This window comes from Leptodactylus fuscus, chromosome 3 (genome assembly GCF_031893055.1).
Source record: "Leptodactylus fuscus isolate aLepFus1 chromosome 3, aLepFus1.hap2, whole genome shotgun sequence".
Lineage (NCBI taxonomy): Eukaryota > Metazoa > Chordata > Amphibia > Anura > Leptodactylidae > Leptodactylus > Leptodactylus fuscus.
In genome coordinates, this window is record NC_134267.1 from 202,910,201 (window position 1) to 202,971,148 (window position 60,948).

At 44.2% G+C, this 60,948-nt stretch overlaps 1 protein-coding gene and 1 non-coding gene across 2 annotated transcripts; both read right to left on the bottom strand.

The window, feature by feature from the left end:
• Positions 1-25,196: 25,196 nt before the first annotated feature.
• IL20RB (interleukin 20 receptor subunit beta) lies at positions 25,197-58,767 on the bottom strand. The gene is made up of 7 exons (XM_075266794.1): positions 58,581-58,767; positions 45,048-45,165; positions 41,210-41,400; positions 33,646-33,770; positions 31,886-32,036; positions 29,660-29,805; positions 25,197-25,337 (listed from the first exon to the last, which is right to left on the bottom strand). Exons 1-7 carry the CDS (start codon positions 58,645-58,647, stop codon positions 25,197-25,199), a joined length of 939 nt encoding a protein of 312 aa, XP_075122895.1. The 5' UTR covers positions 58,648-58,767.
• On the bottom strand, positions 53,873-53,954 carry TRNAS-CGA (transfer RNA serine (anticodon CGA)). Its single transcript has one exon. It is a non-coding gene; the product is annotated as a tRNA-Ser (tRNA).
• Positions 58,768-60,948: the final 2,181 nt, after the last annotated feature.

Genomic DNA, 60,948 nt, shown 5'->3' on the forward strand with positions numbered 1-60,948 from the left:
TGAAAGATGGAGAGGCTGTGAAGAGGGACCTGCCAGCCCAAACTCCACTCACTGTGTTTTGTCTTGAACCTGCTGGTTTCTAAAGACAGAAATTCTCCAGTAACAGGGAGTGAACAACAAATTACCAAAAAGTGAGATTTCTAGTAGCAGGGACACTGGAGAGGATTATCAGGAAGAATACAGCAACATTTTAAAATAAAGTGCATTACATTTTGGCCCAGAATCACATGCTCTACTAAATAAGTCTAAGTTGTCTGAAAACTTGGTAACCATTTAAAAGTCTTGAAATAGTTGCATGCGTCAAATGATGCACAGATTTTCCTATTTTTTTACTGTCACTGGATGTACCATATAGTATTTCTGCAGCTGAAGAACATACTCCCAAGTGAGAATATGCAGTGAGTATGTCGCAGAAACTAATGGCACTGTGTCACTCATCTGACTGAAGTTTGCAGAAATTTGTTGCTCTTTTTCTTCCCCTGTGCAATATTGTGTGATTCCAGAACTAAAATTAGCATGCTACGTTTTCCACGACTCGTTTTTCCTGTAATGTGCGGATGAGAGTAACCAGAATCCCATTCAGTTTGCTGCTACTGTAAAACACTGCTATTTGTTCCACTGTGTTTCCGCAGCAGCCAAAACTGCTGTGTTAATGTAGGGGGGCCCTGTGCAAACTTTCTGAAAGGGGGCTCCCATAACTTAATACTTAATTAATACTCACTGAACCGTGTTCCTGTGGACCTGCAGGCTCCGACTGTAATGTCTGGGGCTCAGCGCTCATTGCACTTCCCTGCCACAGACAACATCAGCTGAAGGACACACATAGAGGTAAAATCACTGCCTGCCACCGGGGACAACGGGACATCTCCCAAAATGTGAGACTGTCCCTCCTGATCTGGGGCGGCTGAGGAGGGCCCCCCACAACCATAGGGCCTGGTGCGGCTGCACCGTTACACCTATGGTTAAAGTGGCCCTGGTCCTTATTGTGTACAAGTTACGCTAGGTTTACACTAGCGTTCACCTGTCCGTTCTGAGCTTTCTGTCTTCTGCATGCCAGAAGTCGGAAAGCTCAGACCGGGTCCGGCCGTGCGCGGCGGTGAGCGTTTTATGCTCTCCGCCGCGAAACCGGATTTTTTTATCCGGACACAGAGTACTGCATGTCCGACTCTGTGTCCGGATTATAAAACCCGGTTTCGCGGCGGAGAGCCTAAAACGCTCACCGCCGCTCACGGCCGGACATCTCTCTCACCCATTCAAATGAATGGGTGAGAGAGACTCCTGCAGGTTTCCGTCTCCTGCCTCTGTTTTAGGCAGGAAACGGAAACCTCAGGCAGGGACACTACATGTATGAGAAGGTAACCCGACCACAATAAGGAAATCAAGACATTAAAAAGTTCTTGCACCCATGGTTGTATCCATTGACAACCGATCAAGACAACAAACCGTCACTACTAAGATGATTAGAGAAAGTCTGTAAAAGTCTACAAATTTTGAAAGATTTATGTTTGCAAAAATTTGGCTACAAATTTAATTATGGTTAAGTTCACGGGAAAAATCCATTTAATCAATCCTAGCCAGATTTGCTTTCAGGTAGTAAAAAGGGTTAATAAAGCCTATCTAGCGGCACCTGTCCACAATTACTGTACCAGGGCCGAATGAATGACTGTGGATTGAATTCACAGAAGTTCACCTAAAGCTGCCAGCGCTGATCGCGGACGTGCAGATAACAGAATCTTGATCATTTGAAGCACATACATGTTTTTATTATCAGCTATCGTATCAATCTCCCGGTGCAGGAGTAAAATGTGCTGAATGGGACAGGTTAAGTCACTTAATCATCTGCGCCTTTGAATTACCAGTCAGGAAAATAATAGGGTCATACAGTTTAGGTGGGGATGAAATGGGCTAAAATACAAATAATAAATGGGATTTTGAAATGGCAGAGAGCATTGCATAAATCCACCTGAGTATAAAGGGCTGAAGCAGCATCTAATGCGTTTCCAAAATAGCCACCCGCTCTGTGTAAGGAGGACATTGTCCGCTGCAGAATAGCCCCTCTCTGTCAAGCGGACACACTCCTTATTAATCGGAAGAGGTAATTGTATGGAGGAGGGGGGAGAGCGAGCCTGGATTCTGCTGCTGCTGCTGCTGCTGCCACAAGAGATAAAAAAGCAGCAAATTGCACCCAGTTGAAAAGCCGCTGCTGAGAAGTGAGGGTTTGTTGAGTGCCGGGTAATTATCAGCCACAAAAGGGACCAAATTGCCGGCTCTATGCTGTGGACCCAACTGCAATTTTGCTTCCTTACGAAAGCTGATCAAGCTTTTATAACCTGATAAGACCTTGGATGAGAACTTGCTGAATCTGAAGGAGCCGTCCAGTTCAATATATATATATATATATATATATATATATATATATATATATATATAATTTGCACAATAAACTTAGTTTTTATTTTTGTTATCGTCCAAAGCATTTAACCCCTTAATTCTGCATGGTGTAAATAATGTACAATTCGGTCTTTAATTACGGCAGAAAATCAATGTCACATGGGGTCTCATTCACGGAAATCACTTTTTTAACATTGAAACTACCCCTCTGTATCTAAATTCAGCTGTAGTCCTGTATTTGTGGAATCTGAAGCCAAAGTGGTCTCCAACCTGCGGCTCTAGAGATGTTCCTGAACTACAACGTCTAGTATTTTGGGTAGAGGTGCAAGTTGGAGACCATTGTTTAGGCTCAAGTACAGGAAGGTAGTACTAGGCCGGATTCAAACAAGGCTTTTTGGTCCGGAACCTGAGGCGGAGGCCGCCTCAGGTTCTGGTCCAAATTACGGATAGCTGCGACTGGATGCCGATGCAGTGCACAAGCATCCAGTCACGCACTCCGCTCTGGATTAGGCCCAAATGAATGGGCATAGTCGGGAGGAGGAGTGCCTTCAGGCGGATTTGTAGACAATTAAAAGTTTAACATTTTAGCCAATCTAAATAATTGATATGATTCCTTTATTGTGGACAGGTTATCAGACAGGGACACTACATGGATAAGGTGACGTTCATACTACTGTTGAATTCTGTCAGCAGTGTCCATGGCTATTGTCCGTTCAAGATTTTAGCACCGGATACTAGCTGGTCTATTTGCAATTTCTATTCATTTCAATGGCATTTTATCTTGTGCCCTTTAGTGTCCTTTAGTGTCCGTTTACACCCATGTCCATTTTTTTAAGTGGACAAAAAAATCCTACATGCAGGACTTTTCTGTCCTTTTTTTTTTTTTTTTTTTTTTAAACGGACACTTTTAGGGGGAGTTCACATGGAGTTACGTGCCGCGTGATGTAGCACGTAGACACCGCGGGACCCTTTGCGGGCCGTACACGCTCCCATTGATTTCAATGGGAGCAGGGATCATATGCGCCGCGTTAGTTTGCGGCCGTGCATTTATTCACGGCCGCAAACTAGCGCGGCGCATACGATGAACTCCCCCTAATAATGGAATCCAACAATAGTGTGAACCCTACCTAAGAAGATAACCCCTCCACAATAAGTAAATCATGGCTGGGTGTCTGACAAGTGTCAGACTATACAAAGTTCCTGCATATGTGGACATGTTCATTGGCATCCGATTAAGACATAATACGGTCACTACTAAGATAGTTAGAGAAAACTTATAAACTGTGCAAAATTTTTAAGTAACATTCACAAAACATGCCTAATTGCCTACAAGTTTAAATATGGTTATGTCCAAGGAAAATCTCCTTTAGGCTAAGGCCTCACGTAGCAAGCCACAGCCAAAAAGTGCTGCGGAAAAGACGGTGGCAGAAATGCTTTGCGTTTGCTGAATTTATAAGAACATGGCAGTTTTTGAAATTGCAGCATTTCTGCTGTGGATATTTTTCTGCAATGTGTGGATAGGATCAGCCAGAATCCCATTCAGTTTGCAGGTACTGTAAAACTCTCCGTTTTTTTGCCGTGGTTTTTCCGCCACGGCCAGATCACAGCTTTTTAGCAACATGTGGCCCAGGCCTTAGGCTGAGGCTCCTCATCTTGGAAGCGCATAATATTTTTTGTTGCAGAGCTTCCTCTATATTTTCCCTTCCTTTTTAAGCCACTCCTGAGCTTGATGCAAAAAAAGTTGGTTGCACACGACCATGCGCTAACTGGCTGCCATCAATGAATGGCACAGGCGGCTCGTGTGCCATCGGTGCATCGGCTATGCTTCCATGGCCCCTTTCATTTAATCAATAGGAGCCACGGATACAGGGCCGTAAAATCGGACAGGAATAGGACCTGTTCCATGTTTTGTGGCCCAAACTGTCGGCCCGCACACGTATCCATGTAGTTCACAGTCATGTCTACAGGTCCATAGAATGGGTCAGTGTGCTATCTGGAAAAAACACAGCTAGCACACTGACCACTCATACAGTTAAGTGCAAAGAGCTAAGGCCTAATTCACCCAACAGTGAGAAATGGCTATGCGTCGGCTGTTTTTGTAATGGACGCCATAAGGACGTGTTGAGATCACATTCATTTCACTGGGTATATTCACAAGTCTGATTTATTGATGGACCATTTTTTACAGACATAAAGAAATATCTGAATTTGCTCTATGTCCTTTTTACATCCGTGGAAAGTGGAATGGTGGGCTTTTTTAATGATCCCCTAAAAATGGATGCAAAACAAACGACATTTAGACGTCAAAAAATGACAAAATTGGACAGAAGCAAAATGGCCGTCAAAAAACAGACTTTCATGGCCATTTTTAATGGATGTTAGATCCGTCAAAAACACCACATCATGTGAATAAGTCCTAAAATACCACACATGTAAACAATCTTAGGACATATTCACACCACAGTGACTTTCATCCGTGTGCTGCCAGTATTTCCCATGAACCATTGAACCCACTCATTTCCATATGCCTATATGTACTGCTTTACTTTAAAAAAAAATGTGGTTCAGAACAGCCACCTTGGTACACAGCCACCTTTTCTTTTCTTTTGCCCCACTCAATATATGACCTGCCATTTTTTTTTCCCCCACACAGTATCTGGCCCTCTTTTTTTCGCCCTTGCCCAGTGACTCCATTTTTTGCTGCCCAGCACAATATATGATCCCCTTTTTTAGGCCCCTATAGTATATGATGCACATTTTTGGCCCAACCCAGAGTATATGTTACCCAATTTTGCACCTCAAAGTATACTACCCCCTTTTATTGGTCCCCACAAAGTATGTGACACACTTTTTTGCAGTATATGGTACCCCCTCTTTGCCCCCCCCCCCATAATATATGACCCTTTTTTTTCTTGGCCCCCACAAAGTATGTTACAACTCTTTTTTTACCTCCTCTACAGTATAGGGCACCCCTTTTCGGCCCCCAAAATATATGACTCCATTTTCTCCCCCTACAGTCTGTGGCACCACTTTTTTGGCCTCTCCACAGTATATGATCACCTTTTTTTGTGCTGACACAGAGTAGATGACCCTTTTTTTAGGCTGTCCATGGTATATGACTCACTTTTTAGGCCCCCACAGTATATGACCACCATTTTTGCCCAACCAAGAGTATATGGCACCACTTTTTTGCCCTCCCCATAATATGACACCTTTTTTTGCCTCCCCCTACAATGCATGACGCTCCTTTTTTGCCCCGTCACAGTAAATTAACTTCTTTTTTGACCCCCCCCCCCCCCCACAAAGTATATAACCCCATTTTTTTGCCCAATTCACAATCTATGGCACCCCTTTTTTATGCCACCATACTGCTGATACGTTTTACTTACTCCTGTGCAGGCCTCTGCTGCCACTTCCAGTGAACCCTGTAGCTGACGTTGAAGAATGCCAGGATGCTGGCTGTTGTGTCCTGGTGTTCCTCCGCGTTGTGATGTAAGTGCAACGCAACCTAGAGGCGGCAGCGGAGGCTGGCATGGACAGGTGAGTAAGGAGTATTGGCTGCTACTTATTGCAATAATACAATACGTAGCGGCTAATTATAAAAAGAATTCCACCCTCAGTTTATTTTATGAGGTGCCATCTGAGGCCATCGCCTTAGGTCATCTCATGGAACGTGCAACCTTGGCTGTTGTGTCTGTGGATTGTGGGACATGGCTCATGGTAGGTCATGGTAGGTCTACGGCGCAAAATGTGCACAAAATGTGCATAAAATAAACCCCTGTTTCAGATGTGCAGTGGTCAACTAAAGTGCTGAGGAGGTGAATATGGTCTGCATATGACTGGTACAATGAGGCTGAAGAGGATGAAGAGTTGTAGCAGGATCTTCAAGAAGAAGGCTAGGAATTATTCCTGAATGGGCTCGAGACGACTTACCCTGTGTCCACTGATGGACTGTTTTGTTGTTTAATACCTGTTGTGATTGCATGTCTTGTATAGGTTCTCCTTGCTAGAGATATCTGTAGGATAGATTAAACCTGATGTCAAATGACAGTAATGAGTGATAACTGGAGAATTATACGGTGTCATGTAAGTTGGGCTAGTAGTGGTTTATCACTATCACTATGATACTTTCATTATGTGGACTGTCTGTGGCAAGCAGAAGAGCCAACGTCCACTTGGAGTGTAGTGGGAGCTGAACTCTACCTGTCACTTGGTGAGAGTTGGGTCTAGATGACAAAAGATTTGGGTAGAAGGAGCCATCATATTCCACAAAATGGCCTTAGGTGACAATCTACTTAGGCCCTTACCCAAGGTTGACCTGAATAACTGTTGTTTGTATTTAGTTGTGCTTTGTGCATCTTGTTGTGTATTGTATTACTTTTACTGTGCTTAATATACTGATGACTTATTGCACTACATGATGCTACATTGTAACCTTAAACAATTGCTGCTGACTCATTGTGACTGTCTTGGTTTAGAACTCTTGCCACAACCCAATGAAGGTAACCATGGATGGGAGGAGTAGTGTAGATGTGAGGACACTAACTAAACTCCTCCATAAGCCCATCTCCTTTGTTGGAATAGAACTGAGGGGTCTGTGATGTACTTGATGGTGGTGGTAGTTTCCCCCAGGGTACGTTGCAGAGGGGTCCTGACCCATGTGGTGTTATTTGGGCAGGGTCCTGATGGTAAGCACAGAAATGAATCAGGACCCAGTAGTGCAGTTGAACCAAGACATAACTTTACTGAGGCAACTGGTAGCACATGCAGCTTCCCAATGGGAGTAGTAGTGATGGAGTACCACTATGGTGGCTGGTCCAGACTTAGCATGAGGGATTCCCAGGATTTAAGATTATATATGGTGCCTTTTATTCACTCTGGTAATAAATAGTCTCTCAAAGTCTCTGCCTCTCCCACTATGACTATGGATGCTGAACTAAGTGACACTTCAAGATCCCAGATACCTAGATGTGAATAGGCCCCTGGCTGGAAGGTTCTGGAAACCTCAAATTCTTTCACTTGGCACACTCTTTCCCCTCTATAGAGCTGACAGCTTTTCTTCCCAATCTCAAGGCTGTGATGATAAATTTAGGGTAGGCGGTCTGAGAACAGATGACTTCACCCAGGAGCTGCAATGGTCTCCCAGTACGTCTTGACTTCTCCACTGCTAGCACATAACTCAACTAAACTAATGGACTCTGGAGATTTCCATGTTGTACTCCTTAGCCCAGGAGAGAGATTGGTTTAGGATGAACCAAGTCCCTTCAAAAGGAAAGGGTACCAGACCACAGTGGATTACCCCTAAACAGAGGGATAACACTGAGGACCCCTTCACACGTCATAAGCACTCATCTCATTCCGAGCCGTACACGCGAGCGCTTCTAAACACTTCCCATTCACTTCAATGGGAGCGCTCGTAAAGCCGGCTTTACGCGCGCTCCCAATGAAGTGAATGGGAAGTGTTTAGAAGCGCTCGCGTGTACGGCTCGGAATGATATCATATCTTACGCCGTGTGAAGGGGCCCTGAGAGTTTCACTGTTGGATTTTTCTCTCTAGTCTCCTGTATCTACGTGCTTCCGTGGCCCCATTCATTCAATGAATAGGAGACGCTGTACTCTATCCTCCCTGTCTCAGAGCTGTAGCTGATGAACACTCGGCTAAGGCTGTCTCTTTAACATTGCAGAACTACATAAAACACGTCTGCACAGTATGGCTGCTGGATTAAGACTCCTAGTCTCCCCTCCTTACTCAGCCAACTATAGGTTGGGCAGGAACAAGGCTCACATAACATCTCCCAAACCCAATGGAGATCCCCCCATTAAAGGAAACATTAAGCATTAGAACAGTTGTAAAACAACATCATATAAACGACACAGATCATACACAGATCCTCCATTGTGTCATCAGCAGATCCTCCGATAACAGTGTAACCCATAGATCTCATCTCTCCATAACAGTGTCATCCACAGGTCCCCCTATCCTTATAGAGGGACCTGTGGATGACACACTACTTGTGCAGGTCATGTGGTCATATGCTAGCCACCAGCCGTGATTGAATGGCACAGCCGTTTCATGGGCAGCTCTCAAATATCATCTGTGTGCCATCTGTGCACTGGCCATGCTTCCGCGGCCCCATTCGTTCAATGAATAGGAGACAGTGAAGTACAGCTGTAAAACTGGACAGGAATAGGTCCTGTCTTGCATTTTGCAGCCCGGGCTGTTGGCCCACACAGGTAATCGTGTAATACATGGACATGTGCATGGGCTGACAGAAATTAACAGTTCAGTGTGCTGTCTAGGAAAAACCTGTATAATGCACTGACCTATACCACCGTCACCTGCAAGAGGCCTTACAGTGTGTAACCCACAGATCGCCCCATGACAGTGTGTAACTTACAGGTTGCCCCATAACAGTTTGTAACCCACAGATCGTCCCATAACCGTGTGTAACCCACAGATCGCTCCATAACAGTGTGTAACCCATAGATCGCCCCATAACAGTGTGTAATCCACAGATCGTCCCATAACAGTGTGTAATCCACAGATCACCCCATAACAGTGTGTAACTTACAGGTTGCCCCATAACAGTTTGTAACCCACAGATCGCCCCATGACAGTGTGTAACTTACAGGTTGCCCCATAACAGTTTGTAACCCACAGATCGTCCCATAACAGTGTGTAACCCACAGATCGTCCCATAACAGTGTGTAACCCACAGATCACCCCATAACCGTGTGTAACCCATAGATCGCCCCATAACAGTGTGTAATCCACAGATCGTCCTATAACAGTGTGTAACCCACAGATCACCCCATAACAGTGTGTAACCCACAGATCACCCCATAACAGTGTGTAACCCACAGATTGCCCCATAACAGTGTGTAACCCACAGATCGCCCCATAACAGTGTGTAACCCATAGATCGCCCCATAACAGTGTCTAACCCACAGATCACCCCATAACAGTGTGTAACCCACAGATCGTCCCATAACAGTGTGTAACCCACAGATCACCCCATAACCGTGTGTAACCCATAGATCGCCCCATAACAGTGTGTAATCCACAGATCGTCCTATAACAGTGTGTAACCCACAGATCACCCCATAACAGTGTGTAACCCACAGATCACCCCATAACAGTGTGTAACCCACAGATTGCCCCATAACAGTGTGTAACCCACAGATCGCCCCATAACAGTGTGTAACCCACAGTTCACTCCATAACAGTGTGTAACCCACAGATCGCCCCATAACAGTGTGCAACCCACAGATCGCCCTATAACAGCGTGTAACCCACAGGTCGCCCCATAACAGTGTGTAACCCACAGATTTCTCCAGAACAGTGTGTAACCCACAGATCACCCCATAACAGTGTGTAACCCATAGATCGCCCCATAACAGTGTCTAACCCACAGATCACCCCATAACAGTGTGTAACCCATAGATCGCCCCATAACAGTGTCTTACCCACAGATTGCCCCATAACAGTGTGTAACCCACAGATCTCTCCATAACAGTGTGTAACCTACAGGTGGCCCCATAACAGTGTGTAACCCATAGATCGCCCCATAACAGTGTGTAACCCACAGATCACCCCATAACAGTGTGTAACCTACAGGTGGCCCCATAACAGTGTGTAACCCATAGATCGCCCCATAACAGTGTCTAACCCACAGATCGCCCCATAACAGTGCGTAACCCACAGATCACCCCATAACAGTGTGTAACCCACAGATGTATAAATAAACTACAAAAAATTGTCTAGGATTGTGTTCCCCCTCGATGATGTCTAAATATATTTCCTGAATGAACACTAAACTTTATTCAATATATTTAAAATCATTGTTAGGGGCTGGTTTGTAACCCACAGATCGTCCCATAACCGTGTGTAACCCACAGATCGCTCCATAACAGTGTGTAACCCATAGATCGCCCCATAACAGTGTGTAATCCACAGATCGTCCCATAACAGTGTGTAATCCACAGATCACCCCATAACAGTGTGTAACTTACAGGTTGCCCCATAACAGTTTGTAACCCACAGATCGCCCCATGACAGTGTGTAACTTACAGGTTGCCCCATAACAGTTTGTAACCCACAGATCGTCCCATAACAGTGTGTAACCCACAGATCGTCCCATAACAGTGTGTAACCCACAGATCACCCCATAACCGTGTGTAACCCATAGATCGCCCCATAACAGTGTGTAATCCACAGATCGTCCTATAACAGTGTGTAACCCACAGATCACCCCATAACAGTGTGTAACCCACAGATCACCCCATAACAGTGTGTAACCCACAGATTGCCCCATAACAGTGTGTAACCCACAGATCGCCCCATAACAGTGTGTAACCCACAGTTCACTCCATAACAGTGTGTAACCCACAGATCGCCCCATAACAGTGTGCAACCCACAGATCACCCCATAACAGTGTGTAACCCACAGATGTATAAATAAACTACAAAAAATTGTCTAGGATTGTGTTCCCCCTCGATGATGTCTAAATATATTTCCTGAATGAACACTAAACTTTATTCAATATATTTAAAATCATTGTTAGGGGCTACGTAGCCGCATATACAATCTCAATACAGGCTTTCCCTATGTAGACACCACAGTATCCGAGTATGGTCAGCATACAGCAGATTTCTTTGGGGCCTTATAAATGCTGATGTATACTGTTTCCATATACTGTGATGACATATCCAGGAAACTAATTGAATATTTGTTATCTGATAACTATGGACTTACTAATATTTAGTGCACTTTATAAAGTTATAACCACACTAACGCGTTTTCCCCTTTTTCAGGGGTTTGTCAGAGGTATAAATAATTCTAGGGATTGACCGGGATTCGGGAATTTGCAGCAAAAACGTTAAAACAATGAAGATTTCGGCTTATTTTTCGGCTCTGATGGTGTGACTTTTTCACTAGTGCTTAAGGGATATTCATGACTTCTTTGTACTCAGACTATTTATGTTATGGACCTTGTACATGCACAAGTACTGATATGTGTGAACATAGTGTTAGGTTCTCCAGATGAAGCATGTCCTCCATGATGGATGTGTGAGCATGTTACCATATAGAAGGCAGTCAGGGTGGCCCGGGGCTATAGCTTCAGTCTTTGGAAAAAGCTTTGATTTACATTATAAGGGCCAACAACCAGTGTGACAGAAACACAAAAGAACACACAATTGCTTCTCACGACCACTTAGGACCGGCTGTGAAATCACTGACACGGGTCAACAAGAAAACATGTAGAAAATGTCACCCACAATACGAAAGGCCTGTCCACAGGAACTGTGACTCCAAGTATTGAAAAAACTAAAAGCAGGCTCGGACTGGCCCACCGGTGTACCGGGGAATCCCCCGGTGGGCCCCCGAGCCCTGACTTAAAGTTTTGATTTTTACCAATGCAGATGCATTGGTCGGGGCCCAATCGGGATGGCCAGGGGCCCCAACCGGGCACCTGGCCAATGCATCTGCCTCCACACACAGGGGCCCCCATTAGCTGATGCTGAAGAAGTACACATCGGAGGACAACGTGTCTTTCTTCAGCATCAGCTAATGGCTTCTCCCTTCACTTACCTGCAGCTGCTGTCCTGTGAGATCTCCCCTGCTGCACGCACGCACGCACGCACTTCCTCCCCCTCCCCCCTCCTCCTCACACTGAGTCCTGTTACATCGCAGCGTGTGGGGAGGACAGGGAGCCGACTGCTGCTGGAATAGGTGAGTAAACTCTTTGTAAAATCTGTATGTTTAATATGTATATATGTACATTTGTGTAAAGTATGTGTCTTGTATACTGTGTGAGTACTGTATGTTTGTATACAGGTATGTGTGAGTATATACTGTATGCTATAATAATATGTATGTATATATGTGTGTGTGTGTGTATATATAGTATTCATACAAGTATATATATGACTTATATATGGTATATGAATGTATATAAATGTATATGTGCTATAGTATTGTATGTGTATATTGTATTGTATATGTGTGAGTATATATGGTATATGTTTAAGGCCTGGTTCACATCTGCGTTCGGTGATTTGTTTGGGGAGTCTGCATGGGAACCCCCTCCCCCTTTAACGGATTACCAAACGCATTAGCAAGCGGTGTGTAGTGAAAGTACGCGGACCGCATAGACTATAATGGGGTCCGTGTGCTTTCCACGTGGTGTCCGCCTGAGTCATGTGGACAGGAAAGTAGATTGTAAAGTACTTTTCTGTCCGCATGTTGTATGCAGACGCCGCACGGAAAGCACATGGACCCCATTATAGTCTATGTGTGCTTTCACTGCATATCACTTGCTAATGCGTTTGGTAGTCTGTTTGGGAGGGTCCCCATGCGGACTCCCCGAATGGATTACTGAACGCAGATGTGAACCAGGCCTTACTGTGTAGGTATATAGTGAGTGCAATCCCATCCACGCATTGCAGAAAAACACACACGGCGGACACACTGCAATTTCCAAAACTGTTGCGGTTTTGGAAATTGCAGCATGTCACTTATATCTACAGAAACACCTGCAGTTTCACTATAGGTATAAGGCTAAGTTCACACGGGGTTTTTTGGTCCGGAACCTGAGGCAGAGGCCGCCTCAGGTTCCGGACCAAAAAGCGGGTAGCCACGACTGGATGCACCAGTCACGCACTCTGCTCCAGATTAGGCCCAATAAATGGGCCTAGATGGGAGGAGGGAGTGTCTTCAGGCTGAATCGTGAGGCGAAACGACCTGAAGAATGAGCACCTCGCTTCTTTTTCTGGGAGCTGGAACAAACCGGCTCCCGGAAAAAAAAGAACTGACCGGCTCCCATTGATTTCAATATAAAAAACAAAAAAAACATTGCAAGTCTTCAGTAGGTGATACCTTTTTTAATGGCTAACTCATAATGATGACAGAATATGACGTTTCGAAGCTTTCCTCTGAGTTTCTTCTTCAGATATAACTAAAAAACACTTTCTAGAGGCTGCATATTTATAACTGGACACAGGGCTAGAATTACAGGAGGGAGGGGGGGAAGAGGCTTATTACTATATACTTATAACAACAAACAATCAATTGCCAGATCCCCAGTTCTTATCTTAATGGCTGTCTTAATGATGTGTATAAAAAGACATAAACCCACGTGAGATGTTCATCCCATTGTCCAACGTCTGGAATAGGGTCATGGCCTTGTACTCATAAATCAGTCGCTGTTTCCTTGATTTAAAGTTCCCTTTTAAGATCAAGATTTTCATGTCATTGATGATGCTGTGGTGTTCCTGGCAAAAATGATTTGGCACGGGAAGATCAGTTCTCTGTTGTTTGATTGTATGGCGATGTGAATTAATTCTCATTCTGAGTTTCTGACCAGTCTCTCCAACATACAGATTTTCAGTGGAACATTTGGTGCAAATGATCAAATACACCACATTAGGTGTGTTACAGGTGAACGTACCTGGGATTTTATATTCCCTGTTAGAGTTTGGGATCTCTATCCTGTCAGTGGTCAGTATGTGGGGGCAGGTTTTGCACCTCTTCTGTCCACATGGGAATGTTCCTTTGTTAGTTGGAGGTGACAGTGAGCTGCTAATAATCATATTCCTGAGGTTTGGTGGCTGTCTGTAGCATAGGAGAGGGGGGTCAGAAAATATGGATTTTAGACGGTTGTCTTTTTGCAGTAGTGGATGTAATTTGCGTGTGATTCCTCTCAGCGTCTCCAGGTGTGGGTTGTATGTGACAACCAGGGGTACCCGAGTGTTCTCCTGTTTGGTATTGTATTTTAATAACTCCGATCTTGGTATCCTGGTGGCTCTGGTGATTTGGTTATCAACTGTTCTTGGATGGTAACCCTGCCTCAAGAATGTGTTTTTGAGGCCCCCAAGGTGTTCGTCCCTATCTGCAGGGTTTGAACATATGCGATGGTATCTGATGGCCTGGCTGTATACAATGGAGTTCTTTATGTGTTTAGGATGAAAACTATCCCATCTTAGGTACGTAGGGCGGTCAATTGGTTTCCGATACAGCGATGTCTCAATTTTGTTGTCCTGTATCTTGATGACTGCATCCAGGAAGTTTATTTCGGAGAAGGAGTGATTGAGCGTCAGGTTGATGGTGGGATGGAACTGGTTGAACTGTTCATGGAAGGTTTTCAGCTGTTCCTCAGACCCGGTCCAAATGATTAGGATATCATCAATGAAGCGATAGTAGGTCCGAGGCCTAATGGTGCAGGTGGAGAGGAAGTCACTCTCCAGCTTGGCCATGAAGAGATTAGCGTACTGTGGCGCCATTTTGCTCCCCATTGCGGTGCCGGTCCGTTGTAAATAGATGCAGTCACCAAAGGAGAAGTAATTGTGAGTGAGGATGAATTTTGTCAGTTTCACCACCGATTCAGCGTTCATACCTCGCTTTTCCATGAAAAACTGGCAGGCATTTATACCGTCCTGGTGTGGGATGTTGGAGTACAGGGATTCTACATCCATGGTGGCCAGGATGGTTCCATCTGGAAGGGGACCTATAGTGGATAGTTTGTTTAATAGGTCTGTAGTATCCTGTAGGTAGCTGGCTGTATCCTTCACTAGGGGTTTCAGAGTGCCCTCCACCCATCCAGAGATTTGTTCAGTGAGCGTCCCCACACATGAGATGATCGGTCTCCCTGGGTTCCCAGGTTTGTGCAGTTTTGGAAGCATATAAAAAGTCCCTGTCCTAGGGCTTGCTGGTATGAGGCTGCTTAGGCTTATTGCTCCATCAGATAGGCCGGAGATAACCTTTTTTAGTTTTTTGGAGTACTCCACTGTGGGGTCTGAATCCAACTTGGAGTAGTAGTGCGTGTCATTCAGCTGTCTGTTCAACCAGTTCCATCCCACCATCAACCTGACGCTCAATCACTCCTCCGAAATAAACTTCCTGGATGCAGTCATCAAGATACAGGACAACAAAATTGAGACATCGCTGTATCGGAAACCAATTGACCGCCCTACGTACCTAAGATGGGATAGTTTTCATCCTAAACACATAAAGAACTCCATTGTATACAGCCAGGCCATCAGATACCATCGCATATGTTCAAACCCTGCAGATAGGGACGAATACCTTGGGGGCCTCAAAAACACATTCTTGAGGCAGGGTTACCATCCAAGAACAGTTGATAACCAAATCACCAGAGCCACCAGGATACCAAGATCGGAGTTATTAAAATACAATACCAAACAGGAGAACACTCGGGTACCCCTGGTTGTCACATACAACCCCCACCTGGAGACGCTGAGAGGAATCACACGCAAATTACATCCACTACTGCAAAAAGACAATCGTCTAAAATCCATATTTTCTGACCCCCCTCTCCTATGCTACAGACAGCCACCAAACCTCAGGAATATGATTATTAGCAGCTCACTGTCACCTCCAACTAACAAAGGAACATTTCCATGTGGACAGAAGAGGTGCAAAACCTGCCTCCACATACTGACCACTGACAGGATAGAGATCCCAAACTCTAACAGGGAATATAAAATCCCAGGTACGTTCACCTGTAACACACCTAATGTGGTGTATTTGATCATTTGCACCAAATGTTCCACTGAAAATCTGTATGTTGGAGAGACTGGTCAGAAACTCAGAATGAGAATTAATTCACATCGCCATACAATCAAACAACAGAGAACTGATCTTCCCGTGCCAAATCATTTTTGCCAGGAACACCACAGCATCATCAATGACATGAAAATCTTGATCTTAAAAGGGAACTTTAAATCAAGGAAACAGCGACTGATTTATGAGTACAAGGCCATGACCCTATTCCAGACGTTGGACAATGGGATGAACATCTCACGTGGGTTTATGTCTTTTTATACACATCATTAAGACAGCCATTAAGATAAGAACTGGGGGATCTGGCAATTGATTGTTTGTTGTTATAAGTATATAGTAATAAGCCTCTTCCCCCCTCCCTCCTGTAATTCTAGCCCTGTGTCCAGTCATAAATATGCAGCCTCTACAGAGTGTTTTTTAGTTATATCTGAAGAAGAAACTCAGAGGAAAGCTTCGAAACGTCATATTCTGTCATCATTATGAGTTAGCCATTAAAAAAGGTATCACCTACTGAGGACTTGCAAAGTTTTTTTTGTTTTTTATATTTTATAACCACTGGCTAACACGGTACCAAAACAAACATTGATTTCAATGGGAGCCATCTTTTTGGTCAGGATTTTGAGGCAGATACGGCCTCAAAATCCTGACCAAAAATCCCTGCGTGAACTTACCCTAAAGGAAACAAAGTCCTCAGAGGAAACCTCTGTGGAGTTTCTGCAATAAGCACTGCAGGAAAAACTGATGTGTTGCCGCCGGGGTTTTTCCCGCAGCGCTTTTTGCTTTGTCTTGCTACATGGGGCTTTAGGCTGACGCTAGGTTCACACTAGTGTTCGGCAGTCCGTTCTCAGCTTTCCGTCTTCTGCATGTAGAAGACAGAAAGCTGTCAGACCGGGTGCGGCGGTGTGCGTTTTATGCTCTCCGCCGCAAAACCGTTTAACCGCTAAGGACAGGTGAGTATTCTTTTTTTATTTATTTGTTTTTTTTATTTTACACCTCCCTCCCACCACATGAGTTGCTCCAATTCCTGGACACCACTTTAAAGGATGTATCCATCTTTCTAATATTGATGGTCTGTCCTTAGGATAGGCCATCAATATTACATCTGCAATGATACATCAGCCTGGACCTCTGCAGATCAGCTTTTCCAGGACACTTCAGCTACGGGTAATGGTAACATTTCTAGGAGCCATGCTGTTCACTTGCCATACAGGCTGTAGCAGTAGGTATATGTAGTGCGCATGGTATAGTGCGTGAGTAGCATGACTCCCAACATGTTATTACCTTTAACCGCCCTGTCTCGGTACCGCTGATCTGCAGGGTCCTGGCGGTGGGCCCCTAGAAACAATTCCACTGGTGGGCCCTAGACATCCCAGTCCGACCCTGACTAAAAGTGAAATGTGTAAAAAAAAAACACTGTCAGAGACTCCGCCCTATGGGAATAGTATGACCCATTGTATGAGCCCCAATAAAAATATGCGGGTTTATTTATATGTGCAGTATTGGGGTATTTCTGGAATAATGACTATATAAACCATGATGTCATTATCTGATCTCAATATATTGTTCTATATCTGAAGTTACAGCTAAATTCACACATGTGTGTTTTTCAGGCTAAGGCCCCACATTACGGACTGCAGCAAAAAAGAAGTGCTACTGGAAAAACCACCACAGCAACACATCGCAGGGTTTTCCACATTGCTTTTCACAGAAAATGTACAGAATTTTCCTCTGATGATTTTCTGCTTCCATTATACCAAGTGGCATAGCTGCGGGGGATAGATGATGGCTGCCCCAGGCCCATTGACTCTGTGGGTCCCACCCCCAGACACCGATCTAGTTAAAACGTATTCTAAAACTTATCTGTCTGTCTTAAAGTTCTGTTTTAATGAATGGGAATTTTCTGCTACCGTATCCAGCCTTATGTAGAGTATATATCGTTGCTGTTGGGGTGATGGACATTTAGAGTATATTGAGATGTATTTGGGTACTAACATGGTAAATGAATGGAAGAACGATCAAAGTCCAAACACGTAAATTTTAAGTAAAGTCAGTTTTAATATTTGAAGACTTATAACTCTACTTCTTATCAAAATTTATTGCTGAAACTTTTATATATTGTCACAAAACATTCAAAAATGTTGTTTTTAAAGTTTCTAGGCTTCATCCTCAGAACTTCTGTCCTTAACCTTGTCACCAGAGGGAAGTTTGCTGAAGAAGTCCTGTGTAGCCTGACCACAGAATCTCTTCAAAACTTGCAAATCAGCATATTTGGCTTTGCTAATGGGCAAAAAGTAATCGTAATTTTGCCCCAAGCTTGTGCCTGTGCATGCAGCTGACTTTCTTCCTCTTGTAGTTTGTTCTCTTTTTTGCCAGAACAGGACTTGTTGTCCAAGGACCATTGTAGGAAGTGCGGTACTTCATTAGTCCTTCGTTCTGTTTCGCAGCACTCTGATCGCTTTTTCATCTTAGGGTAAGTTCACACAACTGATACGCTGCCTGATTCTGAATGTTAAAACACGTTCAGAATCAGGGCGTATGAAGCTGTTCCCATTCATTTCAATGGAAAGCCGGCATACGAGCGCTCCCCATTGAAATGAATGGGCTGCTTTTTTCACTACGAGCGCTCCCATTGAAGTGAATGGGAAGTGCTCGCGTGTACGGCTCGGCATGAGCAGCACCCTTAGAAATCAATGGGACCTGTTTTAACGCCGCTCATTCTGAACGAGTTTACATTCAGAATGAGCGGGGTGTTTTCTCCATGTGAAGGCTCCTTTACGCTGTATATGGAAGCCTAATACAAACATGGACTTTCATTGCTTTTCCAACTTTTAACTGGCAGCCTATAGGTTCAAGCGTCATACACTACAGGGCGCCATCATCTCAATTTGACAAATTTTAGGACCTTAATCGTTCTTCCATCTGACTCTTCAAATGTGTTTGGTATGCCCTGAACCGTATAGGGTAAGGGCTCTGGACTTGCTGGCTGGGTTTTGAAGCTGTTTGTAAATATTTTGAAAAGGTGACGAATTAATGAAAGGTAGGGGAGGAGTTGTTTTAAGGGTCTATTTAAGAAAGGGGCACGTAGGTGGGTGCTAACCTTCTGCTTAGCCTAGGCTGGTGAGAGGAACACCCACCCACCCTGCCCTTCTGGTTTGGTATGTGACCCGTTTTTTGTTTGTCTTGGTTATTTTCTTTTGTAGGATTTTGTTGTCACAGCATGGCGGGTTATCATGCCCAGGAAGCTGACAGAAAGTACTACATGCCTGCTGATAGAGCAGGGCATTCAGGTTAAAGTGATTCGGATTTGAAGATTGGGCATGGTTGGTCTAATTTTGGTTTATTTTGATTTACAATGTTTACTAAATAAATAAAGCTGTGGCCTTCCCACATATACCACGTACTTGATGGTTTAGTGTGTTTCTTTGATAGGGTTAATATTCTAGTCACCTAATTTCTACTGGGTATATATACACTCACCGGCCACTTTATTAGGTACACCATGCTAGTAACGGGTTGGACCCCCTTTTTCCTTCAGAACTGCCTCAATTCTTCGTGGCATAGATTCAACAAGGTGCTGGAAGCATTCCTCAGAGATTTTGGTCCATATTGACATGATGGCATCACACAGTTGCCGCAGATTTGTCGGCTGCACATCCATGATGCGAATCTCCCGTTCCACCTCATCCCAAAGATGCTCTATTGGATTGAGATCTGGTGACTGTGGAGGCCATTGGAGTACAGTGAACTCATTGTCATGTTCAAGAAACCAGTCTGAGATGATTCCAGCTTTATGACATGGCGCATTATCCTGCTGAAAGTAGCCATCAGATGTTGGGTACATTGTGGTCATAAAGGGATGGACATGGTCAGCAACAATACTCAGGTAGGCTTTGGCGTTGCAACGATGCTCAATTGGTACCAAGGGGCCCAAAGAGTGCCAAGAAAATATTCCCCACACCATGACACCACCACCACCAGCCTGAACCGTTGATACAAGGCAGGATGGATCCATGCTTTCATGTTGTTGACGCCAAATTCTGACCCTACCATCCGAATGTCGCAGCAGAAATCGAGACTCATCAGACCAGGCAACGTTTTTCCAATCTTCAATTGTCCAATTTCGATGAGCTTGTGCAAATTGTAGCCTCAGTTTCCTGTTCTTAGCTGAAAGGAGTGGCACCCGGTGTGGTCTTCTGCTGCTGTAGCCCATCTGCCTCAAAGTTCGACGTACTATGCGTTCAGAGATGCTCTTCTGGCTACCTTGGTTGTAACGGGTGGCTATTTGAGTCACTGTTGCCTTTCTATCAGCTCGAACCATTCTCCTCTGACCTCTGGCATCAACAACGCATTTCCGCCCACAGAACTGCCGCTCACTGGATGTTTTTTCTTTTTCGGACCATTCTCTGTAAACCCTAGAGATGGTTGTGCGTGAAAATCCCAGTAGATCAGCAGTTTCTGAAATACTCAGACCAGCCCTTCTGGCACCAACAACCATGCCACGTTCAAAAGCACTCAAATCACCTTTCTTCCCCATACTGATGCTCGGTTTGAACTGCAGGAGATTGTCTTGACCATGTCTACATGCCTAAATGCACTGAGTTGCCGCCATGCGATTGGCTGATTAGAAATTAAGTGTTAACGAGCAGTTGGACAGGTGTACCTAATAAAGTGGCCGGTGAGTGTATATATATATATATATATATATATATATATATATATATACTGTACATGCATCCAGCAAGTCTTACTTGTAAAAATTGAAAAAAATTTGGGTAACTTTTTCAGATGTGGAACGTGATCTTTAACTCCACCCGACCACAATGTCTGAATATACCCTCCTTGTCTCCCACAAAAAAAAAAAATGCTGGCACGCCTGCCTCCAATTCCAGAGGTGCCGCCACACCTGCACAGGCATCCTGAGCAGCTATTGTTCATCCCAAACAAACATCATGGTTGCCTGAGGTCTTTTCCAGGTTCCCACAGACCTGTTGCACTGAATGTCCTACATATCCTCAGCACATACAATCCCCTTTAGCCTCTACTACATAGCCACATCACCCCTCCATACGACTCGCTCACTGACCCCTAACACTCTGATGATTTTCCGATAAAAATCAGGTAGTTAACTAGACCAAATACCAGAAAGGATCCCTATAAGAGTAACAGCACGACTTCTCTTTCAGAGACAGGCCCATGACAAGTCAGGGTAAATATCTTCCTATGGATTGCCTTTATTCCAACAGTATTCTAACTGGTTTGCAGGGATGTTGTAGGATTGCAATGCAGAAGATAGTCCTATGCTGCCCTCTAGTGACAACTTTAATAAGTAGCAAACAATGCCCACGTGGCTGCAGGGTATGGGGGCACTCGTCCACATCAGGGAGAGTGTTTGCCTACATAGGCAGCACGGAGACTTACAAGTCATTCCTGCTCCACACGTGGCTGCATTAATGTAATACAACATGATACCTCCGTGTCAATATTAGAGATGAGCGAACAGCGTTCCATCGAGTACATGTTCGGATATCAGGCTGTTCGAGATGTTCGATTCCAGTCAAACACCAGGTGGCAAACTCACTAAAAATTTGATTCCCCTCCCACCTTCCCTGGTGCTTTTTTTCCCCAAGAACTTCGCAGCGGAGGTGGGACAGGAACTACGATAACGGAGGCATCGAAAAAAATCGGAAAAAGTAATTGGCTGCTGAAATCAGGTGACCTCCAATTTATACAAATAGTGGATTTAATATCCGGTTCATATGAGACTGTGAACTATGTGACTGTGAGACAGGGATAGATCTACAGGCAGGGTTAGCTAGATATTACCTTTATTTAGGTGGGAATGTCACTCACCCAGCTCTTTTGGGCTCTATCTGGTCAGGATCCCTGTCAGCTTGCGATATGCGCGAGCTTACTTTTTCCCATAGGAATGCATTGACCAGTGTTGATTGGCCGAATGCCATACAGAGTACAGCATTCAGCCAATCAACGCTGGTTCTGCCGGAGGCTCAACTGTGAGGAGGCGGAGTCTAAGATCGGACCAGAATGACGACTGCTGTGGACCGATCTTAGACTCCGCCTCCTCACAGACGAGCCTCCGGCAAAACCAGCATTAATTGGCCGAATGCTGTACTCTGTATGGCATTTAGCCAATCAACGCTGGTCAAAGCATTCCTATGCCCAGATGTAGCAGTGCTGACCGTGCGCTCAGCTCAGCTACACCGGAGATGCAGCTGAGCTGAGCGCACGGCCAGCACTGCTACACCAGAGATGTGAACTCTGCTGCACACTCAGCTCTGCTGCATCAGAGATATAGCAGAGCTGAGTGTGCGCTGAACCCTGCTGCACACTAAGCTCTGCTGCAGTAGAGATGTGCTGAACCCTGCTGCACACTCAGCTCTGCTGTATCTCAGCAGAGCTGAGTGTGCAGCAGGATTCAGCACATCTCTGATGCAGCAAAGCTTTCAGCTTGGCTGCATCTCCGGTGTAGCCGAGCTGAGCACACGGCCAGCACTGCTACATCTCGGCATAGGAATGCATTGACCAGCATTGATTGGCCAAATGCCATACAGAGTACAGCATTCAGCCAATCAACGCTGGTTCTGCCGGAGGAGGAGGAGTCTAAGATCGGTCCACAGCAGTCTGCATTCTGGTCCGATCTTAGACTCCACCTCCTCACAGACGAGCTTCCGGCAGAACCAGCGTTGATTGGCCGAATGCTGTACTCTGTATGGCATTCGGCCAATCAACACTGGTCAATGCATTCCTATGGGAAAAAGTCAGCTCCCGAATATCGCAAGCTGACAGGGATCCCGATGTAATACAGTGACTTGGGCATGTTAGATGCCCCCAGACATGCTTCCCTTGCTGTCCCAGTTGCATTCCAGGGTGTTGGCATCATTTCCTGGGGTGTCATAGTGGACTTAGTGACCCTCCTGAGTCGAATGGTGGTTTCCCCCTAAACAAGTATTTATTCCCCACTATAATGGGGTTCGATGTTCGATCGAACAGTCGAGTATTGAGCGGCTACTTGAATCAAACTTCGAACATTTCACTATTCACTCATCTCTAGTCAATATATTGTAAAGTATATATAAAATCTCCAGGGCAGATAAACTAAGACTGTCTATCTTTTAGAAACTGTAACATGTAGACTGATTATCTTTATACTATTATTAGTTGGCTTAGTTTCTAACAAAATTTTGGTGCAATTTCTGGCTCATAATTTATTACATTTAGCGACAGCCTCTTTTCAATAGTCTGCACCGACATGGCTTATGAGCCACATATACTGCCAAAAAGTGTTTAAGGCCCCAGGTTGCGAATACGCAGCAATGCGGAAACACAACAGCAAAAAATGTTGCGTTTAACAGCACCTGCAAAGTGGATGGGATTCTGACTAGTCCCTTCAACACATTGCATAAAATATATCTGTAGCGGAAATGCTGTGATTTCAAAAACTGTTGCGATTTTCTAAATTGCAACATGTCAATTATACCTATGGAAACGCTGGCGGTTTCCCTATAGGAATAATAGGGGCAGAAAGTCCGCAGAGGAAAACTCTACAGACTTTCTGTGAAAAACACTGCGGAAAAAATGCTACAGCTAGTTACGTGAGACCCCAGCCTTAGATAGTATTAAAGGGATATAATTGTTGGAATCCCATTTTTTCTCCCTAACACGTAGGAATAGCCTTAACAAAAGCTATTCTTCTTCTACTTTTAGAAGTCTTCTCCGAGCTGCCATTCGGTATAAATCCCGGTTTTCTTCTGTATGCAAATAGTTCTCTCGAAGCACTCAGGGCGGTCCCCAGCGCTCAAACAGCACTGGAGGCGTCAACAATGCTGCGAGAGAAATGTCCAGCGACGTCTATCTTCGTCTAGAAAGACTCTCTCCGCGTCTTCTTCCGTCCTGGGTTTCAAACTTTCGCATGCACAGTTGGCTCTTCCATCGGGCCTCGGGCAGAACCAACTGCACATGCCCGTGGTCAGTTTTTTGTGGCCTCTTACACAGCGCCATCTTGAAAAAAAAATGCGTATAGGTGTCTGTTCAGGGAGTCCCCAAGTGGACTCCCCGAACGGAATACCAAGCGCAGATGTGAACCGGGCCTTACAAAGCCAGGAGAATACATCAACTTACAAAAGTAAGTAAGAACACCAGAAACACAACTCACATTCTAATATTCCATCTTTATTTGACTAATGTGACATCTTCAGCATATAGTTATCATGTAAGTTATATATAAAATATAAATATGAGGTATTAGATATTACTGTACATTGTTATTCTAGATGTTGCGGTTCTTCACACAAAACAATTCAAATAAGAATATTTGGGGTCTGCAAACAAATTAAAGTAAAACTTTTTGACAAACATTAGAAATAAGCTCAGGGTCTACTCCAAGGAGTGAAGGCAACATTACAAAATACTGTATGGACCCCACATCCTCCCCTTCCTGGTGAATCCCCCAGCTGTATTATTTAGGAACGATACAAAAACAGTAATAAGTAAAAACCTAAATGACAAATACACAAAGCCCAGAGTAAGCATTGGCGCTGCCCTCGGCGTCATGTGTGGCAGCCACACACACCTACCAACCTACCCACATTTCCCCTTCTGACCCCCCCCCCCCCCCTCCCCCATGGGGAGCATCATGTTTGGAGTTGTACTGGGAAGTATTGGTATAAAAGCAAGAAGGGTAGAAGAAGCAGCCAACTGGAGAAGACATCACCTGTAAGTCATTGGATGTAGAAAAAATTCCAAGTGCGCCAGAATCTATGGAGTGGCGCCTATTGAAAGATGCAATGAATTGGAGTTGGTAGAGGTGGTGACAGCTCTTCTATAAGCATACATCTTTTTTGTATATGTGAACGATAACATTTATGTCGCTTTACTCTTTGGGTGTGCACTTCCTTTCGTATGTGCCTGCTCGGCCTTCCTTGGCATTTTCTTAAGGTGCGTCATTTCCAGCCAAAGACGCCGTGAAAGTTTGTCCCATCTGCCTGCATTTAGTTTATGGCAATAACATGCAGATTGTCTTGTCTTGCATGTGTTGTTCCACTTCTTCTACTTGGATGTATTGGCCTGCAACCTATGATACGCGCCATAGCCCAACAAAGAGGTGACTGACTGGTTCCACACATGAATGATAATGGAGACCCCACACCGTACAGGTGTTAGCCATTGACTACCTGGATTTCACAGCCATGAATATTATATACTACATCAAAGCCTTTGGATTTTTACTGTGATATCACTATTTTCTTGGAGCATAAGTTCATGAAGCTCAACACTGTCGATTTCTTCAGTATTATTCTTACTTGAGTAATGGTGTTTAAGCATTCTTCTATCCGTATAGGGTTCTTTCTGAAGAGAAAAACAGAAAACATTCACTATCATACTGCTAGATAATCCAATAGAGCCACCTTTCCCTGAAAAAATTGCTTTTTGACAATATAAAATGGAGAAACTTGATTCTGGTATCATATGGAAGAGGAGATTCATATGTTTCATGTGACTGTGGTGTAACTACCGTGGTTACAGTGGTAGTAGCTGCCACAGGGCCCAGCGACAGCCGTTACCCCTGCACGTTTTTTTTTTTTCCTTAATAGGCTCCTAAATATCCCCACACCTTCAAGGTCCCTATACCTTCCCTACCATAACTAGAAGATCGGCAGTAGATGCAGGGCTGCAGATGCTTCTTGTAAAAGCTTCCGCACACAGCAGCTTCCTGTTCCGCCCCTCCCCCTCCTCAGTATCTCAGTGTGAGGGGTGCATCCTGTGCGATGTATCTGCTCTCGTCACTGCTAGACTGCACAGCCACATGTAAGTATATTTTTGGATAAAATATGTATAGATGTGTATATGTGTTTACATTATGTGTCTTATATACTATGTGAGTCCTGTATGTGTGTAGATAGGTGTGTGTATATGTTGTATATGACTGTATGTGTGTGAGTAGATGTGTATATGTGTAAGCATATAAAGCATATCAATGTCTGTGTATCTATCTATCTCGTGACACATGAGGAGGTACCCCTATGAAAAATTGCTAAAACATAGCTTTTAATAGTCCAATTAAAATCTCCAAAAGTCGTTCCCCCCACAAATAAATAAAAGAAAATACAGAGGGTGGGGATTGTGTATTCTCACAATCTCCCAACCCTATGTTTAAGACAGGATGACAACTGAGGGGAGGGTAAGAGTATCTCTAGTTATTTCTGTGTTATTACCTATGAAATCACACTGGCGATATACTGACACCAGAACTCATATGAGACCCCCACTCCGTTTCCCCTCTGACACTCAATAAAGAACCTATGCAGTCCTAACCTATATGGCAGGGCTGCAGTCTTTGTGGTTTTAACCGCAATTTATTATTTTTGACGCTCTATTGAAATATAGATATCACTCTCCTGAGGAGTCATAGATGAAACGCGTAGAGGGATAGACCGTAATATCCAGTGTAAAGCCCCTGGCTGTGACCAGTGCCGGGGCTTGTTTTACTGAATCTATGCAGCCCGATCATAATTCCCCCAGCAATAGAGAGCCCCCTTCAATTGATTGGAGGGTCTTTAATATGAAGCTCGCAGTGGGGGGTTTCAAAGGCTAGAGGTGGTACAGAATTTTTGTTGGATACTACCCACAAATGATGATTGGGATTACAACGTATCCCTGCTATCACCACTAAACACCTGACCGACCATTGCCATATAGGTTAGGACTGCATAGGTTCTTTATTGAGTGTCAGAGGGGAAACGGAGTGGGGGTCTCCTATGAGTTCTGGTGTCAGTATATCACCAGTGTGATTTCATAGGTAATAACACAGAAATAACTAGAGATACTCTTACCCTCCCCTCAGTTGTCATCCTGTCTTAAACATAGGGTTGGGAGATTGTGAGAATACACAATCCCCACCCTCTGTATTTTCTTTTATTTATTTGTGGGGGGAACGACTTTTGGAGATTTTCATTGGACTATTAAAAGCTATGTTTTAGCAATTTTTCATAGGGGTACCTCCTCATGTGTCACTAGCCAATTAGCTTGGTACTACCAACCCAGTGTGTGCACATATCTATCTATCTCCCATCTATCTATATATCTATTGATCCTATCTACTATCTGTCTCCTATCTATCTATCTATCTATCTATCTATCTATCTATCTATCTATCATCTATCTATTTATCACATCTGCGTTCAGGTTTCCGTTTGTGGCGTCTGCTTGGGACCCCTCAAACAGAAACCTATACGCATTTAAAAGTGGGTTACTTCAGGGTCTCCAATTGTTATACTCTGGGGTCTGAAAAGACCCCAGAGTACAATAATTGTTCATGAGTGTTCATTATGGGGCATAGTGGTGTGTGTAGGGGCAACTATGGGGCATAATAAAGCGCGCAGGAATGCGGCGGACGTTGGTCGGTCGAGGTCTTTAGTGTCAGTCAGGAAGGGGGGGGGGCATGTCAAAAGTTCGTCACGGGGCCCCGCCATTTCTAGTTACACCACTGCATGTGACACATAGTTGTACCTATATTATTTCCAGAGAGAACATCAGTAGAAAGTACAGTCAGGATTAGGAGGAGCTGCAGATGTAAGTATATAAATATCCCAATCCAGACAAGTCATATCTCTGGAAATAACAAAAGTAGAACTGCAACCTTATGTACAGCTGTATATATATATATATATATATATATATATATATATATATATATATATATATATACACACAGTCCTATGAAAAAGTTTGGGCACCCCTATTAATCTTAATCATTTTTAGTTCTAAATATTTTGGTGTTTGCAGCAGCCATTTCAGTCTGATATATCTAATAACTGATGGACACAGTAATATTTCAGGATTGAAATGAGGTTTATTGTACTAACAGAAAATGCGCAATATGCATTAAACCAAAATTTGACCGGTGCAAAAGTATGGGCACCCTTATCATTTTATTGATTTGAATACTCCTAACTACTTTTTACTGACTTACTGAAGCACAAAATTGGTTTTGTAACCTCAGTGAGCTTTGAACTTCATAGCCAGGTGTATCCAATCATGAGAAAAGGTATTTAAGGTGGCCAATTGCAAGTTGTTCTACTATTTGAATCTCCTCTGAAGAGTGGCATCATGGGCTACTCAAAACAACTCTCAAATGATCTGAAAACAAAGATTGTTCAACATAGTTGTTCAGCGGAAGGATACAAAAAGCTGTCTCAGAGATTTAACCTGTCAGTTTCCACTGTGAGGAACATAGTAAGGAAATGGAAGACCACAGGGACAGTTCTTGTTAAGCCCAGAAGTGGCAGGCCAAGAAAAATATCAGAAAGGCAGAGAAGAAGAATGGTGAGAACAGTCAAGGACAATCCACAGACCACCTCCAAAGAGCTGCAGCATCATCTTGCTGCAGATGGTGTCACTGTGCATCGGTCAACTATACAGCGCACTTTGCACAAATAGAAGCTGTATGGGAGAGTGATGAGAAAGAAGCCGTTTCTGCACGTACGCCACAAATAGAGTTGCCTGAGGTATGAAAAAGCACATTTGGACAAGGCAGCTTCATTTTGGAAACAAAAATTGAGTTGTTTGGTTATAAAAAAAGGCGTTATGCATGGCGTCCAAAAAGAAACAGCATTCCAAGAAAAACACATGCTACCCACTGTAAAATTTGGTGGAGGTTCCATCATGCTTTGGGGCTGTGTGGCCAATGCCGGCATCGGGAATCTTGTTAAAGTTGAGGGTCGCATGGATTCCACTCAGTATCAGCAGATTCTTGAGAATAATGTTCAAGAATCAGTGACGAAGTTGAAGTTACGCCGGGGATGGATATTTCAGCAAGACAATGATCCAAAACACCGCTCCAAATCAACAGGCATTCATGCAGAGGAACAATTACAATGTTCTGGAATGGCCATCCCAGTCCCCAGACCTGAATATCATTGAACATCTGTGGGATGATTTGAAGCGGGCTGTCCATGCTCGGCGACCATCTAACTTAACTGAACTTGAATTGTTTGTCCAAAATACCTTTATCCAGGATCCAGGAACTGATTAAAAGCTACAGGAAGCGACTAGAGGCTGTTATCTTTGCAAAAGGAGGATCTACTAAATATTAATGTCACTTTTCTGTTGAGGTGCCCATACTTTTGCACCGGTCAAATTTTGGTTTAATGCATATTGCACATTTTCTGTTAGTACAATAAACCTCATTTCAATCCTGAAATATTACTGTGTCCATCAGTTATTAGATATATCAAACTGAAATGGCTGCTGCAAATACCAAAATATTTAGAACTAAAAATGATTAAGATTAATAGGGGTGCCCAAACTTTTTCATAGGACTGTATATACCCTTTAAGGCTGGTTGCACATGCCTGTGTGTCTCTGGCCAGCTGTGAATTAAATAACCTCTCTTAAGGCTATTCAACGTGGGTTTAGCTAAAAATGGGATTCTAAAAACCCATCACAGTTTACTTCTTGGGACACCCCTTTAAGTCATTGGTCTATAACAGTGGCTTTCACTTTTTGCAAATGTTAGTGTAGCCTGACATTTATAGAACACTCCATACTGGCTTAAAGCTGAGAACTGCAGCCCGTTTTAAAGAAATATTTTGGCACCCTGAATACTAGTCACACACTTGATACTTCATGTTCCAGAAACCCGTAGTGCTATATAAATGCCATGTTCTTACCAATACGTCAGGAATATCCTCATCTGGACAGCAGAAGTAGTGCATCGTGGTCGCAGACTTCCAAACTGCCAAAACCATTGGCACAAAGACCAGAATCACCACAAATACAGAAAGAAGCGCAATGAACACACCAGACCTTTCCCCATCTAAAACAGCACAACAACAAGGTCACAGTTATTAATGCACCCTTTTGTTTTCTTATATGGGGTAGCCTACAAATATATAGGCCAAGACAAGAATTGAGACTTTTTTATGATTGGGACATTTGTCACACAAAAGCAGAAACGTAATGATAAGACGGTATTATTCCAGCTCTTTAGAGCGGTATTCATTTTGTTGTTTTATTGATGTACAGTAAAGGTCTAATCATGTGAGAATTATACAGGGATGTAGTATTTTGTAGAATGTATGATAGTATTATTTATGCTCAGTATGAACAGATTGTTTGGACACTATATAATGCTTTCACCATATCACTGTATGGTTCACAAGTAAATACCGCTCATGTGCTCATATTATAATTCTGAGCTACAGACATATATCCTATTAATATTATAAATATGAAAGTTTGTGAGTTTAGATGTTTGTGTGTTTGGATGTTTGTTACTCAATCATACCCAAACGGCTGAACGGATTTCTTAGAAATTTCACACACACCTACATATTGGCCAGGAAGGAATAATAGGCTAGGGAGGGGGCCTGGTGGGGGGAAAATGAGACCACAGGGCCGAAGGTGAGTAGAGGGGGCGGCCCGGATTGCACATGTGGAAGGGAGGGGGGGGGAGGGGTTTAGAGTCACAGTGGTCATGGGTGGCTGGTTCTGGGGGGAAGGGGGAGATGTAGGATGTCACTGTAATTTCTAAATGGGGGCAGGGGGCCGGGGGAGCAGGTGGTGGGTAAGGGCAGGGCGCGGGTAGCGGGAAAAGGGGGGCCGAGGCGCAGCAGCGAGGCTGTGGCCTCCCGACCCACCATCCTGTAGGAGGGGCCTGCGGCGGCCGCAAGGAAAAGGATGTGGGGGGCCATGGCCCGCGCTGCACGTGGTTCACGCCAGGGTCAGGGGGGCTGCGGACAAAGTCGCGCGTACAGCTAGTTAAGACATATATATTAGTTTGTAAACACTTTGTCTTAGATTTTTAGCTAATTTGGACAGAAAAATGGTGTTTGGCAATGCTACAACTAACAGCTGTATTCACTGTCCTCCTCAGTTTTCCAACTCACGTCCTCTCCCCCCAGATTGTTCAGCTTTACCATCTACCATCACTGAGAACTATGGCTCTCTCTCCATTGTTGTACTATGGAGCTGGAGAACAGAGAAGCACTGATACAGAGAAGGGAACATCATACCTAGGACAAATCTAGATATAAATAATATTAGCGTCACTTAGAGTCATGTCTACTGGAGGAGTCATTCTGGAAGACCTCGAAATGCAGGAGGTTGCCCTCGCCTAACACATATTGATGATGCAGATGATGGTTGGTGTCTAGCCTAAGCAGTACCTTACAGTATTATGTAAGTATCATATGAGGGGTGTATTTGGACACTTTATGGTATTGCTCAAATATTTTCTTAAGTTAATATTGTATGGCAGTACTATTTGGCAATTGTTTGCACATGTTATTTAAATATAGTAGTAAGACCATGGCATTGTTTGGGCTGTGTAGCACAGTATTATTTGGGTACTATAAGTTATTATTACACATTGTAATATTATAAATATTACAATGTTATGCTTAGTATGGTTTGAGTATTTTTACACCATATGGGCACAGTAATATAATTTTATTTATGCTATATGTGACAGTTTTATTTGAATATTATATAATAGTATTTCCTAAATGCTCTCTGTCTGTATTGTTCTGGCATTGTACAGTATTTCTACAAGATGGTATTATCATTTGGGCTCTGGATGGCAGTTGTATTTATACGGTCCATGACTTACTAAGCAGCCTCTGTAGGGTAATATTAACTATGCCTCATATGGTGGTATAAAGAGTCTGCAGACTTATTATGGGTATGTAATTCTTATGTATTCTTTGAAAATTGGTGTTATTTAGACAATGTATAGCAGTATTATTTAAGCACATTGCCAGTACTGCCTTGGGAGCTCAGCATTTTGTGCAGTTTTACCCAGAAAATGGGATATTGGTGTTAAGTGAAGTCACACCTTAAATTCTGAGTCTACCTAACATTTATTAATATTATATATAACGTTCTTTGAACTGTACCTTTAACCTGGACACAGACCGGCTCACTTCTGCTGCTATTCTTACTGATAGGCCGTGCATGTGCAATAACATCCGCACAATACTCTTTGCCTGCCTCTGCCTGCTCCAGAAAAGTGTATGTATTGTAATTGTTCGTTTTCTTACATTTCATCTGCAAAAATAATAATATTTTGTAATACAGAATCCTATACAGTAAATTCAGCAAAAAAATGTTACCTTATGAAAAATTGTATTGCGTGTATAGATCTATGTCACTGTAGTTATGGCATCCCCTCTATATTATCTAGATATCTAGAGTCTTCTCACATATATATTAGGTTAAAAGTTGGTGCCAAAAATGGCAGCACGGTGGCTTAGTGGTTAGCACTGTTGCCTTGCTACATTGGCGTCCTGGGTTTGAATCCAACCAAGTGTAACATCTGCAAGTTTGTATAATTAGTCCTTAGCAGCCACACGGTGGCTCAGTGGTTAGTCTTGCAGTGCTGGAGTCCTGGGTTTCAATCCTGCCAAGGACAAAACCTGCAAGGAGTTTGTATGTTCTCCCTGTGTTTGTGTGAATTTCCATCCCATATTCCAAAGACATACTGATAGGGAAAAATGTACATTGTGATCCCTATATGGGGCTCTCAATCTACATTACAACAACAACAAAAAAAAGATGGTCAAATATCAGTATAGTCAGAAAACAGGATATTTCATCCAACATTAGAAACTAATACACATTATTGTTAGAAATATTTGCTTCTTCATATGGATATAATATGTGTATTTCTAGTTTATCATCTGGTATCAGATGCATTTCTACAACCTATTTTTGATGAACGTAATATTGGACTGTTGTTAGACAGTATGCAGCCAGCAGAGGGCGCTACATACTGAACTTTTTATGCGTAAATAGGGTGTATGTATTATATTGGGTGTATGTAATATATTGGTGCATGTTACTCTGATACTATATTAAACCATTCAGTGGCATTTTTTTTAAAAAAAATATACTGCATATACTTCCAATTACAACGGGAGCGTCCAGCAGATCTACAGCAGGTTCTATTTGGTTCCCCACTACAAATCAGAGGCTACAAATCAGAAATAAGTCTAAGGCCTTATTCACATGGCAGTTTGATGGCTGTTATGCATGTGTTTTATTTATTATTTAATGTAGATTGCAAGCCCCATATCAGGATCACAATGTACTTTTTTTTTTCATTTAAGTATGTCTTTGTAAGGGAAGAAATTCACACAAACATGGGGAGAATATACAAACTCCTTGCAGATGTTGTGCCTGGCGGGATTCCAACCCAGGACTCCAGCGCTGCAAGGCTACAGAGCTAACCACTGAGCCACCATGTTGCAATTGCACATGTTTTTTCCCTTTTTGATGGCCAGGTTCTGTTTTAATTGATCTTTCTTTTTGGTCCAACCCAAATTAACATAACTCGGACATCAGTGTGTTGGATCCATTGACTTCTGTTGGGCTGATCAAAAGGGACAAAGACAGAGCACATCTGTTTTTCTGACTGACCACCAAAATAATACAGCCAGGCTATGTTATGGCCATTTTTCTCTGTGAATAAGGCCTTAGCTTTGTGTGAATATGGTCTTAGCTTGTTGGCCGACTGACAAAATTCCGCTTGGGAAGAGACTCGGCCTGCACACTGGGTCATGTACATGAGGCCTAACTGAGATTGTGTGATGTGCTGCACATTGTAGAGGAAACATTGTATGTTTTCTGCAGCCTTCCTGACGCCATGTACATTTACCTCATCTTTTTTTTCTGTTTGCCAATAAAAGATGAAAAATTGAAAATCTGGTCCATAGTCCTCAATGTAGACTAGCAGGTTTTGTTTATCGACTTGGAGTTCTACCTTTGGAGGAATCAGGAGGGCTATAAACAGTAAAAGAATAAGTGAATTACATTGTTACTACCATGAATAAAGTCAATAATCCTACAATATTCCAATGTAGATCCTTAAACTTGGTGGCATACAGGACATAAAATACATAAGAACCTACAAATATCACCCAGAAAAATCCATCACCAAACAATATACAGTCGACTCTCGAAATAACATATCGGAATATAACATATCAGCTATAACGTATATTTTCTCAGGTCCCAACTAATCTACATGTATTTTTATCCCATTATAACGTAATACGGTTTGTATATAACGTAGCTCTTTTTCGGACCCCCGCGGCCAATTGCATGCACTTGTCTCTGACGAGTCTCTCACTGCAGTGCCCTCTGGGTAGATTAGTTCGCCGGAAGCAAGGTGTACGTGTCTTGTGTCGTGTGAAGTGCCGGTTTTCGTTGTTTATTGACGTTGGAATGCCTTCCAAAAAGAGGACTAAGCTTACTGTGCAGTATATACTTCTTATATACTCGAGTATAAGCCGACCCGAATATAAGCCGAGGTCCCTAATTTTACCACAAAAAAACTGGGAAAACTTATTGACTCGAGTATAAGCTGAGGGGGGGAAATGCAGCAGCTACTGGAAAATTTCAAAAATTAAAATGGTTGGAGTTTTTGGGTGCAGTAGATGCTGGGTGCTGGGAAAGGGGAGGGGGTGTTTGGTTGTCTGTCTGCCCCTTCCCTGAGCTTGAGGACTGTTTTTTCTTCCCCCACTTGGAATTCAGTCTGGCTGAATATAGGATATCTGCAGTGCTCCTATTAACCCCTTCCCAACGGAACAGGAGCACTGCAGATACCCTGTATTCAGTAGACCAGGCACTTTCAGACACAGGGATACCTAATGTGTTTGTGTTTCACAGTCATTTTCTACTTTTGTATGTATTCTAGGGAAAGGAGGGATTTAGAACTTTTATTTTTTTTAAAGCTGCCTCTTTTCCCCACTATTTTATGGGAGATTCTATACATTGATATTGCGACTGGTCATAGAACCCCCTCCTTAAAAAAAATGTTTTTTGGGGTTTTTTTTGCTGACTCGAGTATAAGCCGAGGGGGCTTCTTCAGCACAAAAACTGTGCTGAAAAATTCGGCTTATACTCGAGTATATACGGTAAGTCTGACATGGAGTTGCACACTGGTCAAGATCGTTTTGTGTTGATTGCATCGCGATTTCATTACATGTCTATTCTCATCGATCAGGTTGAAATCATACGGGAGTTGGAAGGCCACTCTAGCCTCAGATAGACAGATCTATCGCAGGTGCTATCGTGAATAACATATTCAGGGTCCGGCACCGTGAAATACGTTATAAACGTTTAAGGTATTCGCCTCATAACGTATTTACTTTCCCGGTCCCGACGATACGTTATATCGAGAGCCGACTGTATAAGAAACTAACAGTATATTACATTTTTTTCATTTACATACCTCCCAACCGTCCCGATTTCCGCGGGACATTCACGATTTGGGTGACATGTCCCGCGGTCCCGGTTGGAGGGAGGTATGCCTCTCTCGCTGACACATGTGGCTGAAGGAAGGAGCTGACACAGGTGTCACATCGCGATGTACAAGCCAGGAGCCGGCGGCAGCGGCAAAGCGAGGAGCTGACACAGGTCAGCTCCTCGCTTCAGCCGCATATGTGTCAGCAAGAGAGACACGCAGAGAGCGGCGAGGGAGCGGAGGAGAAGGTAAGTTTAATGTGGAGGTGGAACGTGAATCTGGAGGCAGATGAAGGAGAGGACGGCATGACACTGGGGGCAGAGATGTGGGGACATGAATCTGGTGGCACAGATGGAGAGGACATGAATCTGGGGGCAGAGATGTGGAGACATGAAGCTGGGAGCAGAGATGGGGGGCATGAATCTGGGGGCAGAGATGGAGGGACATGAATCTGGGGGCAGAGATGGAGGGACATGAATCTGGGGGCACAGATGGAGAGGACATGAATCTGGGGGCAGAGATGGAGGGGACATGAATCTGGGGGAAGAGATGGGGGACATGAATCTGGGGGCAGAGATGGGGGGACATGAATCTGGGGGCAGAGATGGGGGACATGAATCTGGGGGCAGAGATGGGGGGACATGAATCTGGGGGCAGAGATGGAGGGACATGAATCTGGGGACAGAAATGGAGGGACATGAATCTGGGGGCAGAGATGGAGGGACATGAATCTGGGGCAGAGATGGAGGGGACATGAAACTGGGGGCAGAGATGTGGAGACATGAATCTGGGGGCAGAGATGAAAGGGGGACATGAAACTGGGGGCAGATGAAGGGTGTATATGAAACTGGGGGAGAGATAGAGGGGGGACATATAATTTACGGGTGACTGTAGGAGGATTATACCGTGTGCAGGCACATGAAAAATTAACGAGTGGGCGGAGTCAACACAAAAGTGGGCGGGGCTAAATTTGCCACAGCGCGCTACGCGCGCCGCACATTTTGTCCCTCTTTCAGTTCTTCAAAAGTTGGGAGGTGTGCATTTACCCTGGCCTAATATAAAAAAAAATTATCCTAGACAACGCCTTTAAATAGCAAGACACGTGCAACCTAGAGGAGGGAGAAACTTGCACCTCCCATTGATTATTTTTGGGGCAGTCCGTCCAGTTTTGCTATTTATATGTACAGCCTGCTACTTTATTATGGAGAGAAGCGAAATGTAATCCTTGTTAACAGCAGAAAGAGACGTGAGGGGACAATTGTCCATTTAATGGCCAATGCAGAAAATGTGCAACAATTTACAGTATATTACAAAGGGTATCTGGACGTGTGGCCGACTTTCCCATTATGTTTCAGAATTTTGCAGATTTTATTTCAATGCAAAAGGTGAAACGATTATAAAAGCTGTAGGACAATGAACGCATTCCATTCAGTTGTTGCTGTTGTTCACCACTGGTGAAATCTGCCAAAATTCTGCAGCATGCAATATATTTAGAAAATCTAGGCCGGTGGCGCCTGTGGATAAACCAGCACAAATCTGATAATATCACTAAAAATAAGCTCATCAGATAACAAGGGTGGTAAAGACGAGATACATCCGCACAAGAGGAAAAATACTAAATACAGGCCACATAGGTCCTCAGGTTAAAGGGACAAAATGCCAAGTTCAGTCTATTGCGGGGAGACAAAGGGGAAGGTTTTTTTTTTAAGAAAATGTCTTTCTGTAGATCATGAGCCCGATATAGGGCTCATAATGTACAGTTTTTCCCTATCAGTATGTCTTTGGAGGATGAGAGGAAATCCACAAAACACAGGGAGAACATACAAACTCCTTGCAGATGTCCTTGGCAGGATTCAAACCCAGGACTCCAGTGCTGCAAAGGTGCAGTGCTAACCACTGGGCCACCGAAGGGGAAGATTTATTGTTGTTTCTCTGCAATTTTTTGGAGGAAAAAAGTTGCAAACCTTGAATTTGCGACTTTTAAAATGCCAGCAGCAACAAAAATTTGAAAAAAAGACCTCTACCTGTATTCTGTCTCTTATCCTATTTTGTCATCACATAGGATAATGCACCCCAGTAGCCCCACAGAGTATGATGCACCCCAGTAGCCCCACAGAGTATAATGCTCCCCAGTAGCTACACGCAGTGCAATGCTCCACAGTGGCCCCACACGGTATAATGCTCCACAGTAACTCCACACAGTATAATACTTCACAGTGGCCCCACACAGTATAATGCTCCCTAGTAGCCCCACACAGTATAATGCTCCATGGTAACTCCACACAGTATAATGCACCCCAGTAGCCCCACAGAGTATAATACTGCACAGTAACTCCACACAGTATAATACTCCCCAGTAACTCCACACAGAGTATAATGCTCCCCAGTAACTCCACACAGTGCAATGCTCCACAGTAACTCCACACAGTATAATGCACCCCAGTAGCCCCACAGAGTATAATGCTTCCCAGTAACTCCACACAGAGTATAATGCTCCCCAGTAGCCCCACACAGTATAATGCTCCCCAGTAACTCCACACAGTGCAATGCTCCACAGTGGCCCTACACAGTATAATGCTTCACAGTAAATCCACACAGTATAATGCACCCCAGTAACCCCACATAGTATAATGCTCCCCAGTAGCCCCACACAGTATAATACTCCCCAGTAACTCCACACAGCATAATGCTCCACAGTGGCCACACACGGTATAATACTCCCCAGTAACTCCACACAGTATAATGCTCCACAGTGGCCACACACAGTATAATACTCCCCAGTAACTCCACACAGCATAATGCCCCACAGTGGCCACACACAGTATAATACTCCCCAGTAACTCCACACAGCATAATGCTCCACAGTGGCCACACACAGTATAATACTCCCCAGTAACTCCACACAGTATAATGCTCCACAGTGGCGCCACACAGTATAATACTCCACACAGTATAATGCTCCTCACATTGAAATATGAAAACGTTATGGTGTCAGAATATGCAAATAATGTTTTCTTTTCATTTTATACATTTTTTAAAGTTTAACAAGAACTGTTTGTGGCTAAGGCTCCATGTTGCTGAAACGCAGCTTTTTTTGTTGCAGATTTTGTTGCGTTTTCTTGAGTCAAAGCCAGGAGTGGATTGAGAAGGTAGAAGTATAAGAACTTGCTATATACAGTATTTACCATTCCTATTGTAGCCAATCTTCACTTTGGTACAAAAAACGCAGCAAAATATGCAACAAAAATGCAACTTTTTTGCAACATTGGGTCTTAGCTATGATATCACTGTGATCATACTGACATGGTACCATTAGGAAGTACATTTTGTTCAGCAAAAAACAAGCCCTGGCTTTTGCAAGATGGGATGTAAAAAAAAAGAAAAACAAAAAAATTACTTTGGCAGGAAGGGTATATGAGGATATTCCCATTAATGACATATATCTTGCACATGTCCCTAAATGACCCATGTGAATGAAGAGGAAGTAATATATGGTAGACGAAAAATTTGTCAAAGGAAATCTGGCCTGGATAAGGTGGTGGTTTTCTCAAAAAGGGGGGCTGTTGTAGAGGTTTCACTGCATTTGTATTCAACACAATCATGGCCATCAGTGTGGATCCTATATAATGAGAATGGATAGAATAGGTAGAAAGGGCCTGGGACCACCCCTGGAGAACCTGATCAATTACAAAATAAGTATCCCAAAAATGCTACTTGTGTGTGTGTATTCCACCAGAATACTGTCTATGGAACAGACATGTTATTGATAGTGTCTTGCCAAGTTGCTGAAGGGTTTCTGCTCTTGGTAGCACAAATAAAAATGGTGGTAGAGCAGGTTTGGGCAGAGTCAATGAAGTCATATGGTGTCACGTGTAGAAGTACAAGATCAAACCGGTTAGTCGGTGGTTATTAAAGCAACACAATTAAGACAAGTTATTAAGAAGAAAGACATATAAATAGGAAATTGAGCTGAAATGTTGTTATAAAATCTCGTAGGGACACAGTAAGTCCATGACCGCCCATTAGATAAGCTGTAGAGGTGTATAGTGATATAGATAGGGTTTTGCGCTCCAAATGGATTTTTCGCACTGACAACCTATGCAAAATAATCCCCCAGACATCAGCTGTTCCGGAAGCTTCCAGGTTCTGCTACTGTGAGAAGCGTTGTGATAAAAAACTATGCATGCAATGCTTTTTTGCTGCAGCCCACTATGCGGGGCCTTAGCTTCACACTACAATGTGGGGCCTTAAAAGGAACTTGTCACAGGGTTTTAGGGTCCCATACCTGCGTAAATTTTAGCCTCCCATCCCACATTATGGAGAACATTGTGTTACAGTCCACTGGAAGATGAGTCCAAGATATTGTTTCATTGCAGCGGCACTTGCATATCGTACCCGGTGAAGTCGAGGCCAATACACCTTTGTTTGACAGTGCAGGTACTCAAGGGGCAGGACTTGTGCCACATTCGTGACCGACAGTTTTGAGACTGATACAAATTTGTTTTTTTCACAAATGTTGCTGTTGCTGTCAGATGTTTCTTGGAGTTTATTACTGCTTGCCCACGCACTTTTTGAGGATTGATCACTCATGGAATTGAGTTACAAGTTATAATGCAGCCGAGGTGTCCTTGCCATACTCTGCCCACATTCATACAATGTGGTGGGTGAGGTGTGGATTGGGGGTTGTGGTGCACGTCTGGAACAAGTAAAGGCCTTGTGCAGCAACTCGGCAGAGGGATCAGAGAGTGCGGAATACAGTGGCACGGGCTGTGCCGCCTGCTAGGCCTGGTGCACTCCTCACACACTCCGAATCCTCCACGAGGCTGTGCAGTAAACGGGGATGCCTGTACTTCTTGTCTTTCCCCAGGGGCACTCCTTGCACTCGATACTGAGCTGTGTGGGTGCTGTTCAGGGGGTGCCCTGATGGTGATGCAGGCAACGACTCAGGAGTCCAGTAGTGGTAGGGTAAACCAAATAACTTTTATTGAACCAACAGATTCTCCAGCATTGCAAGATGACACTCAGCATGCAGTTTAATACACAATGTCCAAGACTTTAGAGTTTAGCCATGGCAATATAGACACTGCAGCACTTGATGTACTTTTCTCCTCTCTTCCTCTCGTACCACTCCCTAACTCAGCAGATAGGGGGCTGTATGGGGCCGTGGGTCCTGGTATGGAGCACTCCTGTAGCTCCTAATGACATAGACATCAAGGTCTCTTGGGAACCCCCAAAGTTCTCTCACTAACTCCGGGGCAGCCTCTGGTTGTACCTTGAAATAAGATGGCTTTGTTCTTTAGCTTCTAGGATGAGTTCTCCTGCTGTCTCACTCAGCAAGGTGTCTGGTACTGGAACGGTGCAATTAGATCTGAACTTCTCTACTTCTGAACTACTGGACCACTAACCACTGGACTGGACTTTCCAACCGCTGGACTAACTTTCCTACAGCTGCTAGAGAATATATACCCTTTCCTTAAACCCCTTCCCTGTGGCCTGTGATTGGTCAGGAGGTAGTGTGCATCATACAAACAAAAAGAAGGTGCAAAGATAAGTGCGTATGTACAGTAAAATGGCGGATACAATGGTGCTTCACCATAGACACATACACAGACAAGACACACAAGACACCCCGGGGCACATGTAACAAACACAAAACATATAGCAGCGTTGCTCTGAGATGCTGCACTTGCACCAAAGGAGCACCACAATATCATCCCTATATGCCTATATTCCACCAGTGTATATGTGCTGGTGCGGACTCCAGGGCTTATCTGTCTTCTCCACATGGATGGCTGTTACACTAGTTTGGGACATTGGCTATTGCTGCCATCTATGTGGTAACCATGTGCTGTATATGCATTACATAACTCACAATACAGTACAAACATCTTTATAGCTACGTAGCATCCTATAAAGGTGTATAACATAATATGTGGGACATAATTCATAATTCATCAAAAGAAGCGCCACTTACTTGTCTTTCTGTTGAATGGTGGATCAAGTTCTGCCCAGGCAGATATCTGGTTTCCTAGTTTTGCCTGCACCCGAAATGAATACGAGACACTTGCGAAAACCTCTTCTGTCACATTGCATTGGTAAGCGGAGATTTCCTGGCAGTTCTCGATCGGGTGCCAATAACCAGTCGTATAGCGCTTTTCATATTCCCTACCAAAACAAACCATTGTGGATAATGGCATATTAGACATGTGAAAAGACCTGTATACAGCGCCAATGAATGACCTAGATGGAGGACTTGGTACAGACTTTGCATTGGGGCCCAGGGGCTGTCACACCTCTGCATCCAAGCAAGGATCTGTGTCCATTTTGGTCGACCTTGACTATATACAACTATTCGACACAGTTAAATGTTCTCCATTGGCACTAGACAATAACATGTAATATAATATACCACGGCCCAGTACTGGGGGATGCAGGACCCATTAATGACTATGGTTACAGATAGGGTTAATCTCTGTAGATGCGAAAACACATATTTGGCATGGACATGCCACATGGGTAAACTAATATGGATAATGTTCTGCACTGTTTCCCAAAGTGCGAATGTTGACCCACTGGGGTTCATGTTAATATCTCTAGGGTCACAGATTTATGAAGTGCTGCAGATCTGATATGGCCACTGAAGGATGTCTCCATCAATAGCCATATAAGAGTCACGCATAAGAACCACATAAGGACCACAGTACCCGCCCTACCACGACCAATGAGCTCATTCTCCTCCCTTCTATCAACCTTTGCCAATGGGTGCCAATCAAGACCGGTCCAGCCCGCCATCCTACCAGCCAATAAGCATTGGCTCTTGTCATTCATGTGACAGCCTCTTCACTCACTCATTTCAGCCGGGACAGAGAAGGCGCCATAAAGGTGGTGACTGTAGTACACTATAGTGTATAGTAGTAGTGCCCCATAATTACTACTTGCGATAACTTCCCACACATAGACAGAAGATACAGGAAGACAGAAGAAAAGGAGACTAGGAGATAGCAGAAGAGAGCCTAAATACAGGAGCATGGAAAAATAGAGACAGAATACAGAAGGGAACTAAGAAGAGAGGCAGGGACTTAATTTTCAAGAGGGGCCAAGTACGATATAGGGTGGGGGGGATCCCAAACAAAAACCTCAGCCAAAAGTTTGTTTCGGCCTTAGAAAGTATGAGAACCACTGTGCTATAGTATACAGTAAGCTTACGGGAAACTCTAGGACGAATACTAATGGGGTACACTTGGTTGTCTCTATCACATGATGATCTCTGAGACATCATCTACTGTCAGTAGTGGGTGCAATGAGTGTTATGTGGTATTATCTATAGAGAGGTTAACTTCTATTGTAATCCTGTCTATCTTGTTTGTGATTTAAATGAAATGGTTGTTGCAAAGAAAGAATTGACAAATGTCTGTCTAGTATTAGGCTTAGTGGCCAGAGTGAAAATTTCAGGATATAAATACTTTTTTTTATAATAGATAATGACATGGGAAAAAAAAATTAAAAATCAAGTAAAAAATTTGTTTAGCATAAACAATTGGTTTAAAAAGTAGGTCATTTTCTTGTCACACTTTCCCTTTAATGACTGTGAGGAATGCCCCCCCCCCCTACCCCCCAAGAGTACTCGTAAATAGGGCTGAAATATAATACCAAGCACAGTGTATGGTATATGGTGTTGTACTTGGTATTCAGTAAAGAGGCCACAATGCTCATCTGAATGCTTCAACCTACTGATCTGTGGGGGTACTGGGAGATAGACCCTCACCAATCACAGATTGATGACCTATCCTAAGTCCTGGAAAACCCCTCGAACAGCAGCTCAGGCAAGATGGCTGCCCCATAATCATGTACAGAAAATACAATTAAAATATCTACACAAAGAAAAGAAAACCAGATAAAAATATATTTAAAAAAATATATATCTTTCTTCTAGTATTAATTAGAAGACAAATAAAGACAATATCACATGGCCACTATAAAACAAATACTAGGGATAGGAAGGAACTGGAATACCCCTCTAACATTTAAATTGAGTGATGACTCAGTGAGGACGGGGGGGGGGAGGGGTCTATGGTTTATTATGGTCTATGGGGTCCACGGGTAACCACTTTTTTATGCGGATTAGGTTTCTGTTTGGGGTGTCCACAAGCGGACACACTGAATGGATACTCATAAGCAGATTTTAACCTAGCCTAACCCCACCATTTTTATGATGCAGCTAGCTGTGGGCCTTTGGTCATCTTCAGCTGACTGCCGGCCCCATAGTCCTTCAGGTCCAGTTGTGGTCGCAACCCCTGAAACTGTGATCATTACACCACTGTAGGTGAGGTGCAGACACTATTTCCACACAAGCCTGCAAATAATGGACATCTTATAAGATAAATCTGAATGCACACTCATAGATTTTCTGGTCACATTTTTGTATATCTAAAATACTACGCAATATGTTGAGCCTGGAGATTGTAAATGTCTATTGTATTACTCAATCCATTGTGGCTTGTAAGTGCTGACTCAATTCATCTACATATTTGGCTCCATAGGGAAGCAGTTTTACAATTTCTTGGAACTGTTTTAGTGCAATTCCTGACCTGTCTGTACTGAGTACATTGAGTATTATCTCTTTATATATAGCCGTACACTGAGGTCACTGACAAATAAATATATAATACCCCAGGAGTTGTTGGAATGGAACTTTCTACGTGTGAATGCAATGATATATATATATATATATATATATATATATATATATATATATATATATGGTAAGTGATTGAGATACATAGAGAGGAAAGGAGAAGTTTATTGGGGAAAAATGTACATCTGAAAGGAGGTTCTAGTGTACCTGCCCCCAGTTTAATGCCCCCCCAAAAAAAATATTATGCCCTACTTCGGTACCAACTAAACATAATAAAACACTAATACTCATCTCTCCTCCTTCCCCTGCTGCCTTGTAGAAGTATCTGTTCTCAGAGGCCTCAGGGAGTTACAGGCGCGATGTTAGTGACATCATCACATTGCGCCTACAGCTCTTAGAGCGCACAGGATCGGGATGGTAGAACAGGGAGCAGATGCCTCCCTACGTCACCACTGTATGCAACTCATCTGTGTCCTCCGAGAGTCCAGGACATACCTTCCGCTGACCAAGACAGCGGGACAGGACCTGGAATCCAGGACTGTCCTGCTGAATCCGGAACAGTTGCTATGGGTTCTTTATGGTATCCTGTGGCACTCTTGCCCACAGATGTTAATCCTGGGCCTGTAGATCCTGTACACTGTTAGGCTGTCAAACCTGGCATGACAGGTCAAATGCTGAATTGGCAATAAATCTGGTGATCAAGCAGGCCAAGGAAGTGTTCCAATCTGGCATCCACATTCCAGGGACACTCTGGTTGTGTGTGGGTGAGCATTATGCTCCTGGAAAGTGTCAGATGGCCTCACGATGTCCTTCACATATCAATGAGCTGTTAGTGTCTCTCATATTTCTATTAAGAGTGACTGGCATACGCAATGGCTCCTCAGACATCAGCAGCTGAGACAATAATGCTTATCTCCTACTAGGTAACAGTCCAAACATTAATAATCCTCATCAGTTCCCATAGACATTTCCATTATTCTATAGCTATTCTAGGTTATTTTCATAATTTAACTGGAAAGTCACAAATATCAACCAAAAAGGTATGTAAAGGTATTGAGAAACAGGAAGTACACTCCCAAACTACAAGAAACCCTCACAGAACATCTTCAGAGACACTTCCTTGAAATACAAAGTAATAAAGACAAACACAAGAACCAAAATGTGACTCAGTCATTACCCTTGTGATTCAACGGAATAAGAAAGATTTCCAGCGACCATTACTGGATCCCACTGTAGAAAATGCTTCAGGTTGATGGAGACTATTGAGATATTTTCTGGGGCTGGAAGTTGGTGGTCTAAAATGAAAAATCAGAAAATAAGAAATTGAAGGATATCAAGACCCGCATGGTTAACATCAATATGTTCCAGGGTAACAGGAAAAAGCAAACATTTCTACAGATTTTGCCCCTGATCTATGACAAAGCCAAAGCATATCGTGGTCACAGGCTTGAGTTACAGTACGTGGAAGAGATGTGTAGATGTTTTACCCTGTGTGCATAAAACCTAAGAAAAAAATGATAGGATGGGGCTTACACAGCCATTTTGCCTTCAACTCCCATCACGGCACCAAAAATCGATGTGTTGCCTTGCAACTCCTGCCCGATTGTAAATAAATAAAGTGGCATTGCAACCCCAAGGATGCTAGGACTATGACTTTGACTCCCCCCCCAAAAAAAAAAAAAATCCAGCAGTGCTCAATTTTTTGTGACATTTCCATCGACTTATATTAGTGAAGGAGAAGCAGGGTGACACTGTGACTTTGAGTCGCATGACAAGAGTCGTAGCCAAAATCATCATGTAGTTACCACCTTATAACCTATAAGCTTGTTCCATAAATGATCAACCACCTATGAAAACCCTTTGTAGGACCAAATTATAACTGGATACAATGGGGTCATTTTTACTCTTCTGTATGTCTGGCTGTTTACTTTTACAACTATTGATTTTTGGTAAAATATTATTAAAAAACTTCATTATCATAAATGTAGGGGGATTTTCTGTTTTCCTGTTTCAGTAAAGCAAGTGATCAGACCAGATTTTTTTTTTTTTCTTCAAATTCTTTCCTAGTTATCATGAAAACCAGTTTTACATTTTTGTCTGAGAAAGACAACGAAATCACATACAATACAATAACATAAAGTTATGATTTCAAAAGTGCAAAGTAAATAAAAACCTGAAGGCGGAAATATCGACTTCTAACGCTAGGTTCACACTTACATTGGGTTTCCATTCTTTGGGTCGGCTTGGGAACCCTGAAAAACAGAAACCCAATCCGCTTAAAAAATGGTTAGCCACAGAAGCCCGTGGAACCGTAGACTATAATGGGGTCTGCCTAGTTTTAGCCCAATTTCCACCTGAAAAACACAATTTCGTCTCCACATTTTTCGAGTGGAATGGGAGACGAAATCCCTGAACGGTAAGCAAGTGCAGAGGTGAACCCAGCCTGATTTAGACTACATTCTTATATACATGGTAAAATCACAATTGTATGTATTCTTGTATTCCAGACGTGTACTATACATGTTTCGGTCACATCTTATGCATTAGCAACATTAATATATGTGCTCCATTATGTTTTCCAGTGACAACACTGACTGGCAGGGATTCAGGGCCGAGACCAGGAGGGGAGACAAAGTAGTCTGGATTTTTAAAGAAAGTCTATCAGGTCCACAATACTTTGCAAGCCAGTAATGGTGGCATATAAATCCCTTTAATAGCGGCAGAAACATACCATTGTGGCCACAAACCAATGAGGCAATCCAGAGATGCTAATTTTTTTATGGACATGCAAATCACCCTGCAAGTGCATTTGGGGAGGGGCCTGATTTGGGAGATTTGCCTATAGACTCAAGCAGAGGCTGCAAATTTCATTCACAGGGACACAACTGGGTCACAATATCAGGTGAGAGTTGAAGCACCTGAAACTTTCTGTAGGCAAGTCAGGTGCCGCCCCCAGTGCACTTGCAGACTGATTTGCATATTCATAAAAAGATGACTATCTCTACATTGCTTCATTGGTTTGTGGCAACAGAGACATGTTTCTGCTCCCATTAAAGGCCTCTACATGGCAGTAATATTGGCATTTTGGATTCAATAGACTCCATTTAAGGCAGGAATTTAGGCAAGAGAGATTTGATACAATCAATTGGCAGTAGATACAAGCAATTGATTCTATCCATGTCAGGTGGAGGCATTGTTGGACTGATGGTTGAGGAGCAGTTTAGGATAGTAAGAGGATAAAGAGCATTGAAAAGTTTGGAGGATTGAAGGCTGTCAGCTGCAATGAAGGACTCCAGAAGAGAGGGAAGGCAATCAGAACAATCTCATGAGTAGTGGAGATGGGGCTGTCAATGACAGACTGGAGGTTGTATGTTGGGTGGGATCTATGAACTGGACAAAGGCCCCATTGAGTAGCTCCGAAATGTCTCATGGATGAATAAAGGAGCCACTCTCTCTCTACTGAATGGTTGGAGTGCTGCTTTATCTTTGCATTCATACTTTTGAGTCAGTGGTCTCAGCAGTACTTGCACCCGATCTCCTGTCCCAGTGGTGCTGCTGGCTTGTGTTTGCGAATAGAGACAAAATGTAGGATAAAGCAGAATTGGGTAAAACTTTGTAGGTTAATATGAGGATTTTGAATGGTTTTCAATATGTGATGGGCAACCAGACAATATTGGACTTGCCCACCAGAGTACCAGAAGATCCTCCAGTTAGCCCAAAATAACACAATAATTGTCCAGCAAAAGACACTGTAATTTATAGAAACATGATGAATATATTCCCCTTACACTTAGATACATCTGGCATATATGCGACTCATAAGGCACATTTCATATACAGGCTGTTCATACATTTGACTTGGATATAACACACATCATTCACCTATTGTAACATGTAAGCCACTGACATATTAGATGTATGAAGCACACACCGCTCACATATTACCCATACAGCACACATGCCGCACACATATTATACACATACAGTCATGGCCAAACGTTTTGAAAATGATACAAATGTTAATTTTTACAAAGTCTACTGCTTCAGTTTTCCTAATGGCAATTTGCATATACTCCAGAATGTTATAAAGAGTGATCTGCTTAACAGCAATTACTTGCAAAGTCAATATTTGCCTAGAAAATGAACTTTATCCCCCAAAACACATTTCAACATCATTGCAGACCTGCCTTAAAAGGACCAGCTAATATCGTTTCAGTGATTGCTCCATTAACACAGGTGTGGGTGTTGATGAGGACAGGGCTGGAGATCAATCTGTCATGATTAAGTAAGAATAACACCACTGGACACTTTAAAAGGAGGCTGGTGCTTGGCATCATTGTTTCTCTTCTGTTAACCATGGTTATTTCTAAAGAAACACGTGCAGCCATCATTGCACTGCACAAAAATGGCCTAACAGGGAAGAGTATCGCAGCTAGAAAGATTGCACCTCAGTCAACAATCTATTGCATCATCAAGAACTTCAAGGAGAGAGGTTCCATTGTTGGCAAAAAGGCTCCAGGGTGCCCAAGAAAGACCAGCAAGCGCCAGGACCGTTTCTTAAAAGTGTTGCTGCTGGATCGGGCTACCAGCAGTGCAGAGCTTGCTCAGGAATGGCAGCAGGCAGGTGTGAGTGCATCTGCACGCACTGTGAGGCGGAGACTCTTGGAGCAAGGCCTGGTCTCAAGGAGGGCAGCAAAGAAGCCACTTCTCTCCAGAAAAAAACATCAGAGACAGACTGATATTCTGCAAAAGGTACAGGGAGTAAGACTGCTGAGGACTGGGGTAAAGTCATTTTCTCTGATGAATCCCCTTTTCGATTGTTTGGGACATCTGGAAAACAGCTTATTCGGAGAAGACAAGGTGAGCGCTACCACCAGTCTTGTCTCATGCCAACTGTAAAGCATCCTGAAACCATTCATGTGTGGGGTTGCTTCTCAGCCAAGGGAATCGGCTCTCTCACAGTGTTGCCTAAAAACACAGCCATGAATAAAAAATGGTACCAGAATGTCCTCCAAGATCAACTTCTCCCAACCGTCCAAGAACAGTTTGGCGATCAACAATGCCTTTTCCAGCATGATGGAGCGCCTTGCCATAAAGCAAAGGTGATAACTAAATGGCTCAGGGAACAAAACAGAGAGATTTTGGGTCCATGGCCTGGAAACTCCCCAGATCTTAATCCCATTGAGAACGAGTGATTATGAAGATAATCTTGTTTCCCTTAGTCCTAACAGCGGCACAATGTGGGGTATTTCTGCCCCTGTGTGCTGGTAGGACAGGCGGATATTTAATTAGCCAATCAAATGCGTGGCAGGCCCTATAAGAGGGCACAAGAACCTCCCCTCTGCGTGTAAATACAAAAGTACCTCCATTACATTTATATACAGTTTTATACATAAGATATGATTCCCAGGGTGGGAAATCTTGTGCCGCTGTTAGGACTAAGGGAAACAAGATTATCTTCATAATCACTCGTTCCCTGTCGTCCTCAACAGCGGCACAATGTGGGGATATAGCAAGCAGGTCCCCAAGATGGGTGGGACAAACCCATGACTGAACTTAAACTGGTCTGGGCAAAGGCAGTGGAATCTGCCACTTGGTCCTTCAGGCGGTAATGCCAAATGAAGGTGGATTCAGATGCCCAAGAGGCAGCTGCATATATTTGGTCCACAGACAAAGCACTTCTTTCTGCCCGTGAAGTGGACACTGCCCTGGTTGAATGGGCATGAAGGAAAGATGGAGCCGACAGCCCTTGGGCGGTATAGGCGACTCTAATAGTCTCGGTAACCCACCGGGATATTGTAGCTTTGGCGGCTTTGGCGCCCTTGTTTTTCCCCGTGTAGCTGACCAACAGGTTTTCAGTCCACCTAAAGGGGCGAGTGCGCTGCAAGTAGATCTGCAGGCATCTAACCACATCCAGCTTGTGCCATCTTTCTTCTTCAGCAGAAGAAGGGAACGGAAAAAATACTGGAAGGGAAATCAGTTGGTTCCTGTTTACAGCAGATGGCACCTTGGGACGAAACCCAGGGAGGAACCTAAGCTGTACATGGTCAGAGAAAAAGGTGGTATATGGCTCCTCAGCGGACAAAGCTTGTAGTTCACTAACGCGTTTGGCAGGTGTGACTGCCAATAGCAGCGCCATTTTGCCGGTTAGCGACTTGAGGGAGACCTCTTCCAGAGGTTCAAATGGCTGGCCACATAGGGCGTTCAGGACCGGAATAAGGTCCCATTGGTGGACAGGGGTGTTTACCACCGGTCTCAGCCTAGTTGCCCCTTTAATAAAGGTGCTCACTAAAGGATCCTGAGACAAACGCCTCCCCAGATAGGCGGACAGGGCCGCTACGTGTACCTTGAGTGTGGCCGCAGCAAGACCTCTGTCTAGTCCGTCTTGAAGGAAGTCCAGGATCGCCTCCGTAGGGGGATCGGTGGAGTCCACTTGATGCTGCAGACACCAGGCATTAAAGATGTTACCTATTCGACGGTAGTTCCTGTTAGTCGAATCTGCTCTGGCGCTGGATAGGGTCTTCAAGACGGCTTGTGACAGTCCTCTATTTCTCAATAGGGACTGGTCAACCTCCAGGCTGTCAGGTTGAGTCTCCTCAGATCCTGGCATCTCAGCTCTCCTTGGGTTACCAGGTCTGGGAGTGGGGGAAGCCTCCAATATATGCCCTGATTCATTTGTATGAGCTGAGCAAACCAAGCCCTTTTTGGCCAGAACGGGATTATGGCTATTCCCGAGGCTTGGTCCTGTCTTATTTTTATCAATACCTTCGGTATGATTGGAATTGGAGGGAATATGTAAAACAGCCTGAACCTCCATGGGATGGACAGGGCATCCACCGCCAAGGGATTGTCCTCCTGGTACAGAGAGCAGAAGGTCCCCACCTTGGCGTTGAGTCGGGTAGCCATAAGATCGACCTCCGGGAGACCCCATCTCTGGACGATCTGTTGAAATACGTCTGGATTGAGAGACCATTCTCCTGATACGGTAATACCCTGACTCAGCTGATCCGCTACTATGTTCAGGGAGCCCTTTATGTGAACAGCGGATAACTGGACCAGATTCTTCTCCGCCTAGGCAAATATGAGATTCGTCTCTCTCAGCAAGGTTGGTGACCTGGTGCCCCCTTGTTTGTTTATATAGACTACCACCGTCATATTGTCTGACCGGTTTTTGACAGACTTGCCTTTCAATTCTGGGGCAAAGTGTACTAGGGCCAGGTACACTGCTCTGAGTTCCTTGAGATTGGATGACCCCAGCTCCGGACATCTCCATCGTCCTTGTACAGTTTTGTCTTGACAATGGGCTCCCCATCCCCACTGGGATGCATCTGTTGTCAACAGGGTCCACACTGTCGGGACCGTGGACCTTCCGTCTTTCAGGTGTATCCACCATCTGAGGGAAAGACGGGTAGCGGGAGAAAGGCAGATCTTCTTGTGCAATCCCCGTGGAGACCTGTTCCAGGTTCTCAACACTTCCATCTGCAGGGGACGCAAATGCCATAAAGTCCAAGGCACCACCCTGGCCGAGGATGACATCAGGCCCAGGACTCTCATGGCGGTCCGGATGGTTACCTGCCAAGTGCGCAATAGGAATCGTGCACTGGCTTGGATTCTTTCCTTCCTTGGACTGGAGAGGAAGATCTGCATCGCTTCTGAATCCACTATAAATCCGAGGAATTTTCTTCAGGTGGATGGAACGATTTCAGACTTCTCCCAATTGATAATCCTAACTCCTGTAGGAAGTTGATGGCAAGGTTGAGCTGCTGGAGGAGGGCAGCAGGAGACTGAGCTTTCAGTAGCCAGTCGTCTAGATAAGGGACGATGAAAAGACCCTGAAGTCTGAGGGCCGCGGCGACCGGAGAAATCACCTTGGTGAATACCAGTGGGGCGGATGTGATGCCGAATGGCAGAGCTGTGAATTGATAGTGCTCCCTGTGGCCGGCCATAGCGACGGCAATCCTGAGGAACTTCCTGTGGAAATGAGCAATGGGGACATGTAGATAGGCGTCCCTCAAATCGAGGGTAACCATCACCTCTCCTGGCTGAAGAAAGCCACGGAATCCACGGTTTCCATTCGAAATGACCTCTTCCTGATAAACCGATTGAGGTACCTCAGATCTATTATCATCCTCCAGCCCCCGGTGAACTTGGGGACCAGAAAGACGGGGGAGTAGACTCCCAGACCGAGGTCTGAGGCTGGTACCTTCTCCAGGGCGCCCTTGGTAACATATTCGGCAACCAAGGCTTCTAGACTGGCCTGCTGAGAAGGTGGAAGAGTTTGGGTGGAAACGAACCGATCTGGAGGTGGAAGATGAAAGTCGATGTGATACCCGTGTTGTATGATCTTCAACACCCATGGGTCTTGGATATGGGAGAACCATGCTCTGGAAAAGGAGGAAAGACGTCCTCCCAGGAAGGGGGGCCACAGGGAGCTGCCCCACGTCAAAACTCAGGCTTCCTCTTGGTGTCCTCCTTGGAAGCGCCACGACCAGCTCCCCTAGGGCGATATCTAAAACGCCGTTGTTGGGAAGGGCGTCTATAATTAGAGGAAGAACCTCTGCCTCTAGAGGGAGCACGTCTGCCCCTGGATGCTTGAGGTAGGGACCTTCCCCTACCTTCAGCTAATCCCTCCATAATGGCGTCTAAGCTTTGGCCAGACACCCTTCCCGGCTCAAAGGGGAGAGCACAGAGTGCTGCTTTAGACGCAAAATCTGCCCGCCAAGGCTTTAGCCAAAGGGGTCTACGGGCCGCAGTAGACAACGCCATAGATTTGGCGGAGATTTTTAATTGATGGCAGGAGGATTCCGTCAAATAATCTGCAGCCCTATGAACTCTTTTCATAGAGGCCAGAATCTCATCTCTGTCTACGCCCAAGTCTATATCCCGCTCCAAGGCGGCTAAGCGGTTGCGCAAAAAGTCACCAACCATAGAGGAGGCTATGGCCACAGAGGCTTGCGCGGAGGAAGCTGAGTAGACCTTCTTCAGAACGGAGTCCGCCCTACGATCCAGAGGGTCCTGAAGATTTGAACCATCTTCCAAGGGCACCAGGGTTCTGCGGGACAGCTTTGCTACGGCCAAATCCACCTTCGGGGGAGGCCCCCAGGAATCCCACTGGGTAGTGTTAATAGGAAACAAACTCTTGAAGATCCTGGAAAGCGAATGTCCTTTCTCTGGCTGTTTCCACTGCTGCGCCATAAGGTCGGTCAGCGTGGCGTCCGCATGGAAGGCAATATGTCCCCCAGAGGCAGACGTGGAGGCTTCCCCGTCAACATCTCGGCCCACTGTAGACCGGATGGACTTCAGCAGCCTGCCCGTTTGTTCATAATGGAACGCAGTTCTGCTGGAATAACTGAGTCGTCCTCGGAGGAATCATCCTCTGCCACCCGCAGGTGTTACAAGGGGGGGGGGGAGAGACGAGGAACGGAGCTCAGAGCATGGTCTCCTGGTGAGCTGAGACAAGGTGCCATGGATCCCTTTGAGGGAATCATCCTGCAAAACAAAAAGGAGAGTACAAGCAAGGGAAAAACTATTTACCCAAGCGATGCCCAAACTCACCATCTCCTTGACCCAGGCCATCATATCTCTGGGAGAGGGCTCCACAGGTGGAGGACCTCTGCACCCGCGACAACGGGCCCACTCATAGCCTGAAAATAGGCAAGTTATAGGACCAGTAGTACCCCGCAGGGCACAACCTTTCAAGCCGCTACCTACCATCAGGGAGCGGTGTGTCGCAATCGAAGCAGGAAAGATGTTTCCTCTTGGAAGAGGTTTTCCTCCTACCATCCCCAGGAGGGGTAGTAGAGGATGACATATCCTACAGAGAGAGATAATAGACCATGCAACACTGTCACCATGACATCATACCAGCTTTTAAAAAAAGGGTAAATCTTACCAGGTCCAGTAGACCGGACAGCGAGGTGACTTGGCGCCCAACGTGCGACTCGAACCCACGACCTTGAGATTAAGAGTCTCATGCTCTACCGACTGAGCTAGCCGGGCTGGCGCTGTGAACAGGATCTGAACCTGTGTGGGGAGACCCCATTGGATTTCGAGTCCAAAACCTTAACCACTCGGCCATCACAGCCGGTTCCCAATAAAGTTTGCAAACTGGAAAAGAGTTCAAGATCAATGAACACCACAATCGCACGCCTTCAGCAGATACTGCAGGAAGGTCTCTGACACCAGGCCAGCCAGCCTCTTAATTCTGGCCGGCTGGAAGTGGGCGGAGCCACAATCAAAGCAGGTGAGGCAACCAGCCCAGACAACTAACCCTGTAATCAGGGGTCTGCAAAGATATACATTCCCCCCCACCAAGAGGCCCTTAACACGGGCACTTACCCCCACATCTCCCCGTCTTTTCCGGCCTTTAATAAGGCCTGAATCTTCCCTGAGTGAGCGGCCGCCAGCGCCAGGCCGTTGCCATGGCGCTATGATACTTCCGGCGAAACCGGAAGTGCGCGCTTACAGCGGCCGGCGGGGAACAGGATACACAACAGTGTGGTTCCACCCGCCGGCAGTCCGTGCGGCCACCAGAGGCGGCATGCGGAGTCCCCGGACTCTCACCAAAATGTCAGGTAAGTCACAAGGAGCAGGGGAAGTGGAGGAGAGGGGGGGCAGGGGGGATAGAGGGGGGTAGCCACACATGGCTAACAAGCACCTTCTCCCCGCAGGGCACAGAAGGTGACAAGAAGAAAACAACCGCTCAGGAGGTGAGTGATCCTGCTGAGCTTCTCAAAGAGGACACAAGTCCTCCCACCTGTCCTCTGTCCACACAGGACAGAAAAAAACACGCAGAGGGGAGGTTCTTGTGCCCTCTTATAGGGCCTGCCACGCATTTGATTGGCTAATTAAATATCCGCCTGTCCTACCAGCACACAGGGGCAGAAATACCCCACATTGTGCCGCTGTTGAGGACGACAGGGAACTTGTGGTCAATCATCAAGAGACGGGTGGACAAACAAAAACCTACAAATTCTGACAAAATGCAAGCATTGATTGTGCAAGAAAGGACTGCTATCAGTCAGGATTTGGTCCAGAAGTTGATTGAGAGCATGCCAGGGAGAATTGTAGAGGTCCTGAAGAAGAAGGGTCAACACTGCAAATATTGCAACGCTGCATTAACTCATTCTAACTGTCAATATAAGCTTTTGTTACTCGTAATATGATTGCAATTATATTTCTGTATGTGATAAAAACATCTGACAAACACAGAAAAACCAGAGGGCAGCAGATCATGTGAAAAAAAAATTATTTGTGTCATTCTCAAAACTTTTGGCCATGACTGTACAGCACACATGCTGCACACATATTATACACATAACGCACACATATTATACACATACAGCTGACACACTGCTCACATATTATACACATAACGCACACATACAGCACACACTGCTCACATATTATACACATGCCGCACACATATTATACACATACAGCTGACACACCGCTCACATATTACATATATAGCACACCTAGCTCACATGTTAGACACATACAGCACAGATTGCCCTAATCATCCCATTCCCTTTAGCAATGACTAAGACATATTTTATGTAATCCTCCTCAGCTTTCGCTCCCCAGAGCTCTCTGATGTTTTCATTGTCTTTGGCTGCCAGCTGGGGTGGCCCTTTTTCCCTCTGGCCCCATTTGCAGATGAACCTGCTGTACAGGTAGTATGTCCGCCATTGGTAAAACTGCTAGTGTAATGGCTGCACTGCACAGTCTAAAGTAGTATATTCACTGCCAATGGTCAACTGTACAATAGTATTAGTACGTGGACATGTCCTTTAATTTAATGAATAATACAGAGTATATGCTGAACGGATGTGATGAAAATACATATTAATACATATTCATCATTATCCTTATGGAAATAAAAGGGGCTGACAATAATGACACTGAACCTACCATGCAAGATCTGGGAAACTAGCACAAGGAATTATCACTGGCATCTAGGACAAAATGGCTAGTAGTCCACAGTATAGATGATTTCATATCAACTCATCACACAGAGCAGCAATTGATCCACAAGTATGTACAACCATGTGGTGTTCTGGAGCAAGTTCAAATTTGGATGTAAAGTTTTCCACCCGCCAGTTCAGAATCTAGTATACACACTGCTGTCAGTCAATCTACAGTATTGTGTAAATGCTTCTGCTAGTCAGTCCACAGCAGTATAAATACCACTGCTATCAGTCCACAGTAGTATATAAACACTGCCCCATCAGTCCACAGTAGATTGTAAACACTGCCCCCATCAGTCCACAGTAGAGTGTAAATACTGTCCCCATCAGTCCACAGTAGAGTGTAAATACTGTCCCCATCAGTCCACAGTAGAATGTAAACATTGCCCCATCAGTCCACAGTAGTGTATAAACACTGCCCCCATCAGTCCACAGTAGAGTGTAAATACTGTCCCCATCAGTCCACAGTAGAATGTAAACATTGCCCCATCAGTCCATGGTAAAGTGCAAATACTGCCCCCATCAGTCCAAAGTAGTGTATAAACACTGCCCCATCAGTCCACAGTAAGTGTAAACACTGCCCCCATCAGTCCACAGTAGAGTGTAAATACTGCCCCATCAGTCCACAGTAAAGTGTAAATACTGCCCCCATCAGTCCACAGTAGTGTGTAAACATTGCCCCCATCAGTCCACAGTAAAGTGTAAATACTGCCCCCATCAGTCCACAGTAAAGTGTAAATACTGCCCCCATCAGTCCACAGTAGTGTATAAACACTGCCCCCATCAGTCCACAGTAGTGTATAAACACTGCCCCCATCAGTCCACAGTAGTGTATAAACACTGCCCCCATCAGTCCACAGTAGTGTATAAACACTGCCCCATCAGTTCACAGTAGTGTAAACATTGCCCCCATTAGTCCACATTAGAGTGTAAACACTGCCCCCATCAGTCTATAATAGTGTATAAACACTGCCCCCATCAGTCCACAGTAGTGTGTAAATACAGTCCCCATCAGTCCACAGTAGTGTGTAAACACTGCCCCCATCAGTCTATAATAGTGTATAAACACTGCCCCCATCAGTCCACAGTAGTGTGTAAACATTGCCACTATTCAGTCCACAGTAGTGTAAACACTACTACCATCAGTCTAAAGGAGAGTGTGACTACTGCTTTCCATAGTCCACAGTAGGCTGAGGCCCCATGTTGCAGAGACATAGTCAGTCCCCAGTGTAGGGCCACAGTCACTCTCCAGTCTAGGGTATATACCACCGCTGCTTATTCCACAGTCCAGTATAAATTCTGCTGCTGGTCACTCCACATTTCCTCCTGAAACACGTAGTGATGATGAATTCTGATATTATCGGACTACATTCTCATCATATCCAGGTGGAAATAAAAGACTGAGAGTAATGAGGCCGAACCAACCTCCATTCTGGCTCCTGGGAAAGTAATACCCCAGATTCTCACTGTGACACAATGACTAGTCCACTATATACAGTACACAACGTCCATTGTTTTTTTTGTTATTCCAACACGGGGCAGCCATTAAGCCTCAAGTATATGCTAAATGTGGTTTTTGGAGCAAGTTCAGGTTGTTTTGCTCAATGTCCTCTCAAATTTCCAGTGTAGCCACATGCCAACCCCTCATGACTCCATGCAATGATTTCCAAATTCCTTGTCATTCTGTGCTTATTGTTTTCTAGGTAAACCTGCAGAACTTGTTAACCTCCCCCCCATCAATACATGATTTATGTCCACACATGGTGACACGCAATGGCTTATAGAAAATAGTATATTGTATATTGAGTAAGTCAATAGGCTGGACACTTTACAGATAGCTCGTGAGGGATCCAACATATAGCAGAATGGCTGATATCCTTGTGGATCACACAGAAATGCAGAGTATAACAAAAAAAAAAATCAGGATTTCTGATATCCCCATAGCAGGATATAAACAGGGGAGGGATCTAGGTATTCCGTTCGGGGGGAGAAGTTCCCATGCAGACTCCCCGATTGGGTTACCAAACGCAGATGTGAACCAGGTGTTAAATAACAAAGACCATTTTAATACTGAAAAGATACAATATAGACTAAAAGGGATTAGAAACTGGTACATCCCTGGCAAAGTATTATAAGATATACATAGTAAGAGGGCAAACGACACCATAAAGCCCTACATACATACACTCACTCATCCTGAGTCAGCCTCCTATGGTAGGGTGGCAGTAGCCGACAACTCTGAGCCAACAATATATGATTATAATACACTGTTAAAGGGGTTATGTGGACTTTGTCACATTTTTTATACTGATGATCTATCCATATCTGCTATTATATCAGGATGGAGGGAGGGTCCAATAACCGGACCACATGATCATATATACTGGCCAACTTCTGTCATGAGAAGATATACAGTGGACAGAGCTGGAACAGAAGATGCCGTCCACTGTATAGCGGTGAAACCACACCATGGCAGCTGAAACCTAGAAAAATCCCTGTAGGGAGGCTTCACAGACAGCAGACTTATCACACATTTCTGTGACTGTTTCATGAGGTTTATGGATTTCCATGTGCTCGCTCCGTAATCGGGTGAATGGAAATAATTTTTAATTGCAGAAATTTCTATAACAAACCAGCTCCATGTGAATTCATCCTTATTGGACTCATCTCTCTATAGACATCTATTACACAGATATTACACATTGACTTGTTTTAGGACGTCGTTCTGTGTACAATCCTACCTGCCAGGAAGCCAGGAATCAGGACCATCAGTATCACTAGGAGTTCATATCCTTGGAGCCTGCCCATGGTCTGTTCACATTACTGGAGTCCCATATCATTAGATTCCACGCTGAAGGACTAAGTTCAGTCTCCATACTCTGATCAGAAGAAGCTCGGCTCAGCGATACTGTCTACACTCATATCTGACACCACACTGAGACCTGGAAATCCTGTTCTTCTAAACTTGTCTCAGGAGGAGGGGCCAAGACAACAACTGCAGGTATGAAGAATATCCTCCTACCCATGGTAAACCAGTCGTGTAGAATGTAGTCTTCCTGTGTGGTTAGGAAATGAATGAAGTCTCAGTGGTAACCCAAATGGCAGCAGAAAGTTCTGTGTACCCCTCTTTAAGTCCTTGTACATTGAAATAGTGAGGTATGACTACAGGGCGCTCATTCTGGGGTCTCATAACGGTTAGAGACACTAAACAAGCTTTAGGCCTCATGGACACGACCGAGGAAAGGACGACTTTATGGCAGAATGACCTCCAAGTGTCTTCTGTTCTCCATTGACTTCAGTGGTGGGTTCTATTCCATTCCAAAGTCACAGAGCAGGATAGGACCCGCTCTATAATTTATTATCGGAATGGAATGGAGCATTGGACGCCCCTTCGGAAGAGCCTCGGCCTGCACACTTGGTCGTGTCCATGAGGATTTACACTTGTGTGGTATAGTTTAAAATAGTAATGCAATAATACATGCAACTATCATTGAAGGGGATGTCCATCTGGTTGGTGGATGGCTGACAGCCGACCTCAGCATGGATCAACTTTTCTAAACTGTCTACTAAATAATGTGTGGATCCAGAGTATTTTTTTTACAATGTTCATCTAGGACAGGGGTAGGGAATAGAGATGAGCGAACACTGGACGTAGCCATTCATTTCTATGGGAGCGTGCTCATCTCTAGTAGGGAACCTTCGGCTCTCCAGCTGCTGTGACACTACAACTCCCAACATGCTCCATTCACTTCCATGGGAGTTCTAAGAACAGCAGAGCACATGTGCATGTTGGGAGTTGTAGCCTTGCAATAGCTGGAGAGCCGTACATTCCCTACCTCTGATCTAGGAGTATAACATTCTGTATGGGAGATCCCTGAAACTAAATGTAAACCGAGCCTAAAGTCCTGCTTTCCTTGGTGGCTAGGTAGACTATGGGCCCCCAAGAAGTTCAGCTGAGAAGAGTTTAGTTCCACTGCAACTCTTCTAGTTTTACCATCACAAGGTATATCAGGTCTAGGTTAGCCCATGTTCAGATAGCGATTTGGTCACATCGCTAAAACCAAATATAGGTCGCCAGGGCTGTTTTAACCCATTGGTGGACCTCCCCATGCTGCTGAGAAACCTCATAATAGACACCTCAGCTGCTGCAGAATCCCATAGTATATACCTCAGCTACTGAGGTGTATATTATTCTGAGTGGTCTGTTTAAGGGGGTTCGGCTTTTATAAAATTGTGTGGTCAAATATACTCAGACTCAAATATACAGTACCTCTTAGATGGCTATTAATTATTGATGCATTAATCTCAAACCCCAGCCCATTCAGATTCTTGAGAGTGTATTCAGAATATTCAGCAATTTGACCATAATGTACAGTAGTTGTACTTATCAAGTGTGACGCAATTGAAACAATAACAAGAATATTCCATCACTAAGATCTGCGTTAACTCACTATACTGTAGTAGGGTCATTCGTTCGGGTGTCTCCCTTCTAGCTAATTTAATGGTCACTCTTTTGTTACTAAGGAAGTCCGTCCTTAGATACATTTCAGACTGTGCCAACATTGTTATAAGTAGCAGAAAAACTGATAGGACACCATGTATGAAGGCTTATACAGTCATAAAACAGACTGACTATCAAGAGGCTGCTCATATTTCAACTTCTCATGAGAACTCCAGTAACCTTTAAGTGACTAATAGTGATTACAATCTGTGAACAGCGCTATGCTATAGATTATTGCTATAGTAGTCTTAGCAGTGCTATAGATAGAAGTGACTGATAACCCAGCCAATATATTCTGGGGAAAAATTGTTGCAATTTTTCAGGATACTGAACAAGCTGATGACAATTGCATTGACTGGACAGGTTACATTTTTCTCCCATTAGGATACAGTCACACGAGTCAGATTTATAAATATGACCTGAATTTTATTACATGATCTGAGTAATTTCTTTTTTATGTAGTGCGTGAAAGAGTGCAGAAACCCAATGCAAACAAGAAGTGGATTACAAATCAGACAGGACATGAACAGACAATAGTTAATATTACAACGTGACAAAAAGTTAACATGTCAAACAATAGGAGTGAGCGGTTACATCTATATTTTGGT

Coding starts and splice junctions, on each gene's coding strand:
- IL20RB (XM_075266794.1), bottom strand. CDS start 58,647: ATGGGCAGGCTCCAAGGATATGAACTCCTAGTGATACTGATGGTCCTG. Junction 45,166..58,580: donor GATTCCTGGCTTCCTGGCAG/GTAGGATTGTAC, acceptor TTTTCATTTTAG/ACCACCAACTTCCAGCCCCA. Junction 32,037..33,645: donor AAACAGAAAAAAAAGATGAG/GTAAATGTACAT, acceptor TTATTTTTGCAG/ATGAAATGTAAGAAAACGAA.